This window comes from Trachemys scripta, chromosome 1 (assembly GCF_013100865.1).
Source record: "Trachemys scripta elegans isolate TJP31775 chromosome 1, CAS_Tse_1.0, whole genome shotgun sequence".
Lineage (NCBI taxonomy): Eukaryota > Metazoa > Chordata > Testudines > Emydidae > Trachemys > Trachemys scripta.
Window position 1 is genome coordinate 139,681,475 of NC_048298.1, and position 69,316 is coordinate 139,750,790.

Genomic DNA, 69,316 nt, shown 5'->3' on the forward strand with positions numbered 1-69,316 from the left:
GGACTTGCCTTTGTGGACTATTATGGGATGTGCCTGGCTCTGCAGGGTGGGACTGCCCAGGAGAGTTGTTCAGGGACCTTAACAGTGCTTCTGGTAAGGGGGAGGGGAGAGAAATGGGAAAGAGAGGGAGAGAGAGCAACAGACGTACATGCAAACACACTGATATATATTTGAGACACACACAGACAAGCAGATAGGCATACAGAAAGAGACAGACAGTGTTGCCAGCCCAACTGTTCAAAAATCATGGGTCAGGCCCCCCAAAGTCAGGAGACTTAAAAAAAGATATTTTTTGAGAGGGGTGAGGAATATTTGACTTTTGTTTTTGAGGCTTTAGGATGCACTGGGGTTGTGTTTTCAAGCTTTTCTCCACAACCATGAGGGCTAGAAACTTACCTAACCAGAAGAAGAAGAAGAAAAAAAAAAAAAAAACCAAAAAGCTGAGATTCTCACAATTTGTCCCTATTTAGATTATTCCAGAAGCTGAGGCTTTAAGCAAAATGTCAAATATCACAAGACTTACAATAAAATTGTAAGATCTGGAAACACCGAAAGGCAGAAATGTGTGTGTGTGTATACAGAGAGAGAGAGAGAGATACACACACAAGGTGACACACAGGCTGTCTTTCCCCAAGTCTCATTTAGCAGCAGGACATGTTCAATTGCTTCAGTTTATGCCATGAAGCACGAGAGCTTTTTGATAGTGACCAGTTCCTTATGTTTCAGTGAAGGGTGTTACCCCACCGTGCACCTGGTTTATCACCACCAAAGGTGGGGCATGAGAAAACACCCTCCAGACACCACTGTCTGTTGGAAGCACCTACAAAACTCTGGCAGTTTGTGCCCTGACCTTGAGCTGGGGCTGGCGCGTCAGGAACAGCAGAAATCACTCAGAGTGGGAATGTGTAACCAGCAGCCTGGGATTAACCACCCCCACCAAAATGACAGGGGACCTTTAATGCCCACGAGAGGTCAGGACTTCAGATTTACATCTCATCTAACAGACAGCACAGAGCAGTACTGACGTCTGCAGCGCTGACTCCAATGGGAGGAGACCCCCTACTGAGTCATCCACACCACTCCCTGCAACAAACTGCCCCTATAGTTCCAGCTGGATGTAGATTCCTTCACTTCTTGTCTTAATTTGTTGTGTATTATTATTTATTATTTGTATCATTGTAGCACCTAGTAGATCCAGTCATGAACCAGGACCATTGTGCTAGGTGCTGTACAACCACAAACTAAAAAACAGTGTCACTGTTAATCAGCTGTAAGAGGGGCTGTATTTCAATGTATGTTCTCAGTTTTATATAGGACACAGAGGCAGGTAACACAGAGGCACCATCCTAGTGGTTCAAACAAACAGGCAGCCTCTCTGACTCTGAGGTCACACTGCCTGTACCACAACAAGATCCAACTGGTTCAACTCCTGGTATGCATAACTGCTAGGTCTGCTAACTACCTATTTCACTATTTAAATAGGACCTTATAATGGAAAGCGTTAAACAACCTTAACGATTGGTCTTGCTGGCAGCTTTGCTGATGATTACATACAACAAATTATGATAAAAGACTGTTAAGTTTGCAAAGTTGAGCACTTGAAAGTTAGGAAAAAACAGAATTAAGCTTGCCTGTAAAACTTAATTCAGCCCCCTTGTGTATATGCATTATGATGTAGTCTTAATTACATGATCAGGTACTATTTTTTCCACAGGACACCCAGCCTCATTCAATGCAGGATGGATAGTGCTCACTGAACGGGTAGCTATTCAACATATCCATATCATTCAATATATGGCCCTGTCAGGGCTGGCGCAACCCATTAGGCGACCTAGGCGGTTGCCTAGGGCACTAACATTTGGGGAGCAGTGACCCCGGCGGCTGGATGCTCAGCCGCCCCGGTCATCGGCGGTATTTTGGGGGTGGGACCTTCCACCGCCTCTGTCGGGGGCAGTATTTCGGGGGCGGGACCTTTTGCCCCCTAGGGCGGCAAAAAAGCTGGCGGCACTCCTGGGCCCTGTGCATTATTTATTGCCCACCATCCAAACCCTGCACTGAATACAGAATTAATTTCCTCAGTGGCTTTTTTATGGTGCTTATCACCCTAATTTGAGAGTTATTTACAAAATTAATGAATTTATCTTCATAACACCCATGTGAAGTAAAGTAGTACACTTCTACCCCGATATAACGCTGCCCTCGGGAGCCAAAAAATTTTACCGCGTTATAGTGAAACCGCGTTATATCGAACTTGCTTTGATCCGCCGGAATGCGCAACCCCGCCCCCATGGAGCGCTGCTTTACCGTGTTATATCCGAATTCGTGTTATATCGGGTCACATTATATCGGGGTAGAGGTGTATTATAATTTCCATTTTACAGATGAGGGAACAAGTACAGAGAGTTTAAGGCCAAAATGGTCAAAAGTTTCTGTCAATGTTGGGTGTAGTAAATAAGATATAGGGCTACATATTTGTTTAGATTTTCACAAGGATGGCAAAAGATACCTCTGTGACTGCAAGGAAAGCCACTTGCCAAATTTCAAAACTCTGGTTGCTAAAGCTTCTCAATGAAATGGTTGTAAGAATTTTTTAACATTTGGAAAAAAACAATACTTTTCCTTAATCTCATTTTCTGAAATGGCTGAATGGTGTTTGCTGAACTCTTCATATATACAAAAAGCTTAGCCTGAGGTAGACACCAGGCATACAAAATTTCAGCCCATGTGGTCAAAGTGTGGCAAAGTTATAAGCAACTGAAAACAGTCTTATAAAGGAAAGTGTCTATCAATCTTAACTACAGGAGTTGCTGCCAGCCATGACTGTAATATATTTTATAATGATCAGTTAAACATTTAAACATATAACTCAACAAATAATGCATATGGAATCAGTTCATTACTCACCAAGGGGTGCAGTCTTTACCACTGTCCTTCTACTGCATATTAGATCAATAGTCATGCTGGCAAATAGATAGTTTCACAGGGGATGTTGTTTGAGTCAAAGGATTCTCTGCCTCAACTAGCACATTATTCTCAGCAATCTCTTCCTCCAATGCACTCTCTGATCCACAAGATGGTTCTCGATTGCACCCTTCTATATTTTGTACATGTCTCACTAGAGGTCTTCAAGTATCTCTTGTTCTAGTGACATTTGTTTCCTGCAGGAATAACCACTTGATATGACCTGAGGTGCTCACATCTTTTCTCCACAAGAATAGGCAACTGTGTTAGTTGTCTCCATGCCCAATGCCAAACAAGGACATTACATAGTGTCAGAAATGCCTCTCTGAGAAAAGAAAGGGGGGGGGGGAAAGGAAGACAGCAACAGAGAAACAAAGAAAATGGGTAATTTCAAATCCCTAGAATCCCTAGCCTAAGGTAGAAACATTGCAGAAAAATGGAAGTGGTGGTAGCAATGCTTCAAACTCTACTTGGCAGCATCTGGATCAGAAGCAAAGCCCCAGAAAATGCAAGTAGCAATCCTTTTGCATAGTATTAGAGAAGATGCCTTTGAAATATTTGGTATTTTTGTTTTCACTAGTGGTGAGGGCCCAGAGGGCATAGCAAAGTTTATAGAATACTGTAAAAATGTAGCAATGTGGTGTTCAAGAAACATAAATTCTGGGATAATAAACAAACAAAGGGAAAATTATAGAACATTTTCTTATTGATTTTAAAGTAAAAGTAAGTATCTGTGAGTTTGGCCCATAATGAGTTAAATGATCTAGGACAAAATTATCTTCTGTGTTACAGATGAAAGATGAAAAAAGACTCTGACCTCACATTTCAAAAAGAGGTGCTGCACAGCAGAAGCAACAAGAGCTTAACTCTAGGTCATGATAAGAGCCTGTACAATAGAGAAGGAATTGCATGGTAACTAATTGAGAAAATGCTCTACAAGAGATCAACCCAAGAAAGTTAGAAATTAAAACAGGCTTAGAGAGATTAAATGGGTTTGTGCAAATTGTTCTATGGTGTGTCTGTGTGCACAGTCCAGGAAGCTGCCCAACATATGAAAAGGTTTTTCACAAGCATGGCGGTAAAAACCACTATGCCAGATTAAGTGTAGGTTGAATCCAGGTACCAACAAAGGGGACAGAAAATTCCTAGCACGTGAGCTGGGCGTGAGTAATTTATTCACAGGGCTGGAGACCAGTTCCAACTCCAAGCAGGCCTGAACCTACCATGATGGATGATTTGTTACCTAATAATAAATGAACTTCCTCTCAAATCAAAATGGACACAGGAGCAGAGGCCAATGTCCTGCCAATTAGTCCATTTAAGGAAATACTAGGGAACAAACAATTTGCTAAATCAAAGTATGGTTTTTGCATGGTGTCACTATAGACCAGAGTTAAGGTTTCTGCTGAATGAGAAACTTTGATTTATGAAGAATAATGGAGGGAGAGAGAGAGAGGATTACCATTAATCATTAAAAATATATTCAAACAATGTCTGTGACAGAGCCTCTCTATCTGTTGCATAACTGTTTGGCCTGTGTTATACCATGGCGGTATCTAGCCCTCCCGAGATCATAATTCTAAATGGGAAAGTAGTATAAGGTATACAGAGACAGAACTTTGGTAATTGGCCTCCCAGAGATTCTGCCTGTGTTACCTTTAATCTCTTGATCACATCTGTAAAGATGAGATTTTTATGGGATATATCTAGAACTTATACTGTAATAACAAACTGTACTTAGACATCTGAAGAAGTGAGGTTCTTACCCACGAAAGCTTATGTTCCCAATACTTTTGTTAGTCTTAAAGGTGCCACAGGACCCTCTGTTGCTGTATGTAGACAGTAAACTTGTCTGTTTACCATAGAGCTTCACAGTTCTCCACAACCATGACAGCATTATGGGATGTCAGTGTGTAAAGAGGGAATGGAAAGCATTTTGGTACATTTGCACATATAGTGTTGGGGGGGGCGATTTGATGTACATGTCTATAATGGGTGATAGAGAGTATTACAGTATATTCATGGATAGAATGGGGGCTGGATAGTTGTACAGTACAGACCCGTTTATGCATGGATGTCGGGAGTCAAGCCATCACGACCACGTGTTAACGGACCGCGGGTTAAGAGGGCCATGCTGAAATATCTGAAGATATTTATATATACATGTATAATTATCTAGGATTACATAAGTATTCACAGCGTCCCAAATACTGCAGGCCTATCTGTTAACGGCGCTTTGCAAGAATATAAATTCAAATGTGTAATCTAATAAAACATTATTATTACTACACATGGGTGAAAGTAACTCAGGACACTTACTGGTACGGGTAGGGCCGGCTCCAGGCACCAGCCCACCAAGCTTGTGCTTGGGGCAGCACCTGGAGGGAGGTGGCGCAGTGCGGTGCTCCGGCTCCGGCCGCCGGGGAGAGCGGGGCCACGGCCGGGCTCGTCACCCTCCCCCCAGCGCTCTGGCCACCGGGGAGAGCGGAGCCCCGGCCGGGGCTCGCCGCCCTCCACCCGGCGCTCTGGCCGACAGGGAGAGCGGAGCCCCGACTGGACACTCCGCCCTCCTCCCAGGGCTCCAGCCGCCCTCCCCCTCCGGCGCCCTCCCCCCAGCCGCCGGGGAGAGCGGAGCTCCGGTCGGGGCTCGCCGCCCTCCCCCCGGGGCTCCGGCCGCCCTCCCCCCCCCTCCCCCCGCGCCCTTCCCTGCTGCACTGGGGGCAGGGGGCGGCTGGAGGCTTTTTTGCCTGGGGCAGCAAAAAAGCCAGAGCCGGCCCTGGATACGGGACGGCTCTGGCCCCCGGAAGGGGCGGGGCCTCTGGCGGAAGGGGCGAGGCTATGGGGTCAGCATCCCCCAGCCAGCCCTTCCAGGCCGCCTGGTCCACGCCGCCCAGGGTTCTCATGGCAATTTAAAGGGCCCAGGGCTCCAGACGCCGAAGCTGCGGTAGCGGCATCCGGAGCCCCGGGCCCTTTTAAATCGCCGACCCCGGGGCAGCTGCTCCCTTTGCCCCTCCGCCCGTCAGCGGTCGAGGGGGGGGGGCAAAAGGGGTAGGGACTTTAAAGCGTTGCAGGGTCTTTTGCGTTGTAGGGTCCCTACCAGCAGGGCCGCTGACGGCTGGGGGGGGAAAGGGGCAGCAACGTTAAAGTGCTGCCGCAGCAGCACTTTAAGGACGGTCCTTTGCAGTGGCAGCGCTTTAACGTTGCTGCCCCTTTTCCCCCTTACTCCTTGCCCGTCGGCGGTAAAGATGTACAACACGTTTCCGCTCCGTACTTCCTGTCGATTTCTATGTCAGTGAGTTAGTGAGCAAATCCGTAGTGCTACATAGCAAGTTCCTGTACCGCATGTTAACGAGTCTCGCGTGTTAAATAGGTAGCACTGGGAGGCAAGGCGCTACCGGGCGTTAAGCGGATTCACGCGTAAACGGGTCTGTACTGTAGTAGTAATAATAAACATCACTTACTTCTTATGCAGCATTTATTATCTATAAATCTCAGATAAAGGAAGGACAGTATCATTAGCCCCACAGAGGGGAAACAGAAGGAATGAGGTGAAGAAATATATTGTGAGTGTGTGTACAGGTGGGTGGAAAGTAATGGTGAGTAGTAAAATAGTATTTTAGGGTGGACAGTCTGGTTTGGATAGTAATGTAAATATATGCATTGAATGTGGAGTATGGATAGTGTGTGTCCTGTAGATGGATAGTATTATGGGATGCTGATGTGTACAATGAAAGAGTAGTATTATGGGATGTCCTCTCATATAGTGGCGAGAAATGGATAGCATTATGGGATGACTGTATTTAACAGGGGGAGGGGGAGTAGACAGTATTATAGCATGACTGTGTATAACAAAGAGTAGATCATATTATGGAATGGCAGTGTTCAATAGGGAGGCCTCAGTAGTATCATGAGATATCTGTGTTTGTAACAAGGGATGGATACTGTTGTGGGACGTTTGTGTATGTAATGAGAGGGGATGGATAGCATTATAGGATGTCTATATATAATGGAAAATTGGTAGTATTATGTGATTTCCATGTATCTACTGGGAGGGCTGGACAGTGTAGGATGTCTGTCTTTATAACAGGGTGTTATAAAGTGATAGTGTTATGGAATGTCATGGTAAATTGGGATAGATGGTATTATGAGTTGTCAATGAGGATTGGAATATGTTATGGGATGTCACTTTGTATAATGTGAGACTATGTATTATTGGATGTGCATATTATAATTGTGAATATGTATAATTGGGGTGTTTGTATTTTTATGAAACGTCCATGGTCAGTATAAGGTGATGATGAGTATCATGAGATGCCTGTGGTCATAATGAGGGCTGTATAGTGCTATAAGATGGCCATGTCTATAATGAAAAGAATGGATAGTAAGATGGGGAGTCTGTGTATAACTGGGGTATGGATAGTTTTATGGGTACCTGTAATGGAAGGGTGGATTGTGTTATGGTCTGTGTGTGCATAAATAGGGATAGATACTATTATGGGATTTACATGTTTATAGTAAGGGATTATTAGTGATTGTATTATGGGATGTCTGTGTATACAACGAAGGGGAAGGACAATACTATGGGATGTCCATGTGTATAAAGGGAGGGTTAGATACTATACTAATGTGTGTAATGGCATAGTATGGATGTTATTATGGCATGCCCTTGTGCATAACAGGGAAAGTATTGTAATAAGGGATGTCTGTATATATAATGATGTGAATAGTATTATGGGATGTCCACATATACATACACACACAATCGGAAGGACATAATTATAGAATATCTGTGTGTATAAGGAAGGAGGGAATACTACTGAGGGAAGTCCATGCATATAATGGAGGGGAAATAGATACTATTAAGTTTATACCATAAAGGTGTATAGCATTAATGGATGGTCATGTCTATGATCTGCGTGAGGGGGTGGATAATATGTTTGACCTTGATAGGGATGTTTGAGTATCAGAGTTGTTCATATTGATTGCTCTTCTGTATTGTAGGATGCCATTCCTTAATGGGGTGTGACTGTATTATTGGATGCTTGATTCTCTTTTAAAAGGGGGGTGAGCATGGTTATTATGGGATGTCTGCCTAGAGGTAGATTCTAGTGAATATTATGGGCTAACCGCCCGAGTGTGTATTGGTGGGGGTGTTGATCATTATGGGATACGTTGAATCTGCATCATCTGGAGGAACAAAGAATCCTGGCAGTCTGTGCCAGAGTATTATGGGATGTGTGGCTGGCCCTGTGCCCCCAGTGGTTATTATGGTCTGTGTAGATGGGATGTGGGGGTGGGGTGAATGGTGAGAGTGGATCATGAGTATTATTATGAGATTTTCTTACAAGTGATTGGTAGGTAGTACTACAGGATGCCTGTCTCCATGTTTCAGTATTGTGGGCTATTCAGATGGCACCCTGTTCCTTCTGGTCTGTCTGGGTGGAGAGGGGGAAATACATGAATGTGATTATTATGGGCTGCCTGGCTGGAGTGGGGGAGCAGGCAGTCAGTGCAAGTATTGTGGGTTGTGGCTAAGAATTGCTGAGAGTATTATGGGATGCCTGACTGGACAGTGGCTCCTGGCAACTATTATAGGATGCCTGGCTGAGAGGGGAGGATGAGAAGGGTGACTATTATTATGGGATATATGTCTGGAGTATGACTATTATGGGATATTATGGGGGCTGTTATGGAATGTCTCAGTGGAGGAGTTGAAGAGGGAGTAGTGCTTATTATGGGATGCCAGGTTGGGCAGTGAGTGTGTGATATTATGGGATATCTTAACAAGGAAGGGGGATTATTGTAGGATGTCTGGGTGAGGGAGGGGGAATGGGGTGGGGAGGAGGGAGTATTATGGGATGCTTGGGGCTGAGAGTGGATGTCAGTGTGTGGGGGAGAATGCAATTATGGGATGTCTCAGTGAGGGAGAGTGATAGTGAGGGAGGGAGGTGGCATGTTTTAGCAAAGGATTAGTATTATGGGATGTTTGAGTGAGGGGTGAGTGTGTGGGGAATATTATGGGATGTTTCTTAGAGGGAGGATTGTATTATGGGATGTTCCTGATGGGAGGGGTAATTATTATGGGATGCTGGGCCGGCCAGTGAGTAGGGAGTTCTGAAGGGAGGGCAAGTATTATGGGATGTCTCAGTTGGGGGGTTGCCAGGGTGACGGGGGCGGACCCATTGCCGAGGTGTCGGGACATATTATGGGCTGGAAGCGGGAGTGGGGAGGGGCCTGGCCAGGTTTTTTCCCCTTTAAGAGGTGGTGCCGGAGCCGGGGCCATTTTCCCTTCAGCGGCGGCAGCGAGAGCCGAGGAGCCGGGGGGCGAGCTGGGTGAGGCGAGGGGCAGAGACCGGACACGACCCCCAAATTGCTTTAAAGGGCAGGACGCGGGGGCTGCACCCCCTCATGGCGCCGACCCCAGTCCTGTCGTCGCCGCCGAGCCCCCCGGGAGCTGCCCTTCCCCGGGTCCCGGGGGCGCCGACCTCGGCCCGGCTGCCGTGCGTCCCTGCTGGGCACGGGGCAGCCGCGGTGCCTGGGACCCTCCTGCTTCGGAGCCGCCTCGCACCAGCGACCGGCCCGGCTCGCCCCCCTGCTGCCCCCGGGAATGGCCCCGCCCGCCGGGACTGGCCGAGCGCCCTGAGCCGCAGCTGCGCCCGCCCCCCGCGAGGGGCAGGGGTGGCCGCGTGCTGCTGGGCTCCCCCCGCGTGTGTGGGGGGGGGGGGGGGGGGGCAGGCTCGCCGGGAGCCCGCGCGGTGCATGCCACGGGCTCGCGGTGCCTTTGTTTTCTCTGCGTGAAATCGGGGGGCCTCTGTCAGTCTCCCGGGGGCGTGGTGGGGCTTCTTGAACGGGCGTGTGTACATTGTCCTGCCCCGCCGGCTCCGTGAGGCGGGTGGGATGTGAATCCTCCGGGTACTAAAAAAGCTTTTTTTTTTTTCGGTGGGGACCCTAAATGCACGTCTCGAATATGGGAAATGTTCGGGGGGGCTGCGATGCTGGTCTCTCGCACCGCTAGGGGTTTGTCTTCGTTGGAGTATTTACTTCATGAATTGATCGCCAGTTCAAGACAGCGAACACTTTGTTTGTGAAGGCGAGTTTGGCTGTTCCCCAAACACTTGTTCCATGCTGCACCCGCTTGTCGCTCAGCCATGGCTGGCTCCCTAGAGATGTAAACCACCAAAGTTTGGGGAGCGTCAAGAGTAGCTTTGACAAAGGTTTTAACGATCTCGAATTAAATTGCGACCAGTTACCTAAAAGTCACAAAACTCCACTTAGCTATACTCTACAGCACTGGTACCAGTCTGGCATCATATTGCAAGGGTTTGGACGCTGTTACCATCAGACCGCCATTTGGTGGCCCTTCGCATGAAATGAATTCATGACACAGTTTAATTCCCAGTAGCTACAACACCACCCTCATCAGGACCCTAAACTAGTGCCTAGTCTCAGCATTTCCATGCTTCCCTACTCAGCCCTTATGTCAGGGGCTGCACATTTCTAAGTTCACTACAGATGTGCATTGGGCAGGACTATTGCATGGTAATGTGGGTTCATGATGATTATCATAGTTAACTTTTTTTGCATTTTTAACAACATACTGGTCTGACTGGCAGGAAGGAGACAAAGCTGCAGAAGCTGTCTGAGCCCAAGTACCCCGATTTGGAGGACATGGCATCGGGCATTGGATCCCCATCACTTTGTTCTGCTGGCAGTGATGATGAGGAGATGGAAATCCTGCTGAATAATAGCATCCCTCAGCACCCAGGTATAGATGGCATTGTAGGATGGCTGTGACTAGCAGTATGTAAAAGGGAGTGGTAGTGGGGCTGTTCTATTGAATGGGTGCTGCATATAAAATACAATGTGCAGGGAGAAGTTTTGTTTCATTAGGAGCCCAGGTGATTAGAATATTTGGGTCTCTTTATTGTGTCCTTTTTAAAAGCTGTGGTCCGCACACTATAGTGAGGTAGAACTGGATTTATTCCAAACTAGTGCAGGTTGTTGGAGGTCCTTGGGGCAGGGAGTCTGGTTTTAATGGGGCATCTGAGTGCCTGCAAGGTATATGTACCATGGCTGGGAGCAGGAACAGTATGTAAGAGGGCAAGGTGTCTGGCTTCCTCTCATCCATCTGGGAGCTCAGACTTGCTGACAGTCCAGAGGAAACTGCCTTGGGCTATTGCATGACCCACTTTCTGTCTTCACCACACCCTACTCTCCAAGCTTCCCATGGATCATTCTACGCTGTTCACCTTAGCCCTGTTCTTGTGTTTTGTATCAGTAGCTTTATTACCTGTGCAGTTCTCTTAGTACAGCAGTTCTCAACCAGGAGTCCGGGGCCCCAGGGGGCTGTGAGCAGGTTTCAGGGGGTCTGCCAAGCAAGGCTGGTATTAAGACTTGCCCAGGGCAGAAAGTTGAAGCCCCTCTGTGTGGGGCAGAAGTCCTAGGGCCCTGAGTCCTGCCCCCTGGGCTGAAGCTGAAGCCTGATCAACTTAACTTTGCGGGGCCCCTTGTGGCATGGGGCTCCTGGCAATTGCCCTGCTTATTACCCCTAATGCTGGTCCGGACTTCTATATGCAGAAAAATGGTGGTTGTGGCATGGGTGGGCCATGGAGGTTTTTATAGCATGTTGGGGAGGCCTCAGAAAGAAAAATGTTGAGAATCCTTCCCTTAATATTTTCCTCTTCAGGCCTCATACCTGATTTTCACTATAACTGCAGTGTCTGTGTGGAGAATGGGAATGAAGTTAGAGCTTTGGAGATTGAGAATCAACTCTCAAGTTCTATTCCCAGTTCTATTGCTGACTTGTATGGATGTACAACTCATTTTGCCACTCTGTAAAATAGGAGTTCTAGAACGGAGCTCTAGAATCATCCCCCCCCCCCCACTTAGACTCCCTGTCCTAGTCACTTAAGTCAGTTGGTTCTCAACCAGGGGTATGCGTACCCTTAGGGTAGACAGAGGTCTTCCATGGGGTATGGCAGCTCACCTAGATATTTGCCTAGATTTACAGCCGGCTACATAAAAAGCACAAGCAAAATCAGTTACGAACTAAAATTTCACACACAGACTTGTTTGTGCTGCTCTATATACTAGACACTGAAATGTAAGTACAATATTTATATTCCAGCTGATTTATTTTATATGTATATGGTAAAATGAGAAAATCAGCAATTTTTCAGTACTAGTGTGCTATGACATTTTTGTATTTTCATGTCTGATTTTGTAAGCATGTAGTTTTTAAGTGAGGTGAAACTTGGGGGTACATAAGACAACTGAAAGGGGTACAGTAGTCGGGAAAGGTTGAGAGCCACTGACTTAAGTCACTGGGAATTTAAGAGCTTCAGGAAATGTACTGGGTGAAATCGAGGCGGGGGGGGCAGGGCAGGCTGACAGAGCCCTAAAATCAGAACTGGTTGGAAGGGAAGGATATGGTACCTGTCCTGGTAGATAAGATACAGGCAAATATTGCTGGAAGGGGATATATTTGTGTCCATTGTGAATATGGACCCCATCCCGAGCACATTCCCCTGTGCCCCTTGTTCTCTGGTGGCTGCATCTGCTGTGAGCTGTGGCTTCTCCCATCCTGCCTCGCTTCTGTGGTCAGGAGGCCATTTTCCCCTGGAGGGAGAATGAGTAACTCTCACTCTAATGGGTGGGGTGGTTGGGGACGGGAGAGAGGGTGAATGGTTGGGCTGCTGTGGATCCAGTCACAAAGGAAAGGGCTGTCTGGTTGTCCATTCCTCTCTGGGCTTTGTGTGGGAAGGAGGGGGAAAGAACACAGATGGGAGTGTGTTTTTGTGGGTGGGGGAGAGTTGGCATGCATTACAACAGTGAGGGACTGAGCGTGCTGACTGTGGTGCCGGAAAGCTATGCTTGTGGGCTGGCTGCTGAGGCAGGGATCCGGTGAGTGAGTTGCCCTGAACAGAAGCTGCCCAGGTGGGAGGGGAAGAGCAAGTTGCAACTGACTGTTTTGTTCCTTGCTTGCCACCATAGCGCCCCTGTGCTGTAGAGGTTTCTTCTGGGGACCCTGGGATAGAGCCCATGCCCTCATCCCTGATCAGCTGGTTCTCTTGAGCTTTCTGCTACACTCTCACGCTGCCTATTCCAAAGACCAGCTGGGGGCTTCTTGTCTTGCTCTTTTCCTCCCTTACCAATTAGGACTGCTCACATCTCTGACTGCTGATTCCTCTGCATGTGGCCAGTAATTCCTAACTCCATTTTGGCTATGCTTGCTGGGCTAAGGAAATTCCTAACCTGTTAAATAACATGTGTGGCTTTGCTTGGAGAAGGAGCAGTGGGCTAACTAGGGTAGATAGTGATGTGGGAGGTATGGGGGTCTAAGGGCTTTTGATTTTGCCCTCTTCAGTATGGTATGATCAGTATGTTACTGGACACTGTTAGACAGGGCTAAGATGAATGTGTGGGTTTGAATGTGTGTACCAAGGAGTTGAAGCAGTTGAGTTGTGTGGGGAGTTGGGGTATGCTGTGATGCAGCACTCCTGGATTGTGTAGCATGGCCCAGAGGGCATGATGGTGGTGCTTTGGTATATATCAGTGCTTCCTAATTCTTCTGCTCTCCCCTACCTACGCATCCACCTCCAGAGCCTGAAGAAGAGCCAGAGGAAGAGCTGCTATCAGAGGCTGAAACTCCCAAAATCAAGAAGAAAAAGAAGCCCAAGAAGCTGAAGGAACCAAAAGTGCCCAAACTTAGCAAGCGCCAGAAAAAGGAGGTGAGGAATGGAGGGCTGAGTGTGAGGGGATATTCTGCCATGGAACAGGCTCTGAAGACTGGGCACATAGGCAGTCATTTCTGTTACTGCCTCAGGCTGTGCAGCGACCCCTAGTTTGAGCCCCCTGGAGTGTGGGGGAAGGTGTTGAGTACTTCTCTCAGGTCTCTTCTCACAGCTGCCTGACCTTCTCTCTTTCCCCCTTTCCTCCAGCTAGGGGACAGCTCTGGTGAGGGGAATGAGTTTGTGGAGGAGGAAGAGGAGGTGCTGCACTCAGACAGTGAGGGCAGTGACTACACCCCTGGGAGGAAGAAGAAGAAGAAATTAGGGCCCAAGAAAGAAAAGAAAAACAAAGCCAAGCGCAAGGAGGAGGAGGAGGAAGAAGAGGAAGATGATGACTCAAAGGTGAGAGGTTGCCCCATTGCCCCACTCTGTCTCCTAGATCTGACCTGGAGAGACCATCACATTGCTCCCTTACAATGGCACATGGGGGCTGTCCTGCTTGTTCTTCCCTCTGTCCTCTAGACTTGGCCCATATGGGCCATATTCCCAAATTACTTTCCCCTCATCCCTAGACCTTGAGGGGGAATCCCCTGACCCAGAGTTGTCATTTCCCTTCTCCTCTTCCCCCCCCCCCCCGCCCCGCCCTCCAGACCGATGGGCTCGCCTGCAGTATATAGAGGCTAAACCCCTTTTCATTGTGTCTGTCACTCTGGCACCCTTTGCATAGGAACCCAAATCATCTGCTCAGCTCCTGGAAGACTGGGGTATGGAGGACATTGATCATATCTTCACAGAGGAGGATTACCGCACTCTCACCAACTACAAGGCTTTCAGCCAGTTTGTCAGGTAAGTTTTGGGCCTCTGGAGCAGAAGGGAAACAGGACAAAATATCCTTGTTCCCTGGACCTCAAAGCATTTTAGACACTAAATGGCCACCATTTGGTGACAGTTACCCCCAGGGCAAGGGGAATGGAGACAACAGTAAAGTGATTGGTCCCATGATTTTGCTGTTGGTTGTAAAGCTGGGACACAAGTCCATATCTTCAGGCCCCCTTCTGCTCTAATGTAGACATCATTCCTCTCCCAGAGCCAGAAATATTTCCCTCCTCAGGAGGATGGCAGCAGCTAGTAACCCTGGGGTTAGGCTGGATTGTAGTTCTTGGGATGGGGGGGATCCAGTATCCATGTCCGTTCAGTAACACTCCCTCTTTGCCCCCACACAGGCCACTCATAGCTGCCAAGAATCCTAAGATAGCTGTCTCAAAGATGATGATGGTGCTGGGGGCCAAGTGGCGGGAGTTCAGCACTAACAACCCCTTCAAAGGCAGTTCAGGGGCCTCTGTGGCAGCTGCAGCGGCTGCGGCTGTGGCTGTGGTAGAGAGCATGGTGGCCAACGTGGATGCTGTCCTTCCCCAGCCCCCTGCTGATGTGCCACTACGTAAGGCCAAGACCAAGGAGGGCAAAGGTGAGATGAAAAACCAGGATGAGAGGTGGAATGTGGTAGCTAGAGAATGGTGATCCTCTATCTCACAATCTCCCTTACTCATAGGGCCTAATGCCCGGCGGAAGCCCAAGGCCAGTCCTCGTGTTCCTGACATCAAGAAACCCAAAACCAAGAAGGTGGCTCCTCTGAAAATCAAACTGGGAGGATTTAGCTCCAAGCGTAAGAGATCATCAGTGAGTTGACTGTTCTTCCCTTTTCTCCCCATTGGGGATACTGATAAACTATCAGTAAACTATGAGGATGGTCCAAGGATGCAGGAGGCTGGTAAACCATAGCTGCTTGACTCACCATACTTTCTTCCTGCATTCCCTAGAGTGAAGATGAGGATCTGGATGTGGAATCAGACTTTGATGATGCTAGCATCAATAGCTACTCTGTTTCAGATGGATCCACTAGCCGCAGCAGCCGCAGCCGCAAGAAACTGAAGGCTGGAAAAAGGAAAAAGAAAGGTATCCAAGTACAGTGCTCAGCTTCGAATGAAGCACAACTAAGGGGATCGGGGGGAGATGTGAGAATTGTCTGCTGTTAGTGTCTAAGGACTCAATTCTCCTGTCTAGGGGTTTAGTTTAGAGAGAGCTCAGGGTGGAAGAACTATTGGAATGGGGTAAGACCCCTGAAAGGGAAGGGAACTTGTGAGTCTGACCCACAGTTAGCACTGAAGAGTTTAATTCCTGAGGAAGGGACTGAGAAGCAATCCTGCCTGGGGTCCCATAGGTAGAATAAGACATGAAGGGACTTATACAATTATTGCAGTTGGCAACAGCTGCTTTTCTGCCCTGTCCTTGGTTTCTGTTTTCACTCACCTTGACTGTTGTGGAGCAAGAGCTGCCTGCCCCTGCCTTTTTTTGTCTGGATCTGGAGCAATGTCTCTATTCCTATGTAGCCTTTTGGTGTGGCGGGGTATCCCCACTGCTGCAGGAAGGAATTCTACCAGTGCCAATGGCTTCCAATGATGTGTAACTGTCACCACCACCCTCTCCAGGTGAGGACGACTCCACAGTTCCTGTGGATGGCTATGAGACAGATCACCAGGACTACTGTGAGGTGTGTCAGCAGGGAGGAGAAATCATCCTGTGTGACACCTGTCCCCGTGCCTACCACATGGTCTGCCTGGACCCAGACATGGAGAAAGCCCCAGAGGGCAAATGGAGCTGCCCACACTGTGTGAGTACAAGATTTTATACACCCAAGGGAAGAACCATGGAGGAAGGGGGTTCTGTACTCCCTGTTTCTGCAGAAGGCTAAGTTGAAAAGATGGTGGGAGGCTGGGGGCATCAGGAAGATGGGGGTTTTGTATACCCTGGGCTAATAGTTTTCTTCTCTGCTGTAGGAGAAGGAGGGGATCCAGTGGGAGGCAAAGGAGGATAACTCTGAAGGCGAGGAGATCCTGGAGGATGTTGTGGGAGACCCTGAGGAGGAGGATGATCACCACATGGAGTTCTGCCGGGTCTGCAAGGATGGAGGGGAACTGCTCTGCTGTGATGCCTGTCCCTCTTCCTACCACATTCACTGTCTAAATCCCCCACTGCCAGAGATTCCTAATGGGGAATGGCTATGCCCTCGCTGCACTGTGAGTCTCTGCTACCCCCATTTGACCCACCTCCATAGGGAGTGGTATCCCTCTCTGTCTCAGGGATGTGTAGCTCCCTCAGGGATGTAACTGCTCTTCTAGCTTGCCCATTTCTTTCTGTCTTTATTTGTTTGGGGCCTTTCTCCTCCAGCCTTACAGTGCCTCATAGCTTGGTTACCTTATTTAGACTTCAGAAAGGGGCTCTGTGGTCATGGGTCCCAGTGTTGGGCAGACTTATGCTACCATGTGCAAAATGGTTCCATGGACATGGCTCCAGGGACCTGAGGCTCCAACTTTCCTGGACCCCTGAACATGTCTGAGAACAAAGGCTATGGTTTAAACTATTCAATCCTAAAGTGTTAGAGCTGACAAAAATTGTTCATTTAGCTAAGTTCATTATCAGTAGGGCATAGGTGCTGGAACTGGGGGTGCTGCAGCACCCCCTGGCTTGAAATGGTTTCCATTATATACAGGCTTTATAGTTTGGTTCAATGGCTCTCAGCACCCCCACTATACAAATTGTTCCAGCACCCTGCAGTGGGGTGTGAATTATCTATGTGGGCTGCAGATTTGGTGGCATATGCAGAGGCCTCACATTCCAGAACAGAGCTGGGATAGACTGCCACAAGATATCACTAAGAAAATAATTTAAAAGGGGTTTAAATGTATATGTGGCTATTGAGAACATCCACAGTGAGAAATATAAGTTCTCCTGCTTCAGTGCATATTCCAACATCTGACCGGTTAGGAAGAAACTTCCTTTGTGTCGGTTTTTCCATAATTGTCCTCTAGCCATCTGGCAGGATACTGGACTAAGTGGACCCTGGGATGATCCAGTCCAGTAGTTTGTTTTCCATATAGAATCTATATGGATTTGTATGGCTCTAAGACATCTCCCGCAAGAATCAGCGGGAGGGCCGGACCTGTCCCCCCGCCTGCCCCAGGAACATTGCACTTTGCTAAGGGCTCCTCTGTCCTAGAATCATAGAATCTCAGGGTTGGAAGGGACCTCAGGAGGTCATCTAGTCCAACCCCCTGCTCAAAGCAGGACCAATTCCCAACTAAATCATCCCAGCCAGGGCTTTGTCAAGCCGGGCCTTAAAAACCTTTAAAGAAGGAGATTTCACCATCTCCCTAGGTAACCCATTCCAGTGCTTCACCACCCTCCGAGAGGAAAAACTTTTTCCTAATATCCAACCTAAACCTCCCCCACTGCAACTTGAGACCATTACTCCTTGTTCTGTCATCTGGTACCACTGAAAACAGTCTAAATCCATCCTCTTTGGAACCCCCTTTCAGGTAGTTGAAAGCAGCTATCAAATCCCCCCTCATTCTTCTCTTCTGCAGACTAAAACAATCCCAGTTCCCTCAGTCTCTCCTCATAAGTCATGTGTTCCAGCCCCCTAATCATTTTTGTTGCCCTCTGCTGGAATCTTTCCAATTTTTCCACATCCTTCTTGTAGTGTGGGGCCCAAAACTGGACACAGTACTCCAGATGAGGCCTCACCAATGTCGAATAGAGGGGAAAGATCACGTCCCTTGATCTGCTGGCAGTGCCCCTACTTATACAGCCCAAAATGCTGTTAGCTGCCTTGGCAACAAGGGCACACTCTCTCAACTCATCCAGCTTCTTGTCCACTGTAACCCCTAAGTCCTTTTCTGCAGCACTGCTGCCTAGCCATTCAGTCCCTAGTCTGTAGCAGTGCATGGGATTCTTCTGTCCTAAGTGCAGGACTCTGCGCTTGTCCTTGTTGAACCTCATCAGGTTTCTTTTGGCCCAATCCTCTAGTTTGTCTAGGTCCCTCTGTATCTTGTCTCTACCCTCCAGCGTATCTACCACTCCTCCCAGTTTCGTGTCATCTGCACACTTGCTGAGGGTGCAGTCCACGCCATCCTCCAGATCATTAATGAAGATATTGGGGGGGGAAGCCCCAGGACTGACCCTTGGGGCACGCCGCTTGATACCGGCTGCCAACTAGACATGGAGCCATTGATCACTACCCATTGTCCTGGAAAAATGACAAATTGGCAAAAGTTCAGAAAAATGCTGGGGGGAAGTTGGGGTTGTTTGTATTAAATTCTGGCATAACCACCTCTGTCTCACTTCTCCAGTGCCCATCTCTGAAGGGGAAGGTGCAGAAGATCTTGATCTGGAAGTGGGGCCAGCCCCCACTACCCACACCAGTGCCCCGACCAGCTGATGCAGACCCTAACACTCCCTCCCCCAAACCCCTGGAGGGCCGGCCTGAGCGGCAGTTCTTCGTCAAATGGCAGGGCATGTCCTATTGGCACTGTTCATGGGTGTCTGAGCTGCAGGTTAGTGGGCTCTTGGCTTGTCTAGGGAGTGGACCACTACCTTTGTGTGGTGGGAGGGATGTGTGATGCCACTCTAACCATATATGTCTGTTCTGGCTCCAGCTGGAGCTGCACTGCCAAGTGATGTTCCGAAATTACCAACGCAAGAATGATATGGATGAGCCACCCTCAGGGGACTTTGGTGGTGAGGAGGAGAAGAGCCGCAAGCGAAAGAACAAGGACCCCAAGTTTGCTGAGATGGAGGAGCGCTTCTATCGCTATGGGATCAAGCCTGAGTGGATGATGATCCACCGGATCCTCAACCACAGGTGAGGGAGGGAGCAAGGATTTGTCACAGCAAGATCCAGTGGATTCCAGCCTACAGAGATAGTGGGGGGGCTTTCTCAAGAGTGTCAAGCATGACTAAGGGAACGGAATAGGATCCACTGAATTCTCCATCACGGGAGGGGAGGACCTATTGTGATAAGATCCATTGAGACCCTAACCACAAATATTGGTCACGCTTGGCAGAAAGAAGGTGGATCATCCACTATAGATAAAGGCAGGGTTTCTTTTATGATGGGATCAACTGGATTCTTTTTTGTAGGAAAGGGTGGGATTGGAGATTTGATTTCAATTATGCTGGGGATTATGGACATAGCTGCTCTCTTACCCCTACCCCTTCTGTTTCCTACCTTCCTTCCTTCCCCCATGTGCAAGGGGTGGGCTGGGTGAAAGCTGGTTCCCACGCTTGAGATTTATTGTTCTCTCTCTGCAGTGTGGATAAGAAGGGGAATGTCCACTATCTGATTAAATGGAGGGACCTGCCCTATGACCAGGCCTCCTGGGAGAGTGAGGATGTGGAGGTGCAGGACTATGACCTCTACAAACAGGCCTACTGGAATCACAGGTAAGGAGGTGGGGTGGGGGATCTTCCTGAACTGCAGGATTGGTAGGATGAAGGGGATCAAGGAATCCTTCTGCCCCTACTGACTCCTTTTCCTTAAAGCAGTGGCCCTGTGCCTGCCTTGCAGTGTGTTTCAGGGTTGGCTCGTCTCTTGGCCACTTTGGATGATTATCCTCCTTGCTATTTGCAGCCCCTCCTCATTTGGTGTCTCCTGCAAATTCCATTCAACTCACATAGCCCCACCCACACCCAAAGAATATCTTTATACAGGGAGCTGATGAGAGGTGAAGAGGGTCGGCCTGGCAAGAAGATAAAGAAGGTGAAGATGCGGAAGCTGGAAAGACCCCCAGACACACCCACGGTGGATGTAAGTTACTGCTCCCTGTTAGGGAGGCGAGTGGGTTCTGGGATGTGTGGGATACCTGCATCTACAGGGGAAGAGTGTGAAGCATGTTTCTTTCACTCCCACTAGTGATGCCAGCTGGTGCATCTGACTCTTACACATCAGTAAATTACTAAGCTGAAGGCAGAAGGATACGGTCTCCAGAGAGCCCCCTTATTGGGTTAAAGGGGAAGGGAAGAGGATATAGAACCTTCAAACTTAGTTTTACCTTGCCATTTAGGGAGGGGACTGGCTGACTTGTCATAGGGAGGGTTTGGTTTCCAAAGTTGAGCTCTTCAGATGGGATGCCATTCAGGGCCAGTTGAGACACATGGCATGGGGGCTTGTCCTGCCACTGTCTCAACTGTGCCTGAACTAGGGAGGCATAAGCTGGAGCCCAGTGCATAGGAAACAGAAGTCTTGGTGGCTGATTTTTGTCTGATTGGTGCAAAGGGACTCAACATTTTTCTCCTTCTACTATAGCCAACGGTGAAGTATGACCGGCAGCCAGAGTACCTTGATGTAACAGGAGGGACATTGCACCCCTATCAGCTGGAGGGGCTGAACTGGTTGCGCTTCTCCTGGGCCCAGGGCACAGACACAATCTTGGCTGATGAAATGGGGCTGGGCAAGACAGTGCAGACAGCTGTGTTCCTGTACTCTCTGTACAAAGAGGTGAGGAGCAAAAGTGGCTGAGGATATGCACATATCTGTGGGAATGCTCTCTTGCCCTGGTGGGATGCAGTTCTGTAACACTCCTGATGACTCTGTCCCCAGGGCCACTCAAAGGGACCCTTTCTGGTGAGTGCCCCACTCTCCACAATTATCAACTGGGAGCGGGAGTTTGAGATGTGGGCTCCAGACATGTATGTGGTGACCTACGTTGGGGACAAGGACAGCCGGGCCATCATCCGGGAGAATGAGTTCTCGTTTGAGGACAATGCCATACGTGGGGGCAAGAAGGCATCCAGGATGAAGGTAAAGAGCCTGAAATTGATTCCAGTTAAGCCCCAGTTACAGCACGCTGGCTCACTTCTAAGAGTTGAGAATTCAGGAATATGAGGACTTCAGCCTCTAGAAACCTGGTTCTGATCTGGGCCGTGAAAGTGGTTGCTAATTGAGGGCTGGTAGGCAATCCTCTGTGAAATAAGTTCTCCATCAGATTCCTGGTAGGACAGGTGCTGCTCGTGTTGTAGACATTTCCACTCCAAGTTCAGTAGTAAATAAGGGAGGTTGTGACTAGGGCTTCCTGGATCTGTCATTGACTCACTGTGTGACCTTAAGCAAGTCCCTTCTCTCTGCCTCCATTTCCCCATCTGTGAGGTGGATGACACTGACCTTACTTTGTAAAGGAATTTGAGATCTATTGCACTAGATAAGAGCGAAATAGGAAACTCAGAGACTGAAGCTCTGACTCCATGTAGAGCCATTGAAAGGGCCAGTTCCTCTGACATTCGTGCAACCTGACTGAAAATTCCCCCTCTCCCCCCCACTTGCCCCCTTTCCCTGATAAAGAACCTTCCTTACCACAGCTGTTAGTTTCTGCAGCATTCCAGCTTTCCCAGTAAATAACCTCTTGAACATTCTAATTGAAAAGAGCCTTTAAACTGACTGCTTGCCTTGCCAAGCCTACAGACAGGCAGCTTGGTAGGGGTGATGTTGCTGCTCAAAGCTTCCACAGCGGTATAGGGAAGCTTGGATTCCTCTGCTTTCACTGTGAGTGGCAGTGAAAATGAGAACCATGCTGACAACTACTTCTCCTCCATGAAGCTCCAGGCAGCACTGAAACAATGTCAACTAATCAGAGTTGTATGGAATGGATTTAGTTCTCTGGCCATACCATTCTCACCCCGCCCCTCCAAGTTCTTCTTTAGTAATTGTCCATTTCCCTAGCATTCTCCTTCCCTCTCTTCACCCATTTCTAAACAGTAGACTCTTCTGGAATGAGGCCTGGCCTCCTTAAACATTAACTTGTGGAGGAGAATCCTGTATCTAACTGACCATGGCTGCTAAGGAGGTAAAATGGATTTGTCCAAGTTGGAACTACCTCAGTGCCTGATATTAACACCTTGACTCTTGAAGCCTTGAATGATAGCGAATGGTCAGGGCAGCCTGATGCAGAGGCAGGTCCTCCTCTTGCTGCTTTGGCCTGGGGCTGTACCTATACTTCCCTGTTCCCCTATGGCTAAACTCTCTCATTTTTCCTTGCAGAAGGAAGCATCTGTGAAGTTCCATGTGCTGCTCACCTCCTATGAACTGATCACAATTGATATGGCCATTCTGGGTTCCATTGACTGGGCCTGTCTTATTGTGGATGAAGCTCACCGGCTCAAGAACAATCAATCTAAGGTACAAAAGGAGTTCTGGAGTGATGGCAGGAGGTTGAAGGGGGTGGAATTATAGGCTTTTTTTTTTTTTTTTTTTTAAGGCCAGACCATTGTTTTAGCCTAATCTCCTGCATAATAAAAGCCAGAGAATGTCACCCAGTAATTCCTGATCAAGCCCATGTTCTCAGATGAGCTGCGTAATGTCTTAGGGTACCTCTTCACTACCCGCCGTATTGGCGGGTAGCAATCGATTTATCCGGGATCGATATATCGCGTCTCGTTAAGACGTGATATATCGGTCCCCGAACGCGCTCACCGTCGACTCCGGAACTCCACCAGAGTGAGTGGCGGTAGCGCAGTCAACGGGGGAGCCGCGTGGACCCCAGGTAATTTGATCCAAGATATTTTGACTTCAGCTACGCTATTCGTAGACCAGCCCTTAGACATCCAATCTTGATTTAAGGACTTCATGTGATAAAAGAATCTAACACAGGGGTGGCCAAACTACAGCCCTCGAGCCACACCACGTGGCTCGGCCCCGCTCTGGCCAGGGTGCTGGGTCAGGGGCTGCACAATGTGGCTTAGCCCTACTCCGGCCTGGGCGTAGGGTTGGGAGTGGCACCACGCGGCTCCCGGAAGCCGCAGCATGGTCCCACTGTGGCTCCTATGCGCTCCAATGGATGGGGCAGCGTGCAGAGCTGCCTGGCCATGCCTCCGCCTAGGAGCCAGAGAAGGGACATGCTGCTGCTTCCGGGAGCTGGTTGAGGGAAGTGCTGCTCAGAGCCTGCACTCCCTGAGCCTCTTCCCCTGCCCCAGCCCTGAGTCCCCCTCCTGTGCTCCAAACACCTCAATCCCAGCCCAGAGCACCCTCCTACACCCCAAACTCCTCATCCCCAGCTGCACCCCAGAGCCTGCACCCCAACCCCAATTTTGTAAGCATTTATGGCCTGCCATACAATTTCTATTCCCCGATGTGGCCCTCGGACCAAAAAGTTTGCCCACCCCGATCTAACACATACCTTGCAAGATGTTCTCACGGGCTCATTGTTCAAAAACTTGTGCCTTATTTCCAGTATGAATTAGCTAGCTTTGACTTATAGCCATTGGATCTTACGTCTTTGACTCTTTAATTTTTTTATATATATAAAAAAGCCCTCTCCTATTGGAAATCTTCTCCTTTTATGTAGGTTCTTACAGATCATGATCAAGTCACCTCTTTACCTCTCAGCTAAACTAAATAGATTTAGCTTCAAAGGCTTTCCTTGTAAGGCTGGGTTTTTCAACCCTTGTAGGTGTCCTCTGAATGCTTTCCAATTTTTCAACATCTCTTTTGAAGTGTGAACACTGATGTTGGACACTACTTCAATGACATTTTCATCAATGTTGCATATAGAAGTATTACTAGCTTGCCCACATCTGTTAAATATTCCTGTTCATACAAAGGATCATGTTAGTCCTCTTAGTCACTGCATTTCACTGGGAAGCTGGTTTATTATTCACCATGACCTCCAAATCTTTATTGGTTATACTTATAGGATGGGGGACTGTTCTTTATTCCTACATGTATGACCTTCCCTTTGGGTATATTAAAATGCATGTTTGTGCCCAGTTTACCAAGCAAGCCAGGTTGTTCTGTATGAATGATGTTCCCATGATTTACAACCCCACCAAACTGTCATCTACAAACTTAATCAGCAATTTCATATTTTCTCCCAGACAATAAAGCTATTAAATAATTGTAAACCAACAACAGATCCCTGTGGGATTCAAAAGAAATCCCCATTAGAATGACACCCTACTAACTACATTTAGAGATCTGTTTTAGACTGTTTCTGATCCATTTCAGATGGGCTACATTGACTTGTTATACTTCTAACTTTTTAATCAGTGCTATGTAGTACTAAGTGAAAGTATACTGTGTGAACAGTTACCTTTGTCAACTAAACTTAATCTCAAAGTATCAAGTCTGTCTGACATTATTTTTCATAGAACCATGTTGACTGGCATAAATACTTGTTTAATTTGGAGTACCATATCAGCATTCCCATGTTTTTGCCTGGGACTGATTGTTGGGATAACCAGTCTGTTAGCTGGGTCAACCCATTTTTACTGCTTATACATACTAGCACAACCTTAATGTTTTCCCCCCAGTTCTCTGGAACTTCCCTAGTATTCACAATTAATTAAAAATTGCCAGTAATAGATCTACTTGGCCAGGTCTCTTAAACTCTTTGAAAGGGAGGGAGGCTGAAGGATGGTAGGATTCCTGAACTGGAGGAGGTAGAGTGGATATGTCAGTCTGGAGAAGGCTGGTTGGCTGGAAGGGTCTGCAGTTCAAGACACATAAAGGAAATGTGCAGCATCTGATTTGTAGGAACTTGCTGCAGCAGGGTCTCACCCAGGCGGGTCTGAGGACTGAGTATTAGGCAATGTGTGAATGAGATCAGCCTCTGTAAAGACACTAGCCAGGAGGTCCAGTACGTAGGACTCTTGCACAAACTGTCCCTGTAATCTAAGATGAGCCCTGGCTTGAAGGGTTGATTCTGGAAGGAATTTTCCTCCATGGTACAGTATCTTGTGTTGGGAAGGGGGACCAGCAGACTACCTGGATGAGTCCATTGACTCCCTTCCTTTCTTTTCTTCCCCAGTTTTTCCGGGTGTTGAATGGATATTCCCTCCAGCACAAGCTACTGCTCACAGGAACCCCTCTGCAAAACAACCTAGAAGAACTGTTCCACCTGCTCAACTTCCTGACACCTGAGAGATTCCAGTATGTCTTGTAATGCAGGCCCAGACTGAGTCTGCTTCCTTGTTTCCTTTCCCCACCCTATTTGTCTCCCCATGGACCTGCATCTTCTGCCCTGAGTGCTTGTTTCTCCTGCAGTAACTTGGAAGGCTTCCTGGAAGAATTTGCAGACATTGCCAAGGAGGATCAGATCAAGAAGCTGCATGATATGCTGGGCCCACACATGCTGAGGCGCCTCAAGGCTGATGTTTTCAAGAACATGCCCTCCAAGACAGAACTCATCGTCCGGGTGGAGCTGAGCCCCATGCAGAAGTGAGCATGGGAGGGTGGAGGAGCTACTTGAGACCAACTTATGCCTTCTCTAGGTCCATATGCTTTGGACATGATAGGTGGGATCAAGAATTCTTGCTGCTGCTGCCAGGGAGAAATAATCTTACACACTCATGTAGGAGATGGAGAGATAATGACTGACCATTGGCAGAGTATAGGTAGCGCTAGTAGGGAAGAATTGCCCAGGTAGTGCCAGGAGCTGGACTGATGCTAGCTGGTGGGGGGGTTTATCTGCCCTTTTTATGATGGGGGCTTAGTGACTCAGATTCTCTCTTCACAGGAAATACTATAAATACATTTTGACAAGGAACTTTGAGGCACTGAATGCACGAGGTGGTGGCAACCAAGTCTCCCTGCTCAATGTGGTCATGGATCTGAAGAAATGTTGTAATCACCCCTACCTCTTTCCTGTTGCTGCTATGGTATGTTCTAGCCCCTCAATCCTCCTCTGAGCAAGGCCCCTTACCCCTCACCCTCACTTGGGGGTGAGCCTGAACTTCCTTGCACCTGGAGCAGCTATCCTTCCCCTTAATTTGGGCTTGAAATGTTTGTAGGCCCTTCCTTCATTTCCCTCTGCAGCCCCTGCCAAGTGGCAAGCAGAGGGAGTCTCCCTGCAGGGGCCACGAGAGGTAGGGAGGGGAAGATGAAATGAGGGAAAGGGGTGGAAAGAGAAAAATGGAATGGGAGTGTAGGAGTCAAACGGCAAGATACCAGTGCACAAAGGATGATGGTGCTGAGCCACCACCATGGCGTGTGAGTCCAAGATCTACGGGAAAACGTGCCCCCTCTTCAATTCCTCCCCCAGGAAGCTCCAAAGATGCCAAATGGGATGTATGATGGTAGTGCCCTGATCCGAGCATCTGGGAAATTGCTGCTGCTCCAGAAGATGTTGAAGAACCTCAAGGAAGGAGGCCACAGGGTGCTCATCTTCTCACAGGTAATGGGGCAGTGCCTTCCAGAGGCTGGGGACCCTGTGTGTGAGAGAGGCAGCAATCCAGTTTGGTATCTTCCTACTCAGCTTTATCTCCTTGTTCCCAGATGACTAAAATGTTGGATCTCTTGGAGGATTTTCTGGAACATGAAGGGTACAAATATGAGCGGATTGATGGTGGGATCACAGGGAACATGCGCCAGGAGGCCATTGATCGCTTCAATGGTATGGAACCCTATACACCCCACAGAAAACGAGAACCCTCCCTCACCTCACAGATGCTTGGGGCCCCACATCTGCTGCTAATCCTTAGTGCTGATCTGCAGCACATCCTGCTATGCCATTCCTAGGCCTCTGGGTTGACACTGCCTCCCTGCATGAGGGGCTGGATGTGATGAGTCTGTGGAGTTGAATCTAATGCACATGCTCTTCCCCATCCCCTTCGCTCTCCTCCTGAAGCTCCTGGTGCTCAGCAATTCTGCTTCCTGCTTTCCACTCGAGCTGGAGGGCTCGGTATCAACCTGGCTACAGCAGACACGGTGATCATCTATGATTCAGACTGGAATCCACACAATGACATCCAGGTAAGGCTGTAGGATTGCACTAGAGTCACTAATGGTAATAGGTGACTCTTAGAAATGAGGAGGTCGAAAGAGAGAGTGGAGGGAGGGGAGAGAAGGAAGCATATATGTGGTCAGGCAGGGGAGGGGAAAACTCCACTGTGGAGAAAGAAAGCACTAAGTGGAGAGGGGGTGGCTGGAAATGATTTGGCAGTGAAGGCTGCTCCCAAGGGGTAACCTGCAGGAAATGGAAGGGGAGAGTGAAAGATCCCAGGAAGATCAGGGCTATGTAAACAAGGTCAGATGGGTGAAGCAGTATAGTATTTGGTTTTGGGGTTGTTCTGAACACACCATCTTCCCCTCAGGCTTTCAGCCGTGCACACAGGATTGGACAGAACAAGAAAGTGATGATTTACCGTTTTGTGACACGGGCTTCAGTAGAGGAACGTATCACTCAGGTGGCGAAGAAGAAGATGATGCTAACACATCTGGTGGTGAGGCCAGGGTTGGGCTCCAAGACGGGCTCCATGTCCAAGCAGGAGCTTGATGACATCCTGAAGTTTGGGACTGAGGAGCTCTTCAAGGATGAGGCCACTGAGGGTGGTGAGTGCCTGGGTGTTGTCTAATGCACTGTTTTTCAAACTTTTTTCCCGGGGACCCAGTTGAAGAAAATTCTTGATGCCTGTGACCCAACATAACTGGGGATGAGCAGTTTGGGGTGTGGGAGGTGCTCACCTCTGGGGCAGAGGGTTGGAGTGAGGGCTGTTGGGTGGGGCCAGGAATGAGGGGTTCAGGGTTTAGGAGAGGACTCTGGGCTGGGGCAAGGGGTTGGGATGTGGGCCCGGGGCTGGGGATGAGGGGGTTGGGGTGCAGGAAGGACTCCGGGTTTGAGGGTAGCTCAGGGCAGGGGATTGGGACACGGGGTTGGGGTGTGAACTTATCTCCGGTGGTTCCTGGTCAGCAGCATAGCCGGGATGCAGAGGCAGGCTTCCTGGCTGTCCTGGCACTGTGGACCGTGCTGCACCCTGGAAGTGGCCAGCAGCAGTTCCAGCTCCTGGGCGAAGCCGTGCATGCGGCTCTCGCCCACAGGCACTGCATCACCTCTCTTTCTTCCCCCTTCTCCCGCCTCCCGCCCCCCTCCCCCCCGCTCACATGGGCTGGTGCTCGGGGCAGGGGCAGTGCATGGAGTTCCATGGCCCCCCTGCATAGAAGCTGGACCTGCTGCTGGCCGCTTCCAGGGCGCAGCAAGGTGTTGGAACAGGTAGGCACTAGCCTGCCTTAACTGGGCAGCACCACCGATGGGACTTTTAACATCCCGGTTGATGGTGCTGCCCAGAGCAGCTAGGATTCCTGGGTGCTGAGCAAGGCAACCCAGTGCCTTGCATGCCATGACCCAATACTGGGTCGCAACCTAAACTTTGAAAAACACTGGTCTAGGGGATGCTGGCCAAGGGATGGGAGTGGGAATATTCTCTCCCCTCCCCCCCCCCCCCCCCCCGCTGCCGCCAAGTGAATGGCAGGAGGGCTGAATGCTGCCTCGTGGAGAGGCCTTGCGTGGCACTCTCCCAAAAGCCCCTTGAGTCTCAACACCAACTGACCGTGCTCCTCTCTTTCAGGTGATAGCAAAGAGGGTGAGGACAGCAGTGTCATCCACTACGATGACAAAGCAATTGAGCGATTACTGGACCGAAATCAGGATGAGACTGAAGACACAGAGCTGCAGGGCATGAATGAGTATCTCAGCTCCTTCAAGGTGGCCCAGTATGTGGTACGGGAAGAAGAGATGGGGGTGAGTATCTTGCTTCTCCTGTTCCAGGGTGCAGGAGTTAAACAGGAACAGATGTGACTAGGGTGTAGACATCTGAAAGTGGTGGGGATGGGTGAGCAGCAGGTATCTGCCCCTGTGGGGATGGGGGTTTTGAATGCATGGCTATTCTCTTATCCCTCTGTCCCTGGAGCAGGAGGAGGAGGAAGTGGAGCGGGAGATCATAAAACAAGAAGAGTCAGTGGACCCTGATTACTGGGAAAAGTTGCTGCGTCACCACTATGAGCAGCAGCAGGAGGACCTGGCTAGGAACCTGGGCAAGGGTAAACGTATCCGCAAGCAGGTCAACTACAATGATGGCTCCCAGGAGGACAGAGGTACAGAAGGGACACCCACAGGGATTTTTTGTGGGGCTGGGGAGAACAGGACCTGTAAGGATAGGGTCTGTCAGGCTCTCACGCTTTTTTTTTCCTCCTTCTCCAGATTGGCAGGATGACCAGTCAGATAACCAGTCGGATTATTCAGTGGCCTCTGAGGAAGGCGATGAGGATTTTGATGAGAGATCTGAAGGTAGGTGCCCCAGGAGCCTGGGCAATATTCTCTCTGGGAGGAGGCAGTCAGGACACCTTGGCTTGGGAGCTTGGTGCTCCAGTCCTTCTCCATGTAACGTAGGATGTCATGAGTGAATGTTCTCACTATGCTAGGTTGTGTACCTCTTACCTGCTTGTCTGTCTTCCAGCTGCTCGCCGGCCCAGTCGCAAAGGCCTGAGAAATGACAAAGATAAGCCCCTGCCTCCCCTTCTTGCCCGTGTGGGAGGGAACATTGAAGTAAGTGGTACCCTGGAAAGGGCCTTTGAGTCCATGTGTTTGTGCCTGGGGCTCTCACTATACCTGTCCTTCCTTTTTCCAGGTGCTGGGCTTCAATGCCCGCCAGCGCAAAGCCTTCCTTAATGCCATTATGCGCTATGGGATGCCACCCCAGGATGCCTTCACCACCCAGTGGCTTGTCCGGGACCTGCGTGGCAAGTCTGAGAAGGAGTTCAAGTGAGTCTGCATTGGGCAAGGGATGGGAGGTGGTGACATCTGAACTCACTGGGAAAGGGTGAGAATAGTAGCAGAGGGCTCAAGCGGTAAAAGGGGCTGCATGCTGCAGGGGCAAGAAGCCTGTTTGGGGAGGCTGAGGAGGAATAACAGAAGGGGAAACTGAACCAAGGGAAAGGAGCTCAGGAACTATCCCAGAGTATTTACGGGTCTGAGCCAGGAGACTGTTGCTTGGGTCACTGGGGACTAGGAGCCCCAGGGCATCTTTTTCCACATGTTGTTGGACCTTTAAGGCTGATCTAATACTGCTACAGGGCCTATGTCTCGCTGTTCATGCGTCACCTATGTGAGCCGGGAGCAGATGGTGCAGAGACCTTCGCAGATGGGGTCCCACGGGAGGGGCTGTCCCGCCAGCATGTCCTCACCCGCATTGGAGTCATGTCACTCATACGCAAAAAGGTGGGTGCTTAGTGGAGCAATGCTGAACTCTCCCTCCACCACACATCATTCCTTTCTCCTCAGAGGTCCTCTTATCACAGAAGCCCTGAGCTCTTGTATGCAGTGGACAAACCAGTGGCTGCTCTCTTCCTCTCCCACCCATCTTTGGGGACTCCCCAGCCTGTGATGTCTTGAGATCCCCATCTACCCTGCTTAGAGGGGCAGCTTAGTGTGATCTCTCCCATGACATGTCTGTTTCTCCACTTCCCCTGCCAGGTGCAGGAATTTGAGCATGTGAATGGGCGCTGGAGTATGCCAGAACTAGCAGAGATAGAGGAGAACAAGAAGCTTTTGCAGCCGGGCTCGCCCTCCCCCAAAACCCCCACACCCTCCACGCCAGGGGACACGCAGCCTAACACACCTGCCCCTGCACCTCCACTTGGTGAGAGCCTTCCCCTTGCATTGCCCCGTGTCCTGCCCCTACCAGTGCTGTTCCCCTCACCAGAGCTGTGGTGAGGAGGACCTGGGGGCGGACGCAGATCAACCTGCCTCTCAGGTTAGGAGGGCTGCCCCCAAAAGATGTGCATGCCCTTAAAGGCAAGAGAGAACATTGCCTTTCCCTGGGTGTGCTGGGGCCAACAGGCAATTCCTGCAGCTGTCCTGTGGGGTCTGAGGACTTTGGTCCCATTGTGGTTCAAGTTGGGTTGGAGGTCCACTTTGTGGGAGCTAAGGGAAAGGTGCACCAAATTGCAATGAAGGTCAGAGCTTACTGATGGTCTCTATTTTTATTTTTTTATTTATATACAAATATGCTGGTCTTGGGTGTGGGAGGCACAGAAGAGGGTGTGAAGGTGGAAGAAGGAGCCAGTACCAGGGAGCAAGGGGAGCCCATGGAGTCTGAGAAGGAACCCAGCCTAGCTTCTGCTGAAGCAGAGGTCCCAATGGAGGTGAGTTAGTAGGTGCTTGTTTGTTTCATACTGTTACAGATATCTCCTTCTTCTGCTGTGCCCATTGTTGTTGTGGTGTTGTCCTGTCCCGTTCTCCTCCCCTGCCCGCCTGGGACAGAGCTAGACTCTGGGGATTCCTAAGAAGAATGCATCTCCTTGTTAACACTCTGTAGAGGTATGAAGGAGCCCTATTTTGTGCTCTGACACTCTGTTCTCCCACAGCTACCCTCTGTGTGGAACACTTCCACCCTGCCTTCAGCTTCTGCTGGTGGGTGGGGTTTCACAGGCTTTGTCCATACGCTGCTCCTCCTTGAGTTAACAGGGTTTCTCTCATCAGCAGTGTGCCCAGCCTGTGGAGACACCCCCACAAGAGGCAAAGTCCCCAATGAACCCCCCAGAAGCAGAGGAGAAAAAGCCTGAGGAACCAGAGGTGAAGGAGGAGCCAATGGAAATGGAAAGCAAAGGTATTAGTGGAGGTTGTTGGAAGCCCAGAACTGTGTGCAGGACCCCAGTTAGTCTCTGTACAGCTCTGGAAACATGCTATCCTCTTTTGGTCAGGGTGAGGCTTTAAACATAAATGTGATTGGGGAAACAGACCAGATTTTAGACTGAACAGTTAAACCCTCTGTAGCTACCAGATTTGATCTCATGGCTTCTATTCCCTTTTTCTCATGCAGCTGATGTGGAGAAGATTGAAGATAGAGTGTCGTCTGAGCCCTCTGCTGAACCTCCGACTATCAACCTGGATGAGAAGGGTGAGTGTGGCAGAGTACTGCCAGCCCTCTTCATTCTCCACCTTCTAGAGGGGTACCTCATGAGTGCAGCTGCTGTGATACTCTACTTTTCTCTCTAATGGGTCCCTGTGTCTGCAGAGGAGAAGAAGGAAGATGACAAGAGGGATGTGGTGATGCTGCAGAACGGGGAGATGCTGAAGGACTCTCTTGATGAGAGGCACAAGAAGGCAGTGAAGCAGCGCTTCATGTTCAACATAGCTGATGGTGGCTTCACTGGTATGAGGGGCCTCAGTGCAGCTACACTTACTCTGCCACTGCTCATCTTAGTGAAATCCGTTTTGACTTTCTTTCTTTTCTCCCATTCTCAGAGTTGCATTCTCTATGGCAAAATGAAGAACGAGCAGCAACTGTCACCAAGAAAACCTACGAGATCTGGCACCGGCGCCATGACTATTGGCTCTTGGCTGGGATCATCAAGTATCCTTCCCCTGACAGAACACCCTTTTCCTTTCTGGGAGTCTGACCCATCCCCATAAAGGGGATCTTCCCAAGTGGTGACTGGAATATAGTTAGTGGGATAGCCTCATATTTACCCACCCCAACCAAGATCACAGCTCCATGTGGGGATCTTAACAGGGATACAGTGAGCAAGATAGTCTCATCTCTTCCATCTCCCTCACACCCAATGGGATACAATCCTATTTGCCTGGAATATGTGTTCCCTTGTTTTCATTACCTTTGTTTGCCTGAGCTCCTCTATCTCAGTCATGGCTATGCCCGCTGGCAGGACATTCAGAATGATCCACGTTATGCCATCCTCAATGAACCCTTCAAGGGTGAGATGAACAGGGGCAACTTCTTGGAGATCAAGAACAAGTTCCTGGCCAGGAGGTTCAAGGTGGGAGCTGCAGAAGGAAAATTGAGGGTGTCTGCCTCTCTGAGACTATTTCTGATGGATAAAGAGCATTGCTGTCTTTCATGCTTGTCCACTGTTCTATTCCCTGATTGCAGGAGAACCTATGAAGTGGATTGGGAGTGCTTTAGCATCAAAGGGGTGGGATGGTTTTTTTAAAAAAAATTTCCCCTCCCTTTCTCCACCCTCAAGCTCCTTGGTATTACAGCCCACTCAGGGTATGTCTAGACTAAGTTAAAATAATTTTAAAACATGTTTGAACACATTATAGAATTCTAGCGTAGATAGTGCATGTTGTAGTCACCCTACTACAGTAGGGTTCTAAAACAAGTTAACCAATGCTTCAATAAAACCATTTTTCTTCTAGCCTAGCCATGCCCTTGGAGACTACACAAGAACTGGTTTTGTTTTGTTTTATCTTGGTTTTGTTAGCATGCTTGTTTTTCTGATTGAATTACTATGAAAACCTGTCCCAGACTGCTCTGCCTACTGGAAAACAGGAAAATGGCCACTGTTCTCTTAGGACCATTTCTTCCTGGGGTTTAGGGGGAAGAAACAGCCGGAAGGTCCTTCAGGGAACACCCACTGTGAATTTGTTCTTGTGGTCTATTTGCTCCTTCAAGGGATAAAGAGGATAAAACCGTGACGGTACCTGAGGGAACAGTCCCTGAAAAAGTGAGCTATAGTTGCATGGAGGACAGGATGCTTAGGAGATGATTTTGTTCTGGGACAGGACTAGTTCTTTGTGCACCGTGTCTAACACAGTGGGAACCTGATCCTTGACTGGCATTTCTAGACACTACCCCCAATATAAATAAGAGCCTGAGAAATGGGGCTAAGGGAAGAAGCTGCAGTAGTTCAGGCTGGAGAAGATGGGGCAGGGATGTTGGCAGAAGGTAAATCTTAGGATCTGGGGGAGTAGGAAGGTGTGAATGGTAGGCTGCTCTGCAGGAAATAACTGGAGGAGGCATGGCAAGGCTCTCATGCTTATCCTTTCTCTCTCAGCTGCTGGAGCAGGCACTGGTGATTGAGGAGCAGCTGCGGCGAGCTGCCTATCTGAACATGTCGGAAGATCCATCACACCCGTCTATGGCCCTCAATACACGTTTTGCTGAGGTGGAGTGTCTGGCAGAGAGCCACCAGCACCTGTCCAAGGAGTCAATGGCTGGGAACAAGCCAGCCAATGCTGTTCTTCACAAAGGTGAGGCAGATCATGCTGAGCAAAGGTGGGCTTGTTTCGTGCCGCTATCCCCCCAACCTGTTTTCCCCCTGCCAGGGTGCCCCTTTCCCCTTCTCCTCCCCCTCTAAATCCACACCTCTTTCTCTTCCAGTTTTGAAGCAGCTGGAGGAGCTTCTGAGTGACATGAAGGCAGATGTGACTCGGCTGCCTGCCACCATTGCCCGCATCCCACCTGTGGCTGTGCGCCTCCAGATGTCTGAGCGCAACATCCTTAGTCGACTGGCCAACCGCAGCAGCGAACCTCCTCCCCCACCACCTCCCCAGCAGGTAAGCATCCTCCCTACCCCCAGCTGGTAGAGATCCCTATCCCTCTTGGAGCTTAATCCACCCCACTCCAATCTGGTCGTTTATCGGGAGAGAGTGGGACCCATGGGGAGTGTCCCAGCTGGATGGATGCTGTCAGTAAGGGCTCCAACACACGTTCTTTCACCCCACAGGTGGCCCAGCAGCAATGAGTCCCTGGCTTGGTACTGTTGGCTTCTTGACCAAGTTGAAATGATCCTTCTTCACACTCTACCCTTCCTCTGCCTGACGTTCCTGATCGGGTGCTGTTCCCCTTGGTGGACGTTGCTGCACAGGCCTCCCTGGGGGAGAGGAGACTCCTCCCTCTGCTGCCAGCCCACACAAGCAAGGAGTGTGCCGGGGCTAGAGGGGACATGATGGACTCTGTACATAGTGACTGGAGGCCACAGCGCCACGTCCTGTTACACAGAATCCTGGCTGCACTGCTCGCTGCCTCAGCCTGAAGTTCCACGTTTTTTGTTTTAATCTTATTTTGAGTTTGTTTACTGAGATGAGTGTACAGATGAGACCAAGCAAAAGCCAGGACAGAGACACAGCTACCTCCATCAAGATCGTTTTTAATACAAAAACTGACTGGACTTGTCCACTAATAAACAGCTAAAAAAGATGAAAAAAATCTTGATAAAACTGAAAAATAAAGGTTTCCTTGTATTTTATTCTGCTGTCTTTAGTAGCTGTGCCAAAAAGTTGTGGGGAGGAAATAGCAGGAGATAAACAAGCAATCTCTGGTGGAGTGCTGCTACTTCTTTGCCCTTCTATGGCATGGCATGGGTCCCTGGTATCCTGTAGCATAAGCCTTGTTCTGTGCTCCAGAAAGACATAAAAATTGTCAGAACCTCATATGCATGCTGAGATGCTGCTACCTCCTTTCCAGCCCAATCTGTGATCAGTGCAGATCTGTGTCATTTACGTTACTGCTCAGGTAATGAGCTGTCAAAGGCTGGCTACTGGCTTGGGGTGCTCATGTCCCTGATTTCTGTGCCTTTACAAATGCTGAGCAGTTTAAGTGGTCTCTTAGCACAAGGGGTATGTCTATACTACAATTAAAAACCTGCAGCTGTTCTGTGCCAGATGACTCAGGCTAAGGGGCTGTATCATTGCAGTGTAGATAGTTGGGCTCTAGGAGCCTGCAAGGTGGTTGGAGCCCAAACTGAGACCCTGAGTCAGGTGTCCCATTGTAATGTAGACATACCCAAGTGATAGTAAGAAACATAGAGTGCTTTATAGCTACACCCAGTCTCTGATCTCTGGCTACTGTCTTCTCCCCCATATTGAGTCATGCTGCTAGGGCTACTGCTATCAGCACAGGCCTGGCCAGAGCTGCCTGCTTGGCTCTGCTTTTAACAGGGCCAGACTTAGGCTTGATAGTGCCCCACCTTGCCATTTTTGGAGCAGAGTGTGGTAATTTGTTCTGATCTGGCAAATAAATACGTAAGTGTGCACATTTACCCCCCCCCCATCCCCCCCCAAAAAAATTCTGGAGCAGTTGTTGGGACAAATCAGTGTTGCTATCTCATAACTTCTGTTAATCTTATTGTACACCTCTACCCTGATATAACTCTGTCCACAGGAGCCAAAAAATCTTACTGTGTTATAGGTGAAGCCACATTGTATCGAACTTGCTGTGATGCATGGGAATGCGCAGCCCTGCCCTCCCTGGAGCACTGCTTTACCGTGTTGTATCTGAATTTGTGTTATATGAGGCCGTGTTATATCGGGATAGAGGTGTATGTGATGTTTGGACAGAAGTGAATACAGCACACTCTCAACTGTCTAATAGTAAAGATTTTAGCTCTACACCCTGTTTAGAAAAATCTGAGCTTAAAGCTCCAGAAGGCATGTGTGAATGTAAAGGAGCTTAAGTCAATACAGGCTCCTGCAATGGTAGCCTAAGGCACGTTTGAATAAATGGGGTAAATCTATGCCATAGAGCCTCTGCCAGCAGAGCTAGAGCAGCTTAGCTGTGTTATGTAGCTGGAGCCTATGCTGCCACAACTTTCTGTGGATGTAAGTACATCACCTCCCCCAAACAGCTGGGTAAGTCAATAAAGCCTCTTCCCTTGACATGGCTGGGGTTAGCCTAGCTAGGCCAGCAGCGGGGGTTCTCTAGAGCCCTGCTTGACACCAATACTGCCCTAACTTTGCAGGGTAAACTAAGCCTGCAGCTTTTACGGCTGTCTGGTCTGACACATGGAATTATTCTGGAATCGCGGTTGCACTCCAGATTTACACCTACCTTACTCCGAAATGAGTCAAACAACCCCCACTGCGGTAAGGTGCTTTGCTTACGCCTCACTTCTCGGCTGGGAGAAGAAGGGGTGTGGGTGTGTTCGGGGGGCCGGCTGCCTAATCAGTGGGTAGGAGGAGACGATTCTAGCCAATGGCGGGGTGGCAGGAGGAGAAGCGTCTGGCCAATCCCAGGGCGAGGGAGGAGCCGGGCTGAGCCTGCGTGGAGAGAAAGCTACGCAAAGACTTTCTCAGGAAGTGGGCGCTGCGCACGTGGGGCCGGAAGGTAGGTGTGGGGTTACGGCTGCTGCTGTTCTCGCCGGGCCCGGTGCTCTGCCCGTGTCCACACTCCCCAGCCTGGCTCGGACCTGGGGTAGCGTGCGCGGGTAGGGAGGCCGGGGTTTGTGCAGGCGTGCCGGGCGTGGTAACTTGAGGGTGAAAACTCCAGCAGAGCTCGGCCCTTTGGGGGGGAGGGGGTGTGAAGTGGGGGACCCAGCCGCGGGCTCCTTGTGTCTGAACTGGGAAACACTCTGAGGCTGGTCGTGAGGGCTGAGGGTTTGGGGAAGACCTTGAGCTAAGTGGTTTCTGGGAAGCGAGATTTGAGAGCTCAGAAACGAGTTACGGGGGATGGGGTTTAACCAGAGACACCTTAGAACGGGGAGTGTGTTAGATCAGTGGTTCTCAACCTTCCTAGACTACCCTGTCAGGAGGCTGATTTGTCTTCCGTACCCCCAAGTTTCACCTCACTTAAAAACTCCTAGCTTACAAAATCAGACATAAAAATACAGAAGTGTTACAGCACACAGAAACATTGCTGAGACTCTGATTTTTACCATATAATTATAAATCAATTGAAATATAAATATTGTACTTATATTTCAGTGTATGGTAGATAGAGCAGTATAAACAACTCATTGTATGAAATTTTAGTTTGTACTGACTTCACTAGTGCTTTTTATGTAGCCTGTTGTAAAACTAGGTAAATATCTAAATGAGTTGAAGTACCCCCAGGAAGCCCTCTGTGTAGCCCCAGGGGCACATGTACCCCTGGTTGAGAACCACTGTGTTAGAGAGACAGAGACAGGTAGTTGGAAGAACTACTGTCCTAAAGGAATCACCCCTGAGGTTGCCATGCCATATGAGTAAATGTGTGGGGTCTGTTCTGTTTTCTTTTATCTCATTTTCCTTCCTTCCTTTTCCTTTACTTACCCCACAGAGTGAACAGTACTATGGGGCGCAAACTTGATGTACTGAGGAAGGAAAAACGTGGCCCAGGGCGCAAAGCCCGCAAACAGAAGGGAGCAGAGGTAGAATTAGCCAAATTTCTTCCGCCAGGTAAGTGTCTTTGTTTCCGTATCATTTTCTGCGCGCGCACACACACACACACACACACACACACACACACACACACTCACACCTGTAAGGGCTTCTAAATAAGGACAGGTTTCAGAGTACCAGCCATGTTAGTTTGTATCCGCAAAAAGAACAGGAATGGCACCTTGTGGCACCTTAGAGACTAACAAATGTTACTACTTTGAACCACTTAAATCCTACTGTCTGTATTTAATAAAATCACTTTTTATTTAGCAATTTACTCAGAGTATGTATTAATACCTGAGGGAGCAAACAACTGTGCATATCTCTCTATCAGTGTTATAAAGGGCAAACAATTTATGAGTTTGCCCTGCATAAGCTTTATGCAGGGTAAAACGAATTTATCTGGGTTTAGACCCCATTGGGAGTTGGGCATCTGAGTGCTAGAGACAAGCACGCTACTGTGAGCTGTTTTCGGGTAAACCTGCAGCTTTGGGACAAGTGATTCAGACCCTGGGTCTGTGTTAGAGCCAGACAGGAGTGGCTGGCTCAGCAAGACAGGGTGCTGGAGTCCTGAGCTGGCAGGGAAAACAGGAGCAGGAGTAGTCTTTTGCACATAAGGACATCATCCTATTGTTTGTCCTCCTGTTACCAGTTTCTTAATTTTCTGTTATCTTTGTTTGTTTCTAGCTACTGATAACAGTGGAAACAAATTATCCAGCCATGCACGAAAAAGGTGTGTACAAATACACAAATTATTTTCTCCTCTAGAGTGGATAGAATCCAAGGCACTATTTGCAATCTGGCAGATCCAAGTCAGAGTGCTGTGATGGGTCAGAGGGAGTTGTTAGGCTCTCTGATGTAAGAGGGTTTTTCTGTTCATTTATTCTTTTGTTCACTTGTCCGTGTGTTTTCAGGGCTGCAAAGAGACGAATGGGGTCAGGAAAAACCCAAGCTAGGAAAAATCTGCTTCAGCTAAAGAAGCCAACAGATAAAGGGGGAATGGATGGCACCAGCACAGGTATGTGTTTAATGAGTTGACTTCAATCATTTAAAAGCATTTTTCTAATGAAGAGTTCCGGATGTTCTAAGTTCTTAAATCTCACTTTCATCCCCAGCTGTGAGCAGAGCAGGAGTCTGGCATCGCTTAAGTCATTTTAAGCAGTGGACGTCTCTTTCTACTGCCCCCATCTGACCTCCAGAGTGTTGTGGGCATCTTTAGTAGCTAGGGTTTTAAACACATGCATTGCACAGGACTAAGAAGTGCCTTGTAACCACCATAACTTAATTTTGGCTCAAATTAAATTTTGTAAAACCTGGGTTTTTAAAACTGTCTCTCCTCAGTAACACTGGGAGCATGCACATCAGACTTATTTTCTGCTTTCTATGCTGGTTCACCATAAAATACAGCTTCAAATGCAATGGTCACAGTCCTTGACCTCAGGGTGCACTGAAGGATCTGGGAATTTTTGGGGACTAATCCAAAAGTGTAGAGAGAAATCTTCACAGAATCCAAGAACCACTTAATAATGAGGAGAATGAAGAGTTTGTATTTACGGCAGTGCCGAAGAGTATGTCTACGCTGCAGCTGCGAGTGAGCCTCCCAGCCCAGGTAGACAGAGTAGTGCTAGCTCTGCTCATTCTTGCTTGCTAAAAATAGCAGCATAAACATTACAGCACAGATGATGGCTCAGGCTAGCCCCGCAAGTCAGAGCCTGCCCGCCCTCCTGGGTCTGAGCTTGGGTGGTGGTCTGAGCCTCTCTCCGTGCTGCAGTGTGTACGCTGCTATTTTTACTTGAGCCTAGGCTGGCAGGCACACTCCCAGCTGCAGTGTAGACATACCCTAAAGGTCCCAACCAAGATCACAACCTCATTGTCCTAAACGCTGCACTATCATAATGAAAGGCACTCCCTGACTCTGAGATTAGTCTAAACAGATAAACAAAAATACTGTGACCCCCATGTCACGGAGTATTGGGGGACTCAGGGCCCTGCACCCCCGGCTTCCTGCGATTCACCATGACTCTCAGCCAGCCAGTAAAGCAGAAGGTTTATTTGGATGACAGGAATACAGTCCAAGACAGGTCTTGCAGGCACAGACAACAGGAATACAGTCCAAGACAGGTCTTGCAGGCACAGACAACAGGGCCCCCCTCAGTTAGGTCCAGCTTGGGGTCCCAGGGCATCCCAGCCCACCCCCCTTTGGGGGGTCAGAGCCATCTCTGCCTCCCAGCCATCTCTCCAGCCCGCTTCCAACACTCTGCCTTCAGCGACCCCTCCCACAGCCTTTGTTCAGTTTCCCGGGCCAAGGTGTCACCTGGCCTCCAACCCCTTCCTGGGTTCTCATGTTACACGCTCAGGTATTCGCCTCCGGGCAGTCCACCATCCCCCAATGCAGACTATCCTAGCCACACTCCCCTGTCAGCATTCACAGACCACAGTAAGAACAGTCCCAGTTCGTCACACCCCATTTTACATTTGGAAATTGAGACAGGTTCAGAGACACACAGTCTATGGTGATGTCAGGAACTGAACCTAGATCTGCAGAGTCCTAATCCAGTGCCACCTTCTACAAGACCATCCTTCCCTTAACTACTGTAAACCTCACTATTTTCCATTACAAGTATAGGACATGCTTTTGTGACCTGCTTTCACTAATACAAACTCCTACCACATCATATATTTAAAAAAAAAAAAAAAGGGTTTTTTCCCCCTTGGAAAAAGGAAGGAACAGAGAAAGGAACTACATGTAACCAATGTTAGCTGCTCTACGTAACGCATTGTGAAAGGTGCTCTGGTGTTATGCTGGTAGGTGTAGTATAAGAATCTAACTTGGAAATAAGCAAGAGAAATATCATAACAAATAAATAGAATTTAAAAAATTCAGTATTAGACCTGTGAAAAAGGGATGTGTATCATAAATCTCCATTGACTGTATGTCAGGAAACTGAAGTACAGAGAATTAACTGGCCCTTCTAGCTAGAAGTTAGAATGCAGAATTCCCAGCCCTCTTATTTTGCAATGAACAGGACAAGATGGTTTTGAGGGTTGTTGCAAATCATTAACCTTTTCTTCTGCCTGCAGCTGCAGAGCAGCCATCCCCACAGAAAGGAGGAAGATCCAGGGGGCCAGCAGAAGGAGCCTCTCGGCACCCTCAGCTTGGGTGCAGTGACAGATGCTCACTTTCGCTAACTCCAGCCAAGAGATCACAGCCTGCTGGGGATAATGAAGAAGAGCGTTTGGAGTCCAGTGAAAGTGAGGGAGATGAGGATGTAGATGCCTGGGAGAACATGGGGGATGACGGGAGCAATGAGGAGATGGTGGATGATTATGGAGCCTCGTCCTCTGAGGAAGAGGAGGTAGGAACTCCTGACTTTCATGTCACAGTAAACACTTGAGACTTCCCCAGCTGGGGGTAGTATGGGGCTCATACATCATGACCTTATCACTGAGATGGAGGATGCCTGGGGTGGGTGGGAGGAGTTGAAAGGCTTTATCCCCATGTGAGAGAGACCTCAAGAGTGGAGATGGGTCCAGGCATAGAATACTTGCTCCTGCCTTCATCTGCTGCTGGTGCTATCACATAGAGTGAGTGGGTTTTACGGGGCAGGAATGGGGGTGGCAGGGAGCTGCCATCTGATGCCATAGTTTCATTAACTCTCCCATGACTCTCTTAGCTGCTGCCCATCGAACAAGCCGTCCGGAAGCAGAAGTCTGGCAGGTGAGGGTTTCAGGAGCTGGAGGCCAGCAGGTTCTCTGCTAGGCTGTGGTGAGGCTGTCTCTTCCATCCCCCCACATTTCTAGCATGCCTAGATTCCAAGGCCAAAAGGGACCACTGTGGTCATCCAGTCTGACCCCCTGTGTTAACACAGGCCATAGAACTTCTCCAAAATAATTCCGAGAGCATGTTCCTTAGACAAACATCCAATCTTAATTTAAAAATTGCCAGTGGTGGAGAATCCACCACGACCCTTGCTAAATTGTTCCAGTGACTAATTATTCTCACCATTAAAATGTACTCCTTATTTCCAATCTAGATTTCTCTAGCTTCAGCTTCCAGCCACTGGGTTGTGTTATGCCTTTCTCTGCTAGGTTGAAGAGCCCATTATTACATATTTGTTCCCCCTGTAGGTATTTATAAACTGTAATCAAGTCACCCCTTAACTGTCTCTTTGAGGCTATGTATTTAGCTTAACAATCAATAGAAAGCAGGTTTTATAATCCTTGCATCATTCTCATGGCTCTTCTGAACCCTCTCCAATTTATCACCATCCTTCTGGAATCGTGGGCACCAGAACTGGACACTTCTCTCCTTACTTGCGGGGAGGGAGAGGATGGAAGGTTCTCATGCTTAAATGCAAACCCTTCCCTCTCTTCTGCTCAGGGAGGGCCTCAGTGAGGATGACAGTGAAGATGAAGAGGAGTGGGTGAGCAGCCGAAGCAAGGGGCAGGAGGAAGAGGAGGACACGGACCTGCAGCTCAATATGGAGATAGATGAGCAATTTGTGTTACCCAGTGGTGAGGAGATCGAGAGAGAGAATATCCTTCCCTCTAACGTGTGTGGTGCACATAAGCTGTGTACACAGCACAGATGAGCACCCACACTCTTGCACAGAACCATGTTGGGTTGTACGTGTGTGTTGCATAGCGGAGGTGTATTGGTTATGATAGGCTGCATTAGTGTATCACAGGAGCCATACCACCTGCATGTGTTCGATTGCGCTTGTGTGTTATTGGGGGGAGAGGGGAACTAGCACACTCCAGCATAACAGCAGAGGCATTTGTGATGCCATATGTGTAGCCTGAAAGTCATACTCTAGAGGCACCTGTGCATTGCATGTCATGGTATGCACACAATATTCACATTTGAGCAATGCCCAGGGTCGCATGACTCTTCTTTTTCTTGATTCCTTAACTGCCTCATTACCTGCTGAGCCACCTGACCTGCACCTCGTTCATCAACGTATCAAGGACAATGTGGAGGTGCTGCAGGACTTCAGGGTGAAGCGGGAAGCAGGACGTGCCCGGCAGGAGTACCTCGCATTGCTACACCAGGACCTTGCTGCCTACTATTCCTACAGTGACTTCTTGCTTAAGAAGCTCATGGAGCTCTTCCCTCTCCCTGAGGTATGAACCCCGCCCAGGTCCAGGTATGCTTCTGGATTCATCCAGCCTACATCCACACTGACTGGTGTTCACCCGTCTGCCCACCCAATTCCCAGATATGGGCCTGACTTCCTTGCCGCCTTCGCCTGTTCTTTCTCATTTTCTTTTCTCCCCTTCCTCCCCTGGAGAATAGCTACAGTACCTGTATTTAAGAAAGGGGGAAGAAAGTAACCTGGGCGATTACAGACCTTGTAGTCCGTGGTAGGCAACCTATGGCACATGTGCCAAAGGCAGCACGCAAGCTGATTTTCAGTGGCACTCACACTGCCCGGGTCCTGGCCACCGGTCCAGGGGGCTCTGCATTTTAATTTAATTTTAAATGAAGCTTCTTAAACATTTTAAAAACCTTATTTGCTTTACATACAACAATAGTTTAGTTATATATTATAGACTTATAGAAAGAGACCTTCTAAAAACGTTAAAATGTATTACTGGCACGCGAAACCTTAACTCAGAGTGAATAAATGAAGACTCGGCACACCACTTCTGAAAGGTTGCCGACCCCTGTTGTAGTCTGACCTCAGTAGCATGCAGGGCTTTAGAGCAAATTGTGAAGAAAAGAACAATTAAATTTATCTAAATAGATCTAATATTCCTGGGCTTTGGTAAAATGTTTGACACGGTACCACATGGGACATTGTTAGTTAAATTAGGAAAGATGGGGATCAGTCGAACCATTGTCAGGTGGATAAGGAACTGGCTAAAGCAGAGAAGGCAACAAGTTGTGCTGAAAGGTGAACTATCGGACTGGACTGGGGTTACTGATGGAGTTCCTCAAGGATTGGTTTTGGGACCTCTCATATTTTAATATTTTTATTAATGACTTTGGCACAAAAAATAGAGTGCTAATGAAATTTGCTGCTGCTAAAGTTGGGAGACATGGTCAATACAGAGGAGGTTCAGAATATTATACAGGAACAGGATGACCTTAAAAACTGGAGTAACAGAAACGGGATGAAATTTAATAGTACAAAGTGCAAGTTCATGCACATAGGGTCTAATAAGAATGTCTGCTATAAGCTGGGCGCTCATCAGTTGGAAGCAACAGAGGAGGAGAGTGACTTGGGTGTATGGGCCGATCAAAGGTGACTGAGCCACCAACATGATGCGGCTGTGAAAAAGGCTAGGATGTGAGGCGAGGCATTTCCAGTAAAGATAGGGAAGTATTAATGCCATAATACAAGGCACTAGTGAGACCTCATATGGAATGTTGTGTACAGTTATGGTCACCCATGTTCAAAAAAGATTAATTTAAACGGGGAATGGAGGGCTTATCTCAGGGGTAGGCAACCTATGGCACGCGAGCTGATTTTCAATGGCACTCGCACTGCCCGGGTCCTGGCCACCAGTCCGGGGGACTCTGCATTTTAATTTAATTTTAAATGAAGCTTCTTAAGTAAATAAGGTTTTTAAAATGTTTTACATACAACAGTTTACTTATATATTATAGACTTACAGAAAGAGACCTTCTAAAAACATTAAAAGGTATTACTGGCACGCAAAACCTTAAATTAGAGTGAATAAATGAAGACTCGGCACACCACTTCTGAAAGGTTGCTGACCCCTGGCTTATTTTATGACAGGAAATTGGAAGAGTTTGGCTTGTTAGCAAAACAAAGGCTGAGGGGATATGATTGCGCTATTACACATACATAGGGGGTAGACACCAGGGAGGGTGAAGAGCTATTTAAGTTAAAGGACAATGTTGGCACAAAAACAAGTGGCTATAAACTGGCTGTGAACAAATTCAAGCTGGAAATTAGAAGGAAGTTTCTAACCATCAGAGGATAGGTTCTGGAACAGATTCTAGAAGTTATGGGGGAAAACAAGAGTTGGACAGATTTATCAGTGGAATTATATGGCGTGGTGCAGGTCTCAGCAGTCCTGGAGGTTCCTTCTGGTTCATGTCAGATGTTTCTAAAATCTCATGCTTCAGGATTTCAGCTGGTCAACTGCAGGGGTCAGGAAGGAACTCCCTCCCTGGCAATGTATTCTGTGTGGTTTTTTTTTGTTGTGGGTTTTTTTTTTTTTTTCTTCTTCCCCCTCCTTCTGAAGCATCAGAGATGGCCACAGCTGGAGAAGGGGCAGTGGACAGGGTGAGCCAAGGCTCAGAGGTGGTATTGATCATTGTCTCTCTGGTGCTTGGCTGACTGGTTCTTGCTACATGCTCAGGGTCTAATTGATCACCTTATGTGAGTTTGGGAAGGAATTTTCCCCCAGCTCAGATTAGCAGTGACCTACCAGGAGGGAGGGTTTGTCTTCCTTTGCAGCATGTGAGTGTGCATCATTTGCCAGGATTATCTGGCTATATCTCCCGTAATTGCTTCCCTGCCACTGCACAGGCCTCAGGCATTGATCATCTTGGTTCCCCCGTTCTCTGCTTGTAGCACACAACAGTCTAGTCTCCTGACAGTTGTAATACTTTACTCTAATTTTGGTTGTTGGGCATAGCATGCAAGTAGTGGGAGGGGTTGGTGGTCTGTGATGTACAGGAAGACAGACTAGGTGATCTGGTGGTGCCTTCTGGCCCTAAACTCTGACTCTATCTCCAGCTGGTCAACTTCTTAGAATCTAATGAGGTTCCTCGCCCCATGACGCTTCGTACCAACACACTGAAAACACGGCGACGAGACCTGGCACAGGTGAGCAAAGCATCATGGTCCCTCAACCTCTGTCCCAGTTATGGAGCAAAGATCTCACCCCTCTGTCTTCATCCTTCAGGCTCTGATTAATCGCGGTGTGAATCTTGACCCTCTGGGGAAGTGGTCGAAAACTGGGCTTGTTGTCTACGACTCCTCTGTGCCCATCGGTGAGAAACTGACCCTCCCTTCACAGGGCTGAGCTGACTGACTCCTTTTTTAGCTGCTTTTCCTCTTCTCATGGCTCTGTTCTTCACCCCTCCTCTCTTTCTCTCCCCTCCCCTCCACCCCCTACAAGGTGCCACCCCTGAGTACCTGGCTGGACACTACATGCTACAAGGAGCTTCCAGCCTCCTCCCTGTCATGGCTCTGGCCCCCCAAGAGAATGAACGCATCCTGGACATGTGCTGTGCCCCAGGAGGCAAGACCAGCTACATAGGTACCTGACTGGGGGGAGGGGGAGGGAGGGACCGAGGGATCAAGGCTCTGGAGTTTGGGAGGAGAGCCTGGGGGAAAGAGGTCTGTGGGGACACCTGGGGGCAGGGAAATAGGGGGATGGGTTGCCTGGTAGGAGGGAGAGGCAGTGAGGGGTCCACTGGGGAAGGGGAGGGGGGGTTATTCCTCCTGCTGATTGGGAGGGGGTGGGGCTGCACATTGTCTGGGTCTTGATGTAACCTTCATCCCCTGGCAGCTCAGCTGATGAAGAACACAGGTGTGATCCTGGCTAACGACAGCAGTGCTGAGCGGCTGCGCAGTGTGGTGGGGAATCTGCACCGTCTGGGAGTCACCAATGCTGTCTTGAGCCACTGCGATGGACGCCAATTCCCCAAGGTATGCAGCCACTGGGTAGTTTCATGTTTGCTGTGGCCATCACAAGGCTTCATGGAATCCAGCTGTGTTCTCCTTGACTGTGTGCAGCGGGTGGGTGACTCACAAGAAAGGAATGCACATGGGGTGGGGGAGAAGGCAATGGGGCATCTCTTCTCCCCACCCCCTTCCCCTTTTCTGCTGCTGTTCTGTTGTTCCCCTTGTTGTCCTGTCAATGGAATTGAGGCCAAGACCTCTGTCTCTCCACCCACCTCTAGGTGCTGGGTGGGTTTGACCGTGTCCTCCTTGATGCTCCCTGCAGTGGCACAGGTGTCATCTCCAAGGACCCAGCTGTCAAAACCAACAAGGTGAGCAGCCTGGGCAGGGGCGGCTCAGGAGAAGTGGGAAGGAGCTTGGGTGATTTGTGGTGTAGTGCAGGGGTTCTCAAACTTTTTCCTTCTGAGGCCCCCCCACAACATGCTATTAAAAATTCCATTGTCCACCTGTGCAACAATTGTTTGTCAGTAGATTAAAAGCCAGGGCCGAGCCGGTGTTAGGGGCTAGCAAGGAGAGCGATTGCCCAGCCACAAGGGGCCCCACCAAGCTACGTTGGTTGGGCTTCTGCTTGAGCCCTAGGAGGAGGGGCTTGGGCTTCAGCTTTCTGCCCTGGGCCCCAGTGAATTTAACATTGGCCCTGATCTCTGGTTTATTTTGGTGGACCCCCTGAAACTTGCTTGTGCCCCCCCCCCCCCACCCTCCGGAGGGCCTCTGGTTGAAAACCCCTGGTGTAGGGTACAGAGTGAGATGTGAACTTGCCTGCAGGCTATGGAAGAGCAGGGCTTCTGGACTCTTGTCCTTGCACCAAGATGTTTGGCCAGAGAAACCTGAAGAAATTGACCTGTCTCCCTCGCGCTCACTGTTCTGGGACCAGATTTAGGGGTAGAAGCCCACCTGACTCCTGCTACCTCACCACTGGTGGCTCTTGCTCTCATCACACCTCCATTTGCAGCAGGCACAGAGGGTGCAGTGAGCTAGGCCAGGGGGAGGAGTGGATCAGCATAGCTCAAGTGTTCTAACCCCCTCTGTGTCTCTCAGGATGAGAGGGATATCCTGCGTTGTGCTCATCTGCAGAAGGAGCTGATTCTCAGTGCTATTGACTCAGTCAATGCTGCCTCAGAGACAGGGGGCTACATAGTGTACTGTACCTGCTCCATCATGGTGAGTTCCCTTTGGGTGTCAGGCAGCTGGCTCGTGTGCTGGGGGAGCTCTCATTCAGAGAGTCTCCACAGAGTCTCTCTAATGCTTGGTCTCTCGCAGGTGGAAGAGAATGAATGGGTTGTGGATTATGCCCTGAAGAAACGCAATGTTCGCTTGGTGCCCACAGGGCTGGACTTTGGCAAGGAAGGATTCACCAGGTGTGTGTTAAGTCTCTGGGGGCTGTGGGGAGGAGGGAAGCTTGCTCTGTTTTTAGCCCTGAGATTTCTATTGGGAAACTAATATTTCCTCTTCTCTCTCCCTTCAGGTTCAAGGACCGTCGCTTCCACCCATCCCTCAAATCCACACGGCGTTTCTACCCTCACACCCACAACATGGATGGGTTCTTCATCGCCAAGCTCAAGAAATTTTCTAATGCCATCCCTAAAATGCAGAAAGGTAACTGAACTCCAGAGCTGCACTATGCTATCTTGTTCATGTACAGTGCTGGCTGGTTTGGAGCAGCAGAGAGCTCTCCATCCAGGCAGCACTGCTTGCTCACCACAACATCTTCTGCACTTTCCTCTCTGACTCTTGTTTCCTCTTCTAGATGAGGAATCTACTGTGGAAACAGCAAGTTTAGCATCTGCTCCGGAAGTAGCTGCAGAGCCACAGCTTAAAAGGAAGAAACTTGAGAGGTTGAAAGTCACCGTGGGGCAGAAGAAGCAGCAGCAGCCCCCTTCAAAGGGAGGTTCTGTGCAAAGGCATAAGAGGCCCTCTCCCCGGCATCTAGGAACTCGGCCACCTGCCAGGAAGCAGCATAGAGTGCACCGGAATAGACAATAAGAGCGACTGCCTCTCTGGGCTTTGGTGTCTGATTCCATGAGAGTTGCAGGGATGGGGCATTCTCCTTGAAGGCTGAAGGTCAGGGACTCTCCAGATTCCACCCATGTAGGGTTGTTTTTTGCCATCTTGTGCAGTGAGTGTCTGGGACAACTATTGCCCCTATAGAGGGAGCATTTTTTTGGACTTTATTCTTGCAGCCCTGTGTACTTCCCCCAGCATGGGGTTGGGGTACTGGATTGATAGATCCTGATTCATTAAAGATTGATCAAATTCTCTCTCTCCCTGCATGTCTAAGGCAGGAATTTATTTCAATGTAGTGTAACTGGACCCTGCAGTAAATGTTCAGCTGTAGCCATTTGTTCTTGTGCTGCACTGTGGCCTCTCCCTCTGTACTTGGCTTCCATTGTTCTGTCCTCCCATCACTCTCCCTCGCTGCCTCTTTGCTTTCTGTCCTGCCCTTATTCTGACCCTCCCGTTTCCCAATCTTCAGTCACTTCACTCCTCCTTCCCAAACCTTTCCCTTGTGCCCCTTTCTTTCACTCCTGGGCCAGTGATGGGGGCTGCCCTACAGCCTGGGTTTTGTACAGTTTGGTTGCCTCTTCACCCACCTTCTGGCTGCTGCGGCTCAGTAAGTGGGGCTAGCAAAGGATGGAAGGGAATTACTTCTGCTGAAAGGCTATTAACCTTCGTTCAAACCCCGGCAACTGCCCTATGCCTAGTACATGTCAGCACAGCTCCCTGTGCTCTGGAAGCCCTTTTTGCGAGTAGCCCTGCAAATGGGTTCATGCCTGAAGAGGGGATAGTAGCCAGTTTTTCCCATCACAGCAGTGAGCAGGCCTTGTTTTGGAGGCAGCTTTACTAGTAAACTTCCTTTCTCCACACTGATAAGCATAGATAAGGCTGTCCAGCCCCCGCTCCTACATATCTGAAGTAAAGTCTTCTTCCTGCAGGAGCCTGGCATACAGGAGCCCTGAGCTTAATTCTCATTGCTGCTATTGCCTTGCTCTGCAGCTTTTGGTGAGTTCCTGCCCTGATTCTCATCTCTAGCCTTAGGCTAGTGGGAGGGACTGACCTGACAGTGGGTGATGAAATCAAATTCATCCAGGTCTGAAGTGTCCCTCTCCCCATCCCCTTCCCCACATACTGAGATTTAAACAAATCAGTCTTCCTTTAGTGCCCTGTGGGATCATCCTCTAGGGCTCCTAGCACCTTAAGGAAGGGGGTTCCAGGACCTTCCTGTGGGGAGATGACCCATTCACCAACATAATACACCCCTGTAGTGAGGCGGCCTGGCTCCCAGTCGCCCCTGCGAGGGACAAGTCAGAACAGCCGCCAGAGTGGGCAGGGTCACCGCCACCTGTCCCCGCCCCCCGGAAGTCAAGGGGTGGGACAGGAAGTATAAAGGCCCGGCCCCAGCGCTCAGTTGACCACGGGAGAGGACAGACACTGGTGTCCGAGCTCCTGCTGGGCCGAGCCTGCCCCGAGCCCGGTATCCTGAGGAGTGGACTGAACTTCCCCTCACCGAGGGTCCAGAGGAGCCGCCCAACCTACCCAGCGCTTGCTGCCCTGAGGAGCCCATGATCTGGGACACAGCGGACGAGGCTAAGGACGTGCAGGTACCCATGGAGGAGGAGATGGGAAGTGGCCTGGGGATAGCAGACCCCGAACCCATGTCAGTGTGTTGCGGTCAGGATCCCCACTGACCCAGCAGCAGACTGATTGCTGCTGACAGGGCCCCTGGCTGGAACACAGTGGAGTGGGTGGGCCTGTGTTCCCTGCTGCCACCCCACCCCGGGTGGCAGTTTCCTCCTCCTCCCCTACCCTCAAGCCAATGCTCAGCCCCTGCCTGAGGGCCTGAGCCCGGGACTACTGGTTGCTCGCGACCCTGCCCCGACTTAGGGCTTGGACCTGCGAGACTGATCTGTTCCCCAGCCTCATGTAGTGAGGCGGCCTGGCTCCCAGTCGCCCCTGCGAGGGACGAGCCCCGCCCCGGACGTCTACAACCCCTCAACAGTAAGTGGGTCATGAGTTCCAGTTGGAGCTCTCCTGGGTTAGCTCCTAGTTGCAGTCAGGCCTGTGTGGATGGCAGGTTCCTGCTGAAGTATAACAAGATTTTAGCTCAAGCCTTGGCTCTCACCTTTGGTTCCTGAATATCTGTCTACATCATAGACTTGCCCTTGGGGATTCAATGCCACTATGATGAGGAATTCAGCTTAAATGTCTAAGTCCTGGTCTACACTATATGCTCACGTTGGTATAACGTCGCTGAGGGGCGTGAAAAAGCCACACCCCTGAGTGATGCAGTTATACCCACCTAACTCCTGGCATAGGGGACCTGACTCCCAGTTTTTCCTATCGATATAGCTACCGCCTCTTGGGGAGGTAGAGTCCTGTGCCAACGGGAGAAGTTCTACCACCCATGTGGGTAGCATCTTCACTAAGCGCTACACTGGTGCACCTGCAGTGCTGTATGTGTAGACAAGCCCTCAGTCAGCACCAGGGCCGGTGAATCTTCTGCACCTACACGAGGTGTGGCATCTCCTCCAGGAGACTCCTTGTTATCCTTCAGGTGGGCACTTGCCCCCCTGCCCCCCAAAAGGTCTAAGCCTTTGCCAGCTTGTGTCCTTTTCATATGTGTGGCTCCTAAAGGGTCTGCTGTGCACTGATGGAGCCTCAGACTCTCCTGGCAAGATTGGGGGGGGGGGGGATGGTTTTGCCCAAGGTCACAGTTCAATATGGGATCCAACATTTCTAAGGCCCAGCCTGCTCTGAATTAACCCAGTAGAACTCTTTCCTTAAAGAGCTGGGAATCAAATGCAGACGGCCTGATTCCACCAGGTAACTGAGCTTCTGCCTGCCCAGCTAATTACTGAATTATCTCCCCTCCTAGACTCAGAAATGTGTGTCTGCATTTGCCAGCAATTTCTGTGCTATTGTCACTCCCACATATTAAACCTGACCGTTACGAATCCCTTGGCTGTGACTCTGGTTCCTCTTGGAATGCTGAACAACGGAATGAGGTGAGACTGAGCAAAGGGAAAGGAGCTGAGGAGACAAAAATAGTCACTAAATCTAGTAGAGGATGACTTCCAGATCTCTTGTATAAACTGCTCGAAGGCCAAGATTGGTTTAGAGAAGCAATTTCTTGATACCTTAAGTGTTTCTTGGAACAGTTAGTGCTTGAGCAAGGGACGAGGCAGTTAAAATTTAAGTGACATACATGGGTTTGTTCAAGAAGTAGCTGTAGTTGAACCATTAAGTAATAGTGACCGCATTATCAGTGAGATTTAACATCCCCAGGGGAGGAAAGGTCCCAAAGCGAGGTGTGTTGACATGGCACTGTAGAAAGGGAGATTTTAATAAAATGAAGCTAGTCAAAAAGGCTGTACCATCAAATGTACAAATCCTTGGGTTCATCAGGGAGGCTACCCAAGCAGCTACCATAAGTAGCAGGATAACCCCTAAATAAGGCAGGATGGCAAAAGGGCAAGGGTCAAAGGTTGATTGAGCCAACCAGGCATCCTTCCAAAAATGGAAATCCAAGCCCTGGAAACCAGCAGAAAGGAGCTGGAACTGCAGCAGGTAGAAGGAACCCCTCACCAGTGGAGAACATTTTTCAGTGTATGTTAAGCAGGGAGACGGCCAGGGAATGGGGGGATATGCTGGACTATCAAGAAACAAATTAAGGACTGTCAGGATGGCCCTGCCTGGAGTGCCCTCCTGCAGTAGTCCACAGCATTCTGTTTCCTTCCCTCAGAGTCCCCAGGAATAGTCCAAACATTCTGTGTGCAAATAGTCCTGAGGAGTTATTACAACTGTTACTTGAAATTGGGCCAGCTAATAAGCTTAGGGAGGACTAATGACCCACCAGAGTTTGGCAGAAAGCAGCACGTTTATTATACTGATAGCTAAGCACAAAAGAAGTGGGGGGAGGTCACACTCTTGCTCCCAGGAGAGGCACGGCACTGGAGATGTCAGTATCCTTCAAGGTAAGTGTCCCACAGCGCAGCAATAGACGTGCGATGAAATGCAACACGGTGAACCGCTGGCCAGGCGGTCCGGGCGAAGGGCCTTTATGGGAGATACAATCCTGTGAGTGCACTCCTGAGCATATGTCCCCTTCCTCTTTTAAGGACCTGCTCCTCGTGGCCTGCGACTAGAGATGACTTGGCTGCGTCTGGTTGATCACACTCCACCTCAGACAGTGTCCATGCATTGGGTGTGTGAGTGCTGCCTAATTGGCGTCCCAGACACTTTGTCTACCTGGAAGCTCTTCTGATATTCCAGCTGTTCAAGCAGCCCATTCATTCCAGGGGGGAGGGGGAAAGCCACTTTACAGATATTCAAAGAGGGAGAGGAGACAAAGGGGGGTGGGGGTTGTAACGGACCTTTTGAACATACAGGTTATACAGAGCATACAGATCGCTGCTGCTCCTACAACAACAGCCACCCCCATGCACATAAACCATACCCCAAGTCTCATAGCTGTAGTCCAGAGAGCACATCGCATAGAGTCCCAGCGTCTCTCAGCATGCCCCAGCTCTCTAGTGTAGTGAGGGACACAAGTTACACCTCAACCCCAGGCTTCAGCCCTCTTTGGCTCAAATAGCCTGCAGGCATATTCCCTCTGCTGTTCTTCACCTTTAGCCATCTCACATGTTCTCTGGTCATGGCTCTCTAGTAGGGCCGGCGCAACCCATTAGGTGACCTAGGTGGTCATCTAGGGCGCTACAATTTGTGGGGCAGCGACCAGGGCGGTATTTCAGCAGCGGGACCTTCTGCTGCCTCTGTGGGGGGCGGCATTTTGGGGCGGGACCTTCCGCCGCCTATGGCGGCAGAAAAGCTGGCGGCACTCCTGCTCTCTAGCTGAGGAAGGCCAGCCAGCTAGCCAGCCCTTCACTGGCTTCTTAGCTTCAGCCTCCCAGCACTGACTTTCACTCTTGAAAGTCAGCAGGCTAGCCCCTCTCCTGGCTTCCTGAGAAATCCCCCTCTTTCCCCTGGAGGGCTTGTAGAGAACTCTGAAGCTTTCCACAGAGACTGCCAGCCCTAGCTCACCAGGTCTCCTTCCTCCTAGGTTTTCCCTGGTCCTTTGTAGCCCTGCTCTCTTAATTGTACCTGTTCTGCCTGGCACAGGGGTGGTGGACCTGTGTCATTTACAGGGGCCAGCCATGCTGTGATGAAGACATTGTGGAGATGCATATCATTTCTTTGGTCAGTCTTTACCACAGAGGATGTTACAAGATACCTGCTGTTTTGTGGTAATAACGCTAAGGCTCTGGCAAAAATTGAAGTTGCAAAAGAAAAGATGCTGGAGCAAACTGAAAAATGAACAAGCAACTAGTTAACTGGAGTGGATGATGGGTTAAAAGAATATTGTTAAGGCTGCAAAGTCAGGAATACATAAGTTAGAAAGTGTCATAATTAAGGCTACCTGTGTGACTTTAATTTGCCCTTCCCCCTCCCTTAGGCTGCTGCATTATGGTACAGTCTTTATGTATGTATGTATGTATGTGTGATCACATACTATTATTTCTATAGCATTCCTTGCCTCATTCAGTGCACATGATGGACCTGTTCTGTGTGGCGAAGGCAACTGCTGTCTGTAGGACCCCGTCTTATTTGTTGCAGAAAGGATTGCAGGGAGAGAAAGGGTGGTCTCATGGCAGCTAAATACTGCCCTGGAGAGTTTTATTCTTGCCTCTATGTGAAGCTGGGCAAGTCACAGCAACCAGACTTTTCACAGGTGGTTGCTAATTGTGTGCTCACTTTCTGGGTCTCATTTGCAGAAGTGCTGGATTTTGACCAGTGTAGCTCTAAGTACTCTGAAAAATCAAGTCCTCGGTATCTCAAATTGGGCATCTAAATTAGTGGGCACTTCTGACCTTAAACTCTGTGCCTTAGTCCCCATCTGTAAAAGGCGGATAAAACCCCTTCATCTCACAGGGCTGTTGTAAAGATAAAGTAAAGTTTGTGAAGCATTTGGCTATTATAGTGATGAGAGCTGCAGAAAAGCCCATGAGGAAATACATAATTTTTGTCTTCAGAGCAGGGTTTGAACAGTGTGCAGTGAATGAGGCCTGGGGCTGTACATTGAGTAACATGGAGTAAATAAAATATATAATCACTGCTCATTTAGTGAGCACCATCCATGCTGTGCACTGAATGAGAAATGGGTCCTGTGGGAAAAACAGCATGTGATCATGTCATTAAAGACTGAATCTCCAGTTAGCAGGTGGGGAAATGGAGGCACGGGGATTAAGTGACTTGCCCAAGGTCACTCAGCAAGCCAGTGGCAGAGCTGGACATAGACTCCCTGCCCCCCAGTTCCTCCGAGTCCCAGTCTCGTAAAGGTAATCTTCAAAGAGCATAGTCATAAAGGCAATACTCAACAGGTGAGTTAAACAGCCATTTTGGGGTGGGAGAAGAAAAACTGCTATAACACCAGCATGTCATTGCATAGACTAGCTGCATACACAAAATCTCAGGTTTCAGAGTAACAGCCGTGTTAGTCTCAAATCTCAGCCAATCATCTGCCTAGCCATCATCAGCTGGCGACTCGCTGTAGGCACCATGAGGGTGGTGACCCACGTCTGGATGGATTTGAAAGTGGATAAGGTTTAAGGGAGAGGTTCCCCTACATTTCAGGGGCAGCAGAGGAGAAAGCACCCAGGGCTTGTGGGAGAATCAAGGCTTTTGTTGGCGAGAAGGCAGGGGCTAGATGTCTCAATAATTCATAGGACAGCGCGGTAGGATAGGACTATACTGAGAAGAGCCTTGGAGGAAAAGGCAGATTATCTAGCTCATCACTACCTCCTGCAGGGCTTCTTGCATCTGGTGCTGGCCACTGCCAGAGACAGGATATTAGGCTAGAGGGACGAACCACTAGGCTGCTCCAGTCTGAAAACCAGGGTGTGCCCATGATTCCTCCCCTAACCCCGCGGGAGCTGTAAAACCCCTCGCCCAAGGACAAAGCCTGGACCCGTCTCAGGTGGGGCACGTGAATGAGGCGCCCCCCTCCCCGGAGGATTTTCTCTTCACCCCGCGCTCCTGCTTTGTGCCTTGCTCCGACACTCTCCCCATCCCCCTTTCCGGCTTCTACGTGCAGGAACCAGCCTACCCCACCAGCGCTTCTGCTGCATTCCCGGACCCCTCCCATCTGCAGCGGAAGCTGCTGCCCTGTCTCCCGCCCCCCGCAGCAGCCGGCTCCCTCCTTCTCTCCTCCCTCGCTCCGCCTGGGATTGCTCCCCCGCAGCCCCCTCCCCCTAGCCCGCCTCTGCCTGACAGCGGACCTGCAGCAGCTAGGGTCCTGATTGGCCCCTCGGTCCCCCTCTCTCCGCCCTCGCTCCGCTCCCCTTGCCCCCTGCTCGGACCAGCCGCAGCCATGAACCCGTTATTCGGCCCCAACCTCTTCCTCCTGCAGCAAGAACAGCAGGGCCTGGCTGAGCCGGAGTCGCTTCCACCAGCGCCCCTGGGGGACTTTTTCGGCGGAGAGCTGGGCCCCGCTTCAGCAGTGCCCCCTTTCCCGGCCCCCCCTGCTGCCATGGCCCTCCGCAATGACCTGGGCTCCAACATCAACGTGCTGAAGACCCTGAACCTGCGGTTCCGCTGCTTCCTGGCCAAGGTGCACGAGCTGGAGCGCAGGAACCGGCAGCTGGAAAAACAGCTGCAGCAGGCGCTGGAGGAGGGGGGCAGCCGTCAGCGGGCTGTCCAGCGCCGGGATCAGGCTGTGCAGACCAGCTTCATCAGCCCCATTCGCCCACTGGGGCTTGCCCTGGGCAGCCCCCGGCCAGCTGGGCTCTGTGCCCCCTCTAGGGTTTTGGGCTCTCCTAGCTGCCACCTTGGAGTACCATTCATGCCTTCTTCCCAGCCTCCTCCCTTGTCTGGCAGCCCCTTTTCATCCTCACCTCGCTTCATGCCAGGCACCATCTGGTCCTTCTCGCAGGCCCGTCGGCTGGGCCCAGGACCTGAGACCACCCTGGTTCAGGGGCCAGGGGTCTCATGGGTTCATCCTGATGGGGTTGGCGTGCAGATCGACACCATCACCCCTGAGATCCGGGCCCTCTACAATGTGTTGGCCAAGGTGAAGAGGGAGCGCGACGAGTACAAACGCAGGTGAGAAAGGGAACAGGGTGAGTCTAGCCAGGCAGGAGACTGAAGGGAGAATGGGGGCAGGGAGTGAGTGGCAGCCCCAGGGCAACTGGGAGACGTGTTAGTGCAGGCAAGAGAAGGGACAGAGAATGGAGTGGTAGGGAGCAGTGGGGTGAATACAGCTAAAGGTGAGAAGGTGGAGGGGCTTCAGGGGAGTGTAAGGTAGGGAGGAGGGTAGTGAATAGGTGACTACTAGCACAGATAAGAGAGCAGAGGCAGTGGGGTGGGGCAAAGGGACATGGGTGAATGCAGATTGCAAACTCCAAGTACTCAAAATCATGAGTCAGGTCCCAAAAATCATGAGATCAGGATACAAATCACAAAAACTTTAAAAATGATAAGTGCTGGGCTCTTTTCATTTGTCTTCTGGTTTTTGAGCATTCATGCTGCATTTAGGTCACATTCTCCAGCTTTTCACCCCAACTATGAGGGCCTGAAACTTTTTTTAATGAAAGTTGAGATTCTCCTGAATTAACATGACCCTAGGAGCTGGGAGTTGTTTAAGAAAAAAATTGAGAGTTAGCAACACTGAGTGAGATGATACAGCAAGTAAGGAGACTGGGCTTACAAGGGAAATAGGGAGTGGGGCTGAGTTGGAGTCAGAGAGGAGATGAAGTTTGGAGGTAAGGGCAGAGAGAGAGAGAGAGAGAGTCTCCAAGACTGTGGTAATTCAGTGTCAAAGACCAAGGGACCTTGCTCCATAGTGGGAATGCTCTGGAGAAATCCCTGATAGGACTATCTATTGGCCACCTAACCCCCTTTCTCCCTGTTCGTCCTGTAGCATATCTAGTCCAGTATCCTAGCACCAGCAGTTTCAGAGGCAGGTGCAAGAAACCCTGCAGAGGGCAGTGATGGGATAACCTGTCCCAGGGAAAGTTTCCTCCTGACCCCAAGAGCTAGTGGTTGGCTTGTGCCCAAAGTTCTTGGGTAGTCTTTTGATATCACCAGGACGTCCTTGTTTTACTATAGTTAAGGTGGCAACCACGCTTCTGTTTAATGTCAAGTTTTAAACTGCTCTAAAATTCACATGTTTAATAAAATCAGCCTGAAAACAAACAGGTCCCAGTTCAGGGCCTAGGGTAGCGTTGGGTGCAAATTTGGGGTAACTTGGCTAAGGGATCCTGGAGACATTCATTTCTTTGCCCACCTCCCCCACAGCCAAATGACATGTGAATTAAAAAAAAATAAATGCTTGTGATGCTTTGAGGGGATTTTTTTAAGCAAAGAAAGGGGCAAAACTATGGGCAGTATCCAAATAAAATATATAGCTCTGTTAACCCCTAGCTGTCAGATGCCAAGATCCAAATAATTCAAAAATAATCAGGCTTTCTTTTTGTCTCTGTGAAGTGGGAAGCTGAAGTGCTGTGAGCTATGTATGGAACAGGAAGGGGTAGGGGGCACCAGATTGTTCTATGAAATACCTGATACTCAGAGGAAGGTGCACTTGACTATGAAACAGATGCTCAAGAGTTCAAATCTTCTCTTCTATGGACTGCTAGTGTTACTTTTCTGTGCGCGTCATACATATTATTATTTATTATGAAGTGCAGGCTTAGAGCCCGTTCCCTAGGGGCAGGCAGCTACCATTGCCCCTTTTTTGCAGATCATGTAACAGTGATGCTGCCCAATGTCACTACTATCGGCGCTAGGAATAGAACCTAGGTCTCTAATACAGCAAACTCAAGTATCATCCATTCAGCCCTTTGCCTTTTGAAATTAGTATGCTAAAACTGAATTGTCCAGTCATACAAGCTGGAATATCAGTGTAATAGGTGTGGTAATGAAGGACAGATTGTAGGAAGAAACAAGAAGGTCTTGTGGTTAAGACAATGGAGAGTAAGACCCAGGAGAACTGGTTTCTGTTCTTGAAGCCCCTCCACAGACTGGCTATGTGGTGGTTAGCAGTCACTTAAATTGTACATCTGGAGCTGGTCATCCTTCTGAGGTATTTTGGAGAACTAGCCCACCCTGAGGCACTAATGGTGACTCAGGAGACCCAGTTCTGAACTTTGCTACAGACTTCCTGAGTTTCCTTAGCCAAGTCACTTAGGCCCAGATCCTCAAAGGTATTTATGGGCCAGTGATTTCAATGGGAGTTAGGTGTATCAATACCTTTGAGGATCTGGGCTTTAATCTCTGGTGGTTTCCAAAACTGTAAACTATTTGGGCTCTTCAGGAGCATGACCAACCTGTTTTGGCTCGTTCACAGTTCAAGAGTTTGTTTTAGCTGGTTTGATGCTGAAGAACTTGGAAAGCTTTGGAGGTGTCCCATATTCACCCCAGCACTCAGAGGGGCATTGTGTAGATGATTCTGCAGGTACATTGGGAGGAGACAGGTGGGTGGTTACAGATGCTTGCAGGCCTGAGGGCCAGTGATGTGCTTGGTGTAACATATTTTTACATTGGGATAAAGAGAAGCCCCACAACTCCTTCCCCACATCGAGAACCTTCTGAGATGCACAGCTGCACCTGTGAACCTCCTATGGTCCTGACTGGGAGGAGGAGGTTGTGGGGCTCCCCCTTTCCCACACACTTCTCCCACATCAGCAGAAGAGCTTCTGGGATTCCCCATCTCCCATTCCTGGGGGCAAGGGGAGTGCAGAGACCCTTCCTGCTACGTGGGCCCCAGTCTGAGGCCTGGATTCTGGGGATCCCATCCCCCCATGCAGTCTTTAGCTGATAGCTGACTTTCTCAAGGTATCTCCACTACCCGCTTCCTTCCTCTCACTGGGCTTCTAACCCTGCTGGAGACTAGGAGGAGGTGGGAGCTACTGCCTGAGGGATGACTAGGTGTGCCCAAGAAACCTTCCCCATTCCCTGCTGCAAAATTTCCCTTCAGTCATGGCCCCTCACTTTCTCAAAAACAGGGGAAGTTCATATGCAAAAATGTAATGCCATGGAATTAAGGTTGCAGGAGCTCAACAAGGCCCTGGGCTTCTCATGTCCTCCTGCAATAAGAGTTGAATTTCCTAGACTTCAATGCTTCAGACCCAGGAAATTCCTTGTTCCCATTGTCATCCTAATAGGGACACAGCTACGGTTGTGTTTTGTAGGAAGAGTTGCATTAACTTAGTATTTCCTGGTTTTTGAATAGTTTGAGTTTTGGGAATGAAATTCTTGCATTCTGGAAGGGCATAGGGCAGTGCTGAGTATCTGCACCTTGGCCAAAGGAGCCCCAAAGACTGCTGAGCCCCCAACAGTGTGGTGAGGAAAGTTTCTCTTAAAATGTACAGGACTTTGGAGCAGAACACAGCTTGCAGGGGATTGGGAATATGAAGGGAGGAGAAGCAGCGACAAGAGACTGGGTGGGAACCACATTTGGGGTGGATAAAATTAAATGATGAGTCAGTGATCTTAGCGGGAAAAAACATGTGTGCGGACTGCCAAGGATCATGCAGCTGGGAGCCCAGTCATGTCTGCTTTCTCCCTTTCTTCCATGTGTATATACATGTATTCCCAGACACAAATAAGATGAGGTTAAGATGGAGACTCCATATCAGTAATTCAGAATAAACTACATCACAGAGATGACGTGATTATCCCCAAGCCTTGTATTACAAACTCAGGAAATCCACAGTTAAGGTTAAACTTAAAAGTGTCACCCAAACATGTTAAGGTTGGAAATATACAGTTTAAAGCACCCAAACAACCTTAACTCTGTCCACTACTGACACCACAATGACCACGTGATGATAATTAAGGCATTTTAGTGTTCATGGTCCCAGATTGGCTGATATTGATTTTTAAAGACAGATTCGATTTTTTTCATGTTGTTTTCCTTATGGTGTCATGAGGCTGGATGGGGAGGGCCTGGGTGTTGTCCTTGGCATGGAAGGAAATGGGTTGGAAATGCTGGCCTAGTGTTGACTGGTGAGTGGCCTGGTCTATATGGGGCAGAGGATCTCTCAGGTTTTCTGTCTTCCTCCCCTCACATTATCTGATCCTTGGGCAGGTTACTGGAATATTGTGATGCTGGAGTGATGTGTGTGTTACATTGCCTACAAAGGAAGGATCTGTGGCTCCCCAGGGGACTTGGGGTGGTGAGAAGGGGTAACAGGAAGAAGCTTTGCTCACAGTCTGCAGGACATCTAGGATGCCGGCTGGAGCCTCTTGGCTGGTCTGGACTGTGTGGAGGAAGTGTTCAGGGAGGTTATTATTAGGAATGGTGCATTGCAGATGGGAATGATAGAGTGGCTGAGAGGAAGAGAGAAACCGAGAGAGAGACGGAAAGAGTAAGCAGGGGGTGAAGGAGGAAGAGGGCACACAGGTGTTGCTTCCACCAAGTATCACTGTCATTTTCTGACCCAGTGTTGAAATCTCTGTCTGTTCTACACCGTAATGGTTATGGGGAATCACTACTTTAAAGCTGTTTCAGTAATGGGTCACTTCCCTAGTGTAGACAGGACTAGAGAGACAGGTTGAGTGATGGAAAGCAAGGCAGAAAGCACTGCAAGCCAGATCTGGAGAGAGAAGGAGGGAGAGGAAGAGATACTGAAGTATTTTGTGTCAGGGAAACACATTTTCTCCTCAGAGATGGAAACCTTGTTTGATCATTTCCCATGTAAGATACATCCTGTCTCTTTCTCTGTCCTTCCCTCTGTTGTGTATCTCTTTTTCTTCCCTCTTTCCTGTTCTCCCCTATCAAGGTAAGAGGAACCCCCATGGACTCTTATCCTGCGGATGGAGGATGGGCTGCCTGCTTGTTCAGGGCAGTGGTCTGGGGTATCTAAAAAAGGCCAACGTGCAGCTGTAGGGTGGGACATTTTCTAACACAGTGAGCAATATTGCCAACCCCAGGTGTTCCAAAGTCATGAGTCAGGCACCAGAAATCAGGAGACTGGCTTAAAAATCATGAGATAATAAATGTGGGATTCTTTCTATTTGCCTTCTGGTTTCTGAGCTTTTAGGATTCACGTTTTCAAACTTTTCTGCCCAGCCACGAGCACTAGAAATGTGCTATGTTAAAAATGAAATCTGAGATTCTCATGTTATTATACAACTCCAGGGGCTGGGGCTTTAAGAAAAACACCAAATATTGCAAGAATCATGATAAAATTGCAAGAGTTGGCAACTCATGAGTGCCCAACCCAATGAGAAAATTCCACTCACCCAAAGGAAATGGAATAGCAACAAACTCGTGCTGCGCTGTTCAACACAATAGAGCAGAGGCTAGTACAGTGCACCACCAACCAATATGAACTACACATGGGAGAGGATACAGTTAATTAGCAAAGTGAAATACAACCCAGCACAACATAACAAAACATGGATCAACACATCGCAATACAACACAACACAAAACAGTACCACACACCCTAATATAGTACAGAATGGCACAACACCTAGTGATGAAATATAGCTTAGAGTATTGTAACCCATTGCAGCACAACACAACCAGCATAAAACTGCCAGTCATCTTGCAATAATTGCAGCATATCCAGCATGCTGCAGAGCAATACAGCTTAATATAGCAGTCTTTTGCAACACAATACAGCCTAAGTATAGTACAACCAGTTGAAACCCAACATAACCAGGGCAGAACAGCCCTTTGCAGACCAGCTGCAAACCTGGTGTAACATAATCCCTGAATAACCAATACAATCTAGCATAAAATAGGCCAGTTCAGCACAGCCCATCACAGTGCAATGCTGCTCAGCCCATTGCAGTGCAATACAGGGGATTATAGCATAGCCAGTTATACCACACAGCATAGCCCATCACAACACAGCACAGCCCTGTATAGTGGAGCCCTTTGCAGAGCTGTACTATCCACTGTCTCAGTACAGCCCAATTTAATAACACAGCATATCTATATATAAATATAACACCAGCACAGACTGTTGCAGCCCCTCAGTGCCTGATACAGCCCAATGCCTGTTACTGCCTCTACAGCAAAACCCACTATAGCCCAGGCTGGAGGCCACTTGCCTGAACTGGATGGTGGGGAGGGGCAGAGAGGACAATGGGCTAGATCTGCCAATTGATCTAATGTGGTCCTGGGGGAATGCATTTCAGCTGCTAAATACAGCTTGTGGTTGGTGTCCTGAGGGCCTCGCACTGTGACATGAAAGACAGTTGGTGAATTCTGAGTGAGATCAGTAGAGTCTGTGGCCGGGACCAGCTCATGGTTGGAAGGCGTGACATGCATCTAACAGCTGTAGCTGTTTGGAAAGGAAGGGTATCAAATTCTCTCCCCTACTCCCAACACTCCTTGTATGACTAGAGTGGATCCCGTAGTGCGCAGTTCAGGAGTGAGGAAGACAACCTGCAGCTGCCAGCTCTGCCCTCCCCAGCGGAGGGTGCTGTGGGGCAGGCAGGGTGTAATTGGCACATTTGTCTCGCTAGGTGGGAAGAGGAGTATACTGTGCGTGTCCAGCTGCAGGACCAAGTGACCGAGCTGCATGAGGTGAGGGGCCCATCTCCACTCCCCCTGCACTCTAGCCTCATTTCCCTGGCACTGATTCCAGTGTTTCCCTTTCCCCCCTGAGCAGGAGGCCCAGGAGGCTGAAGCGTGCCAGGAGGAACTGGCCCTGAAGGTGGAGCAGCTCAAGGCAGAATTGGTTGTCTTCAAGGGACTGATGAGCAATGTGAGTGCCCCTGTCCCCCCAGCATACACCCTCAGTCACTGTCCAAGACATTGTGAACCCATCCCATGGTTCAGCAGACGTGCTGTGCATTTCCTCATAGTAATGCCAAACAAGGAATGTCTACAGAGTGACACAGCAGCGCCCAACCTGAGTGCATGGGGAAAGCCTCCAGCGTGAGTTCCCTCAGCAATGCCTTGACAGTGCCTGGCCCTGATTATAATGCCTCCAGCATGATGATTTCCCTCACCATGCCCAGGAGAATTCTCTGTCAGGACTCTGTTCCAGAGGGTTCCGTGTGCCTTGTCTAACTATCCTTTTCCTCTGTCCCCTTGCCACCATTTGCTGGGCTGGTGCTCACTGGGTCAGAACCTCACAGAGCTGGATACCAAGATCCAAGAGAAGGCCATGAAAGTGGACATGGATATCTGCCGGCGCATTGACATCACAGCCAAGCTGTGTGACGTGGCACAGCAGCGTAACTGTGAGGACATGATCAAAATGTTTCAGGTGAGATGCACCTGCTGCTGTCCCAAGCGAAACAGCTACCACTGGGGGAAGGAGCTTCCAGCCAAGGGGAGAGACCAAAGCACTTACATGCCTCTTGCAGAGGAGGGACTCAGTCACCATAAGCCTTGTTCCATGAGTTTACCTGCTCTCCATATTGGGTTACATGCGTTGGGGTGGGGAGCAGCAGGCAGAGAGGCAAGGGGAGGAGGCTGAGAGCTCCTGATGTTACTCGAGGCATTAGGAGTACCCACCCAACTCATTATTCAGAGATACTGGGCGCTGGGACTCCTGAGAGCAGCTGCAGAAGAGGGAGACATGGTGCAAAGTGTCTGTCTCTAACCCCTTCTCTCTCCACCCCCCCTTCTCTCTCTCTCTCTGCCTTTCTCTCTGTCCCTGTCCCTGTCTCTCTCTCTCTCGCTCTGTCCCTGTCTCACTCTCTCTCCCTTCCCCCTACAGAAGCAGCTGGTTAGTTTCATTCAGTTAAGAATATGTACAGTTTAGACACTTTCTGTAAACTAAGGTTTGACTGTAAATATTGACATATTTCACTTAGACTGTCTCTTCTTCCTCTCTCTGCCTTTCTCTTTCCCTCTGGATCTGGGGGCGGGGAGGGTTGAGTTCTTCAATTAAACCACATTCTTCTCATCAGGTTCACAGATTCCATCTTTAGTTGCATAGTTTTTCATTTTAAAATATTCTAAAATCACATTTTAGCCATTGCACCATCTTTAACCTGATCATAATAAGCCCCTCTCTCTCGCTCTCTCTTCTTCCTTCTTTCTTTCTTACTTTCCCTATCTTCCTACCCCTGTGCCATTCCTTTTCCCTCCATCTCCTCTCAACAACCCGACCTTGGACCCGGCCTTGTTTCTGTAGTCTCTGCACTTGTCTCCCATTAAGGTCCCAGCCACGGCGGGGCGGAAGCGGGAGCGGAAGCTGATCAGTGACGAGGACACTTCGCTGTCTGAGAACGATGCTTCCAAAAAGCCTGAAGAGGAGGAAGATGAAGAGACCACAGCCATGAGCATCAATGAGGAGATGCAGAGGATGCTGAACCAGCTGTGAGTGTAGCCCAGCCCTTACTTCTGCCCCACACCTGCTGCTGAGACAGGCTGGGACTAGAGTCATTGTGAGTTCTGTCATAGCCAGCTCTCCTGCCCTGTTCCCTACAGCTCTTCCCCGTGCTGGGAGAGGCTGGGACTGGTGTAGCTGAAAGCTCACCCACAGCCAATGGCTCTTCCATGTTCATTACAGCAGTGGTTTTCAAACTTTATTTCTGGCGACCCCGTTGAAGAAAATTGTTGATTCCTGTGACCCAACGGAACTGGGATGAGCAGTTTGGGGTGTGGGAGGAGCTCAGGGCTGGGGCAGAGGGTTGGAGTGCAGGGGTGAGGGCTGTGGGGTAGGGCTGGGAATGAAGGGTTAAGGGTGTGGGAGGGGGTCAGGGCTCTGGACTGGGGGTGCAGGCTCTGCGATGGGGCTGGTGATGAGGGGTTTGGGGTGCAGGAGGGGGCTCTGGGTTTGAGGGGGGGCTTGGGGCAGGGGCTTGAGGCATGGAGTTGGGGTGCGTGCTTACCTCCAGTGGTTTTCCTGGTCAGTGGTGCAGCCAGGGTGCAGAGGCAGGCTTCCCGCCTGTCCTGGCACTGCGGACCACGCTGTGCCCCAGAAGTGGCCAGCAGCAGGTCCGGCTCCTAGGTGGAGGTGCGCAAACAGCTCCACGCAGCTCTCACCCGCAGGCACCGCCTGCCCCACTCCATCTCTCATTGGCTGGGAACCAGCCATTGGGAGTGTGGAGCACCTGGTGCTCGGGGTGGGGGCAGCGCGCAGAGCCCTGTGGTCCCCCCCACCTAGGAGCCAGACCTGCTGATGGCTGCTTCTGGGACACAGCTTGGTGTCAGAACAGGTAGGTACTAACCTGCCTTAGCTGGGCAGCACCGCAGGTGGGACTTTTAATGGCCCGGTCAGCGATGCTGACCAGAGCTGCTGCGACCCAGTGCCTTCTATTCTGCAGCCCAGTACTGGGTCATGACCCACTGTTTGAAAACCACTGCATTACAGCACCTTCCTGCAGGGAAAAGCCGGGATTGGGAATTCCCCCACAGTTAGTATTGAAGCCTCACACTTTGTAGCTCTTCTTACTGGGAGAGTTCCCCTCTCTTTGCTGACATGTGGTTTCCTTGTCCCTAGGAGGGAGTATGATTTTGAGGATGACTGTGACAGTCTCACGTGGGAGGAGACAGAGGAAACGCTGCTGCTCTGGGAGGATTTCTCCGGATACGCTATTGCAGCAGCAGAGGTGCAGGGGGAGGTAACACCAGCTTTATGCCCCAGTCATACCCCATCTCCAGCTGCTCTGTGTGTGTGTGTGTGTGTGTGTGTGTGTGTGTGTGTGTCTGTCTGTCTCTCTCTCTCTCTCTCTGGTACAGTGTGGATCCCTCATTCCTCTTTATGCTAATTCCTACACAAATACTTGCACATTTCTAATGGATTTATAGAATAATAGACTTTAGGGTCAGAAGGGACCATTATGATCATCTAGTCTGACCTCCTGCACAACACAGGCCATAAAATCTCACCCACCCACTCCTGTATCAAACCTATGTCTGAGCCATTGAAGTCCTCAAATCATGGTTTAAAGACTTCAAGGTGCAGAGAATCCTCCAGCAAGTGACCCATGCCCCATGCTGCAGAGGAAGGCAAAAAACCCCCAGGGCCTCTGACAATCTGCCCTGGAGGAAAATTCCTTCCCGACCCCAAATATGGCGATCAGCTAAACCCTGAGCAAGTGGGCAAGACTCACCAGCCAGATACCCAGGAAAGAATTCTCTGTAGTAACTCAGATCCCACCCCATCTAACATTCCATTCCATCACAGGCCATTGGGCATATTTACCGCTACTAGTCAAAGACCAATTCATTGCCAAAATTAGGCTATCCCATCATACCATCCCCTCCATAAATTTATCAAGCTTAGTCTTGAAGCCAGATATGTCTTTTGCCCCCACTGCTCCCCTTGGAAAGCTGTTCCAGAACTTCACTCCTCTGATGGTTAGAAACCTTCATGTAATTTCAAGTCTAAACTTCCTGATGGCCAGTTTATATCCATTTGTTCTTGTGTCCACATTGATACTGAACTTAAATAATTCTTCTCCTTCCCTGGTATTTATTCCTCTGATATATTTATAGAGAGCAATCATATCTCCCCTCAGCCTTCTTTTGGTTAGGCTAAACAAGCCAAGCTCTTTGAGTCTCCTTTCATAAGACAGGTTTTCCATTCCTCGGATCATCCTAGTAGCCCTTCTCTGTACCTGTTCCAGTTTGAATTCATCCTTCTTAAACATGGGAGACCAGAACTGCACACAGTATTCCAGATGAGGTCTCACCAGTGCCTTGTATAATGGTATTAACACCTCCTTATCTCTACTGGAAATACCTCCCCTGATGCATCCCAAGACCACATTAGCTTTTTTCATGGCCATATCACATTGGCGGCTCATAGTCATCCTGTGATCAACCAATACTCCAAGGTCCTTCTCCTCCTCTGTTACTTCCAACTGATGTGTCCCCAGCTTATAACAATAATTCTTATTAATCCCTAAATGCATGACCTTATACTTTTCACTATTAAATTTCATCCTGTTACTATTATTCCAGTTTACAAGGTCATCCAGATCTTCCTGTATGATATCCCGGTCCTTCTCTGTATTGGCAATACCTCCCAGCTTTGTGTCATCCGAAAACTTTATTAGCACATTCCCACTTTTTGTGCTTTTTGTCATTAATAAAAAGATTAAATAAGATTGGTCCCAAAACTGATCCCTGAGGATCTCCACTAGTAACCTCCCTACAGCCTGACAGTTCATCTTTCAGTACGACCCGTTGTAGCCTCCCCTTTAACCAGTTCCTTATCCACCTTTCAATTTTCATATTGATCCCCATCTTTTCCAATTTAGCTAATAATTCCCCATGTGGAATCGTATCAAATGCCTTACTGAAATGGAGGTAAATTAGATCCACTGTGTTTCCTTTGTCTGAATCTGTTAATAAAAATCTGTTACCTTCTCAAAGAAGGAGATCAGGTTGGTTTGGCACGATCTACCTTTTGTAAAACTATGTTGTATTTTGTCTCAATTACCATTGACCTCAATGCCCTTAACTACTTTCTCCTTCAAAATTTTTTCCAAGACCTTGCATGCTATAGACATCAAACTAACAGGTGTGTAGTTGCCCGGATCACTTTTTTTCCCCTTTCTTAAAGATAGGAACTATGTTAGCAATTCTCCAGGCATATGGTACAACCCCTGGGTTTACAGATTCATTAAAAATTTTTGCTAATGGGCTTGCAATTTCATGTGCCAGTTCCTTTAATATTCTTGGATGAAGATTATCTGGGCCCCCCGATTTAGTCCCATTAAGCTGTTCGAGTCTGGCTTCTACCTCGGATGTGGTAATATCTACCTCCATATCCTCATTCCCATTCACCATCCTACCATTATCCCTAAGCTCCTCATTAGCCTCATTAAAGACTGAGGCAAAGTATTTGTTTAGATATTGGGCCATGCCTAGATTATCCTTAACCTCCACTCCATCCTCAGTGTTTAGCGGTCCCACTTCTTTCTTTGTTTTCTTCTTATTTATATGGCTATAGAACCTTTTACTATTGGTTTTAATTCCCTTTGCAAGATCCAACTCTACATGGTTTTTGGCCTTTCTCACTTTATTCCTACATGTTCTGACCTCAATAAGGTAGCTTTCCTTGCTGATCACTCCCATCTTCCATTTCTTGTAGGCTTTCTGCTTTTTCTTAATCACCTCTCGAGATGCTTGCGCATCCAGCTTGGTCTACAACTCCTGCCTATGAATTTTTTCCCCTTTCTTGGGATGCAGGCTTCTGATAGTTTCTGCAACTTTGACTTGAAGTAATTCCAGGCCTCCTCTGCCTTTAGATCCACAAGTTCTTCAGTCCAATCCACTTCCCTAACTAATTTCCTTAATTTTTTTAAAGTTAGCCCCTTTGAAATCAAAAACTCCAGTCACAGATCTATTTTTGTTTATTCTTCCATTTAGTTTAAACTGAATTAGCTCATGATCGCTCGAACCAAGGTTGTCCCCTACAACCATTTCTTCTATGAGGTCCTCACTACTCACCAAAATTGAATCTAAAATGGCATCCTCTCTTGTTGGTTCAGCAACTACTTGGTGAAGGAATCCATCAGCTATCACATCTAGGAAAATCTGAGCCCTATTATTATTACTAGC

General features: G+C 49.2%; 3 protein-coding genes and 1 non-coding gene across 13 annotated transcripts in view; all 4 read left to right on the forward strand.

Moving 5' to 3' along the window:
- Positions 1-9,171: 9,171 nt before the first annotated feature.
- CHD4 (chromodomain helicase DNA binding protein 4) lies at positions 9,172-35,280 on the forward strand. 2 transcript variants are annotated; one of them, XM_034787504.1, is made up of 40 exons: positions 9,172-9,294; positions 10,575-10,726; positions 13,564-13,691; positions 13,902-14,093; positions 14,419-14,537; positions 14,915-15,156; positions 15,241-15,368; positions 15,509-15,644; positions 16,178-16,359; positions 16,526-16,765; positions 18,878-19,081; positions 19,184-19,389; positions 19,839-19,970; positions 20,238-20,334; positions 20,833-21,024; positions 21,127-21,327; positions 22,561-22,698; positions 25,325-25,446; positions 25,561-25,734; positions 26,033-26,174; positions 26,558-26,689; positions 26,791-26,908; positions 27,143-27,267; positions 27,609-27,846; positions 28,860-29,032; positions 29,205-29,385; positions 29,492-29,578; positions 29,748-29,836; positions 29,919-30,052; positions 30,364-30,508; positions 30,764-30,929; positions 31,325-31,434; positions 31,772-31,898; positions 32,112-32,189; positions 32,307-32,444; positions 32,537-32,645; positions 32,934-33,066; positions 34,087-34,282; positions 34,413-34,588; positions 34,759-35,280. In XM_034787504.1, exons 2-40 carry the CDS (start codon positions 10,630-10,632, stop codon positions 34,774-34,776), a joined length of 5,745 nt encoding a protein of 1,914 aa, XP_034643395.1. In that variant the 5' UTR covers positions 9,172-9,294; positions 10,575-10,629; the 3' UTR covers positions 34,777-35,280. The 2 variants fall into 2 exon arrangements, with proteins under 2 accessions (XP_034643395.1, XP_034643405.1); XM_034787514.1 differs by having other exon boundaries at positions 31,775-31,898.
- On the forward strand, positions 30,957-31,099 carry LOC117871408. The gene has a single exon (XR_004644218.1).
- Positions 35,281-37,060: 1,780 nt separating the features above from the next.
- NOP2 (NOP2 nucleolar protein) lies at positions 37,061-49,095 on the forward strand. 2 transcript variants are annotated; one of them, XM_034787525.1, is made up of 17 exons: positions 37,061-37,136; positions 38,067-38,185; positions 38,855-38,900; positions 39,082-39,185; positions 41,249-41,523; positions 41,842-41,885; positions 42,549-42,703; positions 43,092-43,291; positions 45,883-45,972; positions 46,052-46,139; positions 46,268-46,408; positions 46,661-46,800; positions 47,055-47,144; positions 47,872-47,994; positions 48,094-48,191; positions 48,299-48,429; positions 48,581-49,095. In XM_034787525.1, exons 2-17 carry the CDS (start codon positions 38,080-38,082, stop codon positions 48,814-48,816), a joined length of 2,067 nt encoding a protein of 688 aa, XP_034643416.1. In that variant the 5' UTR covers positions 37,061-37,136; positions 38,067-38,079; the 3' UTR covers positions 48,817-49,095. The 2 variants fall into 2 exon arrangements, with proteins under 2 accessions (XP_034643416.1, XP_034643425.1); XM_034787534.1 differs by lacking the exon at positions 37,061-37,136 and adding an exon at positions 37,141-37,236.
- Positions 49,096-55,909: 6,814 nt separating this feature from the next.
- Positions 55,910-69,316, forward strand: part of IFFO1 (intermediate filament family orphan 1) — an 18,409-nt gene continuing 5,002 nt past the window's right edge. For 2 of the 8 annotated variants that reach the window (XM_034787573.1, XM_034787581.1), the window contains exons 1-7: positions 56,198-56,928; positions 63,310-63,370; positions 63,456-63,551; positions 63,918-64,058; positions 64,515-64,523; positions 64,959-65,119; positions 66,246-66,366. In XM_034787573.1, the coding sequence (XP_034643464.1) occupies positions 56,198-56,928; positions 63,310-63,370; positions 63,456-63,551; positions 63,918-64,058; positions 64,515-64,523; positions 64,959-65,119; positions 66,246-66,366 (1,320 nt within the window). Of the gene's footprint in view, positions 56,929-63,309; positions 63,371-63,455; positions 63,552-63,917; positions 64,059-64,514; positions 64,524-64,934; positions 65,120-66,245; positions 66,367-69,316 lie in introns of all 8 variants that reach the window. The other 6 variants (XM_034787604.1, XM_034787555.1, XM_034787545.1 and 3 more) reach the window with 6 other exon arrangements.

Bases quoted from the DNA above. Each gene is read 5' to 3' on its own strand.
- CHD4 (XM_034787504.1), top strand. From the start codon at position 10,630: ATGGCATCGGGCATTGGATCCCCATCACTTTGTTCTGCTGGCAGTGAT. The intron at 25,447-25,560 runs GTATGTCTTGTA...TTTCTCCTGCAG, and splicing joins CTGACACCTGAGAGATTCCA to TAACTTGGAAGGCTTCCTGG. The intron at 33,067-34,086 runs GTGGGAGCTGCA...TTTCTCTCTCAG, and splicing joins TCCTGGCCAGGAGGTTCAAG to CTGCTGGAGCAGGCACTGGT.
- NOP2 (XM_034787525.1), top strand. From the start codon at position 38,080: ATGGGGCGCAAACTTGATGTACTGAGGAAGGAAAAACGTGGCCCAGGG. The intron at 45,973-46,051 runs GTGAGCAAAGCA...TTCATCCTTCAG, and splicing joins GGCGACGAGACCTGGCACAG to GCTCTGATTAATCGCGGTGT. The intron at 46,140-46,267 runs GTGAGAAACTGA...ACCCCCTACAAG, and splicing joins CGACTCCTCTGTGCCCATCG to GTGCCACCCCTGAGTACCTG.